General features: G+C 46.0%; 1 protein-coding gene across 1 annotated transcript; it reads left to right on the top strand.

Annotated features, from left to right (window-relative positions):
* Window positions 1-46,411: 46,411 nt before the first annotated feature.
* Window positions 46,412-51,900, top strand: LOC136500947 (ultraviolet-B receptor UVR8-like). Its single transcript, XM_066496424.1, has 11 exons — window positions 46,412-46,595; window positions 46,731-46,875; window positions 47,003-47,113; window positions 47,210-47,270; window positions 47,350-47,468; window positions 47,796-47,881; window positions 47,970-48,171; window positions 48,567-48,620; window positions 50,495-50,605; window positions 50,746-50,802; window positions 51,431-51,900. Exons 1-11 carry the CDS (start codon window positions 46,558-46,560, stop codon window positions 51,620-51,622), a joined length of 1,176 nt encoding a protein of 391 aa, XP_066352521.1. The 5' UTR covers window positions 46,412-46,557; the 3' UTR covers window positions 51,623-51,900.
* The last annotated feature ends 20,189 nt before the right edge of the window (window positions 51,901-72,089 follow it).

Raw genomic sequence — 72,089 nt, 5'->3', positions numbered from 1 at the left:
CTATGACCCGACTACCATCCACAGCAACGAACAATCCTTAATCAACACGAACAGGGAAAATAGTGTAACCAAGCTAAGCCCTGTTGGTCGCGGGACATAACCTGTTACACCCACCAATAACCATACCATATCCCTACTCTGTCTCCATTTTTCCTTTCATCATTTTATTATGAGAGTAATAATAATGCCCTATTGTGAGCAAGGGTAGGTTACTCACGCTACCGATGACCCAAGCATAGCATCTACTCGAACATGCACTAGTAAGACTCTTCGGACAGGTATATCTATGCATGTGGTTTCCATAAAATTCCTGTAACATAAATGCACATAACATATATAAACAGTGATTATAAAAAATACGGGGTTATGCACCGGGGCTTGCCTTGGGTAGGCGCGGTGTCAGCTGAGTCAATCGTCGGTGGCTCCAGGACTTCCTCCCTCATGAGGATCTCCTCCTTGTACTCCTCAACGATCTCCTTGAACTCACGATTGTCGGTGGTCACTATCTCCACCAACTCGTTCTCTACATGCATGCAATGATGATGCAATACTTAGCATTTAGGCAACAACAACTCTTAAAATAAGAATATGCATACTAAGCTACTAAGTTAGCTGTAATGACTAAGATACTAAGCTAGCCATCATCTTCATCAAGCAGGGTGTTGGATTCCACTAACAAACACCTAGCTTTACAAATGAAGGATATATCTTTATTTCTACTAATGATTTAATGTATATTAAAACAAAGAGCATTTAACTACCCTAATGCTTAGTTTATTCTAAGGCTACAAAAATTACAGTGAGCACATAATAATACAATGAAGCTACCATAAAAATTTTAGGACTAAAGCTATCACCAAATTACCACAAAAAATCCTACAATATTTAACCTAATAATATTAAGCACTCTCAAATGATTTAATAGCTCCTAGTATCAACATGTATATATATGAACTAAACACACTAATAGATAGAGCACAATTTTAGAAACCTAACAAAATTTGTTTCACAATTTTTGGACACCTACATGATTTTATATTAATTGCCAAAGATCAGCTCAGAAATTAAATTAGAAAACTATTTCTATTCCTTATGAAAAAGAAAAATGAATTCTCCTGCATGGCCCACTTGACACAGCGCACGCATGGGCGCGCGGCAGCTAGCAGTGTGGCCCATGTGAAGTTGGCCCACGCAGATACGGCCCATGCCGAGGAAAGCCCATGTGCGCTGGCGATTTTGCAAAAGACACCTCGAACTTCTCCTGAATTACAACTAAGTACTAACACTATTTTCCCCTCTCTCAAACCTTTTCACTTAACCCCCTGGCTTTCCTAGAATTCCCCCATGCACACCCCCGGCAACCCAGCGCATGGTGGCACAACAACCGGAGACAGTGCGGCTATGTCGGCCACCTAGGACCTACGACAGACCACCTAACGGGCCAGTCACCATCTCTGACCCGAGCGGCTATGCTAAGCGATGGTGTAGGGTGACACGACTTGCTAGGGAAGGCTACAGCGGCACGTGGCCATCTACGATGGTGGTGCCACTGTTTTAGTGAGCTGGGGTAGCTACATGCCTAATTGGTTAGCGCGTGAGCATCAGGAGGCTACTATGGATCAGGCTGAGGTGATGGTTGGGGCAGAGGATGACAGAGGAGGGCTGGCCACATGCGGGTGAGCCGTATGGTGGCGCACCGTGGTGACATGGTCATGTCAGTGACGACAGGGAGGTGGTAGCGGTTCCACTAGCGTGCGCAAGGTGGAGAGGGAGACAAGGCGAAGCTAGTGGTGTAGGCGAATTGGCTCAGGAGAGATGGTAGGAGGGCTGCCCTCGACAATGGCCGAGTGTGGCCTTAATGGCATGATGGTGGGGAAAACTCCAAATTAAAGCTTGGCCATGCTCGCTTCAAGGCTGGGTGGGGGTTAGGTGGCCTAATGGAGAATCCATGGACGTGATGAATCCAGCGATGGTGACTCCACCGTGCCAAATTAAGAGAGCAGGGTCAGTCGGTCGTGGTGGCAGAGAGGGAGGGGCAAGTCTAGCTAGGCTCGTCCTCGCCTTGGCGGGAAGCAGCCGGCCAGACCTGAGGTAGTGTCTACGCACCCACTACGTGACAACGTGACCATACCATGTGTGTGCGCGCGCGGAGGCAAGTGGGGGCGTGGTATGCGCGGCCACAGTGCCATTAAGGCCAGGCGATGGCACGAGGCAGTGTAGCACAGCATCGTAGTGGCATTGGTAGTGGCAACACGAGGTAGGGCAGCAGTGCGGACACGATGGCAAGGTGAAGGAATCGGCAGCGGCTCCATCATGGCACGGGGCAGGGCAGGCGGCAGCAGCAATGGCTCTGCGTGGTTGGGCCAACGGTGGTCGGGCCGTAGCTAGGCCAGAGGCAGCCACAGCTGGCCACATGTGGCAGCGCACACATGCGTGACCAGCGTGGTGACACCGAGCGCCCAAGCCTGGTGACCGCGTCCACGCAGCAAGCCTGACCAAGAACGTGCAGTGCACGAATTTTAAAGCGTCGATAGCAACTAGACGGGTGAGGTTCACACTAAACTGCCTTCACTATGCTAAAGAGGGTCTATTAGGCTACCAATCTGAGCTAAAACATGACACTACCTCTTAACTCAATTTCTCAAAATAATTTGCTAAACATAGCGATGTCTAGCTGTTGACAAACTTGGAATTTTTTCTAAGTTTTTGAATTGAACTTGATTTCAATTTGCAATTTCTAGGCTAGGAGAAATATTAGCAAGTAATATCATTTTTCAACAGCAAGTATTTCACTGTCATCTACAAAGTTCATATTTCAAACTTTATTTAAGTGTCGCATGTGTGTTCTATAGCATTTTTGCTCAATAAAAATTAGTTTCAAACCCTACTTGATATACATGAGCTATTGAATCAACTTTCATTTAACATTTTTATTAGTCATTTTAGGTTACAAGAAATTGATCTACGCACTTTATCACATGCACTAACATATAAACATGATGCTCATGACATATTTTAGTAAATGATTTAGGGTGTTACAACTCTCCCCCTTAAACAAAATCTCATCCCAAGATTTCATGTGAGTGCCTAGTGTAGGAAGTAGGGTAAGAGTGAGCTTTTAACATAAACTATTACCTCAGCACACTAGGGAGAAGATGAGGATATTGCTCTAGAATATAACTCTCCTGCTCCCAAGTTGCTTCATCCTTCGAATGGCTTTGCCACTGGACTTTACAAAATTTCATCACTTTGTTTCTAGTAACTCTCTCTTTTTCATTTAAGATTTTGACAGGATGCTCAATATAAGAAAGATTAGGTTGGAGAGGGAGTCCTTCAATTTCCACCACTTCCTCAGGAACTCATAAAGACTTCATTAATTGGGAAACATGAAAGCCATTATGTACCACTAACAAAATATCTAGAAGTTGGAGACAATAAGCAACCAAACCACATTGCTCCAAAATCTTATAAGGTCCAACAGAACGAGGAGCTAATTTTCCCTGGACTCCGAACCAATGCACTCCTCTCATCGGTGATACCTACACATGGTCACCAACTTCAAACTACAAAGGTCTTCTCCTCTTATCTGCATAAGCTTTCTATTGATTCTGAGCTACTTTCAAGTGACTCTGAATAACACTGACTTGTTCTCCTGCTTCTTTTATAAAATCAGGTCCAAAATAACCACGATCATCCACTTTAACCCAGTTAAGAGGTGTTCTACATTTCTTGCCATACAGGGCCTCAAACGGGGCCATTCGAATGCTCTCTTGATAGCTATTGTTATAAGAAAACTTAGCTAGAGTCAAGCATTCGCCCCACTTTTCTAGAGAAGAAATGGCACAAGCTCTCAATATATCTTCAAGTACTTAGTTGACCCTTTCTGTCTGACCATCAGTTTGTGGGTGATAAGGTGAACTTCTGAGGAGACAAGTACCAAGACATTTCTGGAGTTGCTCCCATAAATAAGAGACAAAGACTGACCCTCTATCGAAAACAATGGTAAGAGGAACTCCATGTAGGGTCACAAACCAATCAAAATACAACTTGGCATACTTTTTGGCTGAATACCTTGTATCCACTGAGAGGAAATGAGCAAACTTGGTAAGGCAATCCACAATGACCCAAATAGAGTCATACCCCTTTGCCGTGCGGGGCAAACCCACAACAAAGCCCATGAAAATATCCTCCTATTTCCAAACAGGGATAGGCAAGGGCTGTAGAAATCTAGGCGTACGCATATGGTCCGCCTTAACCCTTCCGCAAATGTCACAATCTAAGATGTATTTGGTAATATCCAGTTTCATATTTGGCCACCAATACAAGTGATGCAAACCATGATATATCTTGTACTTCCTGAATGAATGGATAATTTGGAGTTGTGAGCTTCATCCAAAATTTTCCTCCTAAGTTCATTGCTTGAGGGAACCACCAATCGGTTCTTGAACTTTACTACACTTTGATCATCAACACTGAAATGAGGACCATGCCCTACGGCAATTAACTTCTTGATATGCAGAATTTCTGAAACATCTTGCCTTTGCTCTATAATAATTTGCTCAAGTAGATCCAAGGCTAGAGCAATATGGGTTAACACCTCAGAATGGTTGAGAGACAAGGATTCTCCTTCCACTTGATGCGACTTTCGACTTAAGGCATCTGCCACCACATTAGCTTTTCTAGGGTGATAATGAACTTCTAAATTGTAATCCTTGATTAACTTGAGCCACCTCCGTTGCCTCATATTCAACTCAGATTGAGTGAAAATATATTTGAGGCTCTTGTGATATGTAAAAATATGTACTTTATTTCCCAACAGGTAATGTCTCCAAATTTTTAGAGCATTCACAACTGCAGCCAGCTCTAAATCATGAGTGGGATAATTCAACTTGTGCTTTTTCAGCTGACGTGAAGCATAAGCGATCACACATCCGCCTTGCATAAGCACACATCCTAGTCTAGTCATCGAGTCAGGACTATACGAAGATGTTGTGCATGCTCTTCATTATTCTTAGAATATATCGATATGCCATCAATGAACACCACCACAAACTTGTCTAACTCTGGCATGAAGACCGAATTTATGAGATACATGAAGAATGCAGGAGCATTAGTGAGACCAAAAGACATGACTAGGTACTCATAGAGCTCATACCTAGTAGAGAAAGTTGTCTTTGGTATATCCTGTGGACAAATCTTAATTTGGTGATACCCAGAACAAAGATCAATCTTTGAAAACACCTTGGCACCAGCCAACTGATCAAAAAAGTATCAATACAAGGTAAAGGATACTTGTTCTTAATGGTTACTGCATTGAGAGGGCAATAATCCACACACATTCAAAGAGTGCCGTCCTTCATAAAAATAGCTGGACAACCCCATAGTGAAGAACTAGGATGGATGAATCCCTTCTCCAATAATTCCTCTAGCTACTTCTTCATTTCTACTAGTTCCTTTGGAGCCATGCGGTAGGGATGCCATGAAATAGGAGCAGTACCAGGTTCTAACTCAATGGCAAACTCCACCTCTTGATCTGGTGGTAACCTAGGTAGATCCTCGGGGAAGACATCCGAAAACTCACAAACCACAGGAATACAAGCAAGATGAGGAGAAGCTTCAGTATGAACAATAACTGGTGAAATGACCTAATTTCCGTGAAGGGAAATCCACAGAGTCAAAGTGTAATATGACTGTTGTAGATCGTATTACCCAAATTCCAGTCGAATACCACATCTATACAACAATAATATCATAGTACATAAAGTGTGGAATTACATAAATTATTACATCACTGCATTGGCGGAATCAAAAGTAGCATTCATTCAGAATAGCTTGAAGATAAGATCGCCAAAAACTTGAGCGTAGGAATGAACCCCTCAACCATCAAACTCCTCAGAGCTATACTCCTCAGCAGAACCTGTGTGCCAAAATTTATCAGTTTGATTTGTACTGGCCACTCCCACCCTATGAGCATTGCTTTGTGGAAATTGGATGCAAGTTGGATATAATCAAAAGGAACCTATAAGGCTGGGGTTTCCTATGTATTAGCATATCAAGTAAATAATAATAGTTGGTCAAGTTTTAACACCATTCCCACACACATTCCACCCCATTCCCGTCCAGAGCTAGGTTTTGATCCTGGGATTGATACACCACCATCTCCACACTATCACCACATCACAACCATACCATTGCTCAGTTGACAGGCCAACTCCCTCTCGGCACTATCTCATGGCCTGTAGCCCCTGGCTACGACCGGCACTCTCTCATGGGGGAAGAAGAGAAGGACTCATCTTGCTATCTAGTTTAAGCGAAACCTAGGAAAGGTCCATAGCCGACAAGTCGGCATATGTATCGATCGATCAACCATACACTCTATAGAGGTTTTACATAACCACAAGATCTGCCTTCTTCGCTGACCGTCATCAACTGGGCTAATTCCGGCCGCTTGCTAGCCTAGAATAATGCCACTCTACCATTCAGCCCTGGTACACCCCAAGTCTAGTCTAGGGTGCCTGAAACTGTGAGTCATGAGCCGGGTCCACAAGGTCTCCATGAAGTCTCGAAAGGGTGTGGGGGGAAAATCCTCCGCGCCCCGTACCTCCTTACACTGTCCGCTATCAACCTAGCAGTAGTGGCAATATCCTACCAAGTAGTCTAGCTGTCTCGCACCATATAGGACGAGTGGTACGTAAGGCATCCTAGTGAATCTGAGCACTAGTAAGTCATTAGGGATGACCAAGCCAGAATGTCTTCATCAGGGTTTCCATTTACCGTGCCACCACAGCACCTCCACCTTGGGCTCCTCCCATCACAGGTTCACACCTAGGGCCACCTCATATACCTTTTACCCACCACAGGTATTCATTCCAGGGGTGCCCAGGTAGCACCTCATGGCAAGACTTGCCCCAGGCTCATCGTATACTCTAACTTGGTCGACACAACCCTCACCCTCCACACACCCAAGTCACACATGCAGCACTCTCCCCATAGTCCAGATAACACCAGTTTCCACCACGCATCAATGTAGTACAAGCGTAGAAGAAGTAATAAGCAATGAAATATAGCAGCGAGCGTGTGACTAGCCTATCAGTAGGGTGAGCAGGGGTAAGGTTGCGTCAAGGTAAAGGCCATCAAGAAAGCATACTACCATGCAAGTCCTATCTTAGTGCAAGTATAATAATAAAGTAAAGCAATAGCAGTTCTATATTAGCCATGCGTAATAGGTGCTACGAGGTTGGGTGGGATGTGGCACCTTTAGTGTAGTCATCTCCATACTCCTCACGGTACTCTCGGTCCTTGTCCATCTGGTTCTCCTCCGAGTCTGCAAATGATCACATTATAGTCGTGTTAGCGACGTCTATAGAATAGCACAAAAAGCAATGAAAATTCAAAAGAGCCAAATGCACTCAAACATGGGTTCATTGCGTAGAGCTCGATTTTAGATAAATTTTGGTCCTGGTCTTGTATCTTTCTAAGTTCGTATGAATTAGTTATGAATTTCTGAAGTTTCAATCATTTCTGAAAATGAGAAAAGGCTGAATTAATATCGTGCTGACACGTGTCATGCTCCTGTTGGTTCACATGGCATGCTGACTTTAGTATGATGTCAGCATGACGTCATCTACGCCATCAGCTACTGACAGGTGGGACCAAGGGCTCTTAGGTCACTGACATGTGGGTCCGATCTAAGTCAACGTCAAGTTAACAGGCGAGTCAATGGTCAACGGATCACAGTCACTGATAGGTGGCCCCAGTCAATGGTCAACGTTGACCAGTCAATGGTCAATACAGGCCGGGCCTCGACTGGGCCGGTTGGGCCTAGATTTGGGCTGGGATTTGGCCCGCCACATGGCATGCTGTAGCGTAGCCACGTCGCCTTACTGGGCCACTAACGGGCCGTGGTCCACGGGCGCAGGTGAGGCACGGTTCATGGTGAACCCGCCTACGTTGGTCCATAGACTGTAGAGCCGGTCTATGAAGGACTTGGTCCACTTACTCCTTTCCAGGGTTTGGTTCACGTGCACGATGTCGTCGTGGTCGGAGCTCGGTGGAGCTGCTCGGGATGTGGTCGATGGGGTCGTGGTTGGTGCTCGGCGGAGCTGCTCAGGATGTGGTCGACGTGGTCATGGTCTGTGCTCGGCGGAGGTGCTCGGGACGTGGTCGATGGGGTCATGGTCGGTGCTCGGCGGGGCTGCTCAGGATGTGGTCGACGTGGTCATGGTCGATGCTCGACGGAGCTGCTCGGGACGTGGTTGACGCGAGAAAAATCCCCTGCTATTCCCCGATAGGGCTCCCACTGATGGTGAGGTCACCGGTGAGTCCCCACGGTGGCGCTAGCATTCGATTAGGGTAGGCAATAGCTTCCCCATGCCATGGCAACTATGATAGTGGGGTCGAGGCGACGACTAGGGCTGCCTAGGGCTTTGGCCACGGTGAACGGTGGCGTGGGTTCGTCAGCGTGCATGGGCAGGGCTGCAGTGGTAGCAAGAGCCCAGTTGGAGGAGCGTGTGAGCTCCACGGTGCTTCTACGGCCATGGTGGGCATGTTGAAGGAGCTCCTAGTGCTCCCAGTGGCTTTGGCCATGGTGGTGGGGGTAAAATAGAGGCGGTGGCGCTCCGACGAGGTGTGGTGCGGCAACGTAGGGCTCCGGTGGGCTTCTTCCTCGGCTAAGGTGAGCGCGGTGTGTCTCTCATCATGGTAGAGCCAGTCGGGGTGTCAACATCGCCTTTACCACAACATAGAAGACGCAGTGGTCTCGCCATGGTTGTGCTCTCGGCCATGGTGAGCGTGCCCGTGCATGTGCGGTGGCGAGGCGAGGCCATGATGAGGCAATGCAGTGCTATGCTGAGCAGCTACGTCGCTATAGCTAATCAGGGCGGTGCTCCTGGCTCTGGCGAGCTCCTCCCCACAGCGGCTTCCTTCTCCTCCTTATTTCTCCCTCCTCCCTCTCTCTTAGCTTGACGCTGTGTGGTGTTGTGCCACCAGCGGCGGTGGCAAATGGGCTAAGGGTTAGGGATCATGGACGTTGGATTTTATAGCCGAGCTCCAAGGGCTCCAATGGTGGACAGCGATCGGGCGGAGGTGATGCGTGCGGCGCATCTGACGGCTCACATGCGGTAGCGTAAGCGCGGCGCAAGGGGGAAACAGGGTCATGCGATTTGCGTGACCCTGGGCCCACTCCTGCTCCGCGGTTGGCTCCCAGTCACGTGGTGGAGGGAGCATGGGGAAGACGACGACGCTGTAGCTGGGTGGCTGATAGAGGGGGCCCATTTGTCAGCTTGTCCTGATGCGGCGGCGTGCGGTGCGTGACGGCTGATGGGCAGGTCCGGCTCGTCAGTGGCTTGTGTGCGCGCGAGCGATAGGGCATTGCTGGGCTAGCTTCGTGGGCCGCGTGCATGTGTGGGAGGGCAGGCGGGCTGGTTCACAAGGCCAAGCAGGCTTGGGCTGCTACTACTCCCTCTTCTTTCCTTTCTCTTTTTCTTATTCTTTTCCTATTTTGTTACACTTCTTTCATGCATATAAATCAAAGTGGCATATTTCTCCTTTGGTATAATGTCCCATGGTGATAATCATTGGTCATAGTATATGTTGGGATATTAATCCCATGTTAGTACATTTATTTACAAACAAATATTTGTTAGCTTTTATTAATCAACACATAAATCCAAATAAAATCCAGATCACCATGTTGAATATAATGCTACTTGATGTATGCTATGTGGTAAAACAAATTCAAGGTGATGAGGTGAGATACTTGTGCAAGTCATGTAGGTTTAGTTAGATTACGACTAATGCAACACATAGGGTTAGCTCCTACAAATGTCACTCATCATCACATGGGGTTTTGAAGAAAAATTTTGTAGTTGGGATTTTTGGTGTGTAGATTTTTGGGTTGTTACAGTCCTACCCCTTAATAGAATCTCGTCCCCGAGATTAAAGCGTAACGTACTCTTTGAAGAGGTAAGGATATTGTAGCCAGAGGTCAGACTCTCTCTCCCATGTTGCTTCTCTCTCAGTGTGATTGCTCCATTAGATCTTGCACATAGGAATAGTTTTGCTTCGGGTCTCTTTGGTATCTCTACCCAGAATTCTGATAGGATGCTCTTTATACTCAAGAGTGTTCTGAATGTCAAGTGTATCAGTTAGGATCACTTCATCGGGCACTCTCAAACACTTGCGCAGCTGGGATACATGAAACATGGGATGTACACCCACCAATTCCTCAGGTAGCTCAAGTTTGTAGGCGAGCTTTCCAATCCTCTTGCAAATCTTGTATGGGCCAACAAATCTAGGGGCAAGCTTTCCTTTCACATGGAATCTGATAGTTCCACATAGCGGGGATACCTTGAGATAGACAAAATCTCCCACATTGAACTCAAGTTCTCTTCTTTTTTTATCAGCATAGCTCTTGTAGCGACTTTGAGCAATTCTCAAATTCTCCTTCACTTGAGCAACTCCTTCTTCAGCATCTTGAATCTTAGTAGAGTTAAAGAACGATCTTTCTCCCAGTTGAGACCACATCAAAGGTGTCTTACAAGGTCTGCCATACAGAGCTTCAAACGACGACATCTTGATACTGGCTTGGTAGCTATTGTTGTAAGAGAACTCTGCATAGGGTAGGCATTTCTCCCAATCAGTGCCATAATTCAGTACACTAGCGCAAAGCATGTCTTCTAAGATCTGATTCACTTATTCAGTCTATCCATCTGTCTGTGGGTGATAAGCGGTACTGAAATCAAGTTTAGTTCCCATGGACTTGTGCAAAGCTTCCTAGAATCAGGACATAAACTGAGGACCACGATCAGATACAATACTAGAGGGAGCTCCATGCAGTCTGAGGATATGCTCAACATATAGATCTGCTAATTTTTTGGCATCGATCTTGGTCTTAATGGGTACGAAGTGAGCAACCTTGGTCAAACGATCTACAATCACCCAAATGGAATCATTGCCTTTCTATGAATGGGTCAATCCAACTATGAAATCCATGGATATGCTCTCCCATTTCCACTCGGGAATGTCAAGAGGCTTTAACGATCCTATAGGCCTTTGATGTTTAGCCTTGACTCTATTACAGGTGTCACATTGTGCTACATGTCCCGCAATGTCTGTCTTCATGCCTTTCCACCAAAAGTGTTTCGTCAAGTCTTGATACATCTTTGAACCTCCAGGGTGAATACAGTACTTAGAATCATGAGCTTCTAACAGAATTTCCTCTCGTAGTGCTGGATCAGAAGGTACACAGATTCTGCCCTTGAACTAGATGGTTCCTTATTCATCTTCAAGGTGGTTGGTCTTGTAGCCTAGTTTCATCAGACCACGGAGATACCCAATTTCTTCATAATTTTTCTGAGCTTGACGGATGCAATCTGTGAGATCATACTATATGCAGAGCTCATTCAACAAGCCATGCAGTAGTATCTCAAGTTAGAAATCTTCAATCTCTTTGTTGAGTTCAGGTGGTACATATTCCGTGATCAAGGTGTGACAGTAACTCTTGCGACTGAGAGCATCTGCGACTACATTAGCTTTTCTCGGATGATAGTGAATTTCTAGGTCATAGTCTTTAATCAACTCTAGCCAACAGCGTTGCCTCATATTCAAATCTTTTTGAGTGAAAAGTACTTCAAGCTCTTGTGATTGGTGTAGATATCACACTTGTTGCCTATCAAGTAGTGCCTCTAGATCTTCAAAGCATGCACAACTGCTGCTAACTCAAGATCATGAGTAGGGTAACGGTTCTCGTGTTCCTTCAACTATCAAGAAGCATAAGCTATCACTCTTCCACCTTGCATCAATACACAGCCAAGTCCTTAATGGGATGCATCACAATAGACCACGAAATCTTTACTGATATCAGGCAATACTAGCACATGAGTTGTGGTAAGCTTCTGTTTCAATTCCTAGAAGCTTCGCTCGTACTCGGGCATCCATTCAAACTCCTTGGTTTTCTTCAGAAGGTTGGTCATCAGACGGGCTATCTTGGAGAAGTTTTCAATGAATCGGTGATAATATCCAGCCAATCCCAAGAAACTTCTGACTTCCATCACATTACGGGGTTGATCCCACTCTTTCACAGCTTCAATCTTGGCTGGGTCAACTATGACACCTTTAGCTGATAGTACATGGCCTAGAAAGGCAACTTTTTGTAGCCAAAATTTGCATTTGCTGAACTTTGCGTAGAGCTAATGTTGGGCTAGTTTCTCAGGCACAGTTCTCAGATGATGTTCATGTTCTTCAGCGGTGGGTGAATAGACAAGGATGTCATCAATGAATACTACCATGAACTTATCCAGTTCATCCATGAAAACCTTATTCATCATGTTTATGAAGTTTGCGGGAGCATTTGTGAGTCCAAAGGACACCACAGTGAACTCAAACTGCCCATACCTAGTCACGAAAGCTGTCTTCAGGATGTCACTCTCTCGAATCTTCATCTGATGATAGCCAGATCTAAGATCAATCTTGGAGAAATACTTAGCACCTCAAAGCTAATCAAGCAAATCATCAATCCTTGGCAGGAGGTACTTGTTCTTGATGGTGACTGCGTTCAAGTTCCGGTAATCAATACACATTCTCATTGAGCCATCCTTCTTCTTAACAAACAGAATAGGGGATCCCCAGGGTGAAGCACTGGGTCTAATATATCCCTTCGAGATGAGCTCATCAAGCCATTTCTTGAGCTCGGCCAGTTCATCAACTGACATGTGATAGGGTCTCTTAGCAATGGGTCCTGTTCTCAGCAAAAGATCAATGATGAACTCTACACCACGGTCTGGTGGCATACCCGGTAATTCTTTAGGGAATACATCGGGATAGTCTCTGACCATAGGCACATCATGAACTATCTTCTTCTCTTTTTGTGATTCTGAACTGGCTTTAAGGGCACATAGGATAGAAGTGGACTTTCCGGACTAAGGTTCACACCTAATAACTTGGCCTGATGGGTGGGTCACTTAGACATATCTAGGTGAACATGATATGATACCTCGGTGAATGGTTAGCCAATCCATACCTAAGATAACATCTAGGCTCCTGAAAGGTAACAGGGTTAGGTCGGCTTTAAAGATAAGACCCTCAATGGTAAGACTCACCCCCTTATAGATGTGGGTGCACTTTTGGTCTCCTAAAGGTGAGCTGGTGATGATAGGCTTTCCATGTGGGGTTACAAGCAGGTCATGCTCTCGTGCGAACTTGGATGATATGTAAGAATAAGTTGCTCCAGAGTCAAATAGAACTGATATAGTATTGCCATTAACTAAAAACATACCATACATAACGTCAGGGGTAGACTATGCTTCCTTGATGTCTAGATGGTTGAGATGTCCATGAGTAGCAGATCCCTTGAACTGAGACTTCTGAGTGGCTGAGTTCTGAGGGCACTCAGTGGCTTTGTGACCCGGTTGGCCACAAGCAAAGCAGGTGAAAGGCGCACCGCCTGTAGGGGTTGGTGCGGGTGCCTTCTAGTTTCTAGTGCTTGGTGCAGAGCGATTCTGTGCTGGGCATTCATTCGCTAAGCAGGGACGGTTGGAATGGTCCTGAGTGTTACGGTCCTAAGCATAATGGTCCCGGGTGTAATGATCCTGAGCAAGGCGGGAGTATTTGGTGGTGTAGCCTCTACCACCCCTACTCGATCTAGAGTTGTCATCCCTGTTGTGGCGAGAGCGTTCCCTGGATGGTGCATCTCTGTGGAACCTCTTGCGATCACGGCCACGGAAGGACTCCTTAGGCTTATGCTTCCTCTCCCTATACTCCTCTCCAGCTTTAGCACGGTCTTTTCTCGATCTGGATGCAACGATCCACTAGAGCACATAGCGTGCTACTCTCAATACAGCCAAACTTCAGTTTGATGTGCGGGTTAAGTCCCTTGCAGTAATAGTATAGCTTCTCCTTCTCAGAGTTCACCACATAGGAAGGTGCATAGCGCAGAAGGTTGGTGAAACGAGTAGTGTACTCAGTCACCCTGTCCTTTCCTATCTTGATGTTGTGGAACTCGGCTTTGGCCTCCATGATACCCTTAGGAATGTGATACTCAGTGAATGCTTCGGCGAACTCATCCCACATGATGTTGGTAGGGTCCTCATGAGAATCACTAAAACTGTCCCACCAGGCGCGTGCTGCACCTATGAGCTAGTGTGTGGCAGCTCCAACACACTCATCGTCGGTGAAGGTGGTGAGGTCGAGCTTCTTCTCCATCTCCTTGAGCCAGTCATTGGCTACAAGCGGGTCAGGGTCGGTGCCATCATAGGTAGGTGGCCTTAGCTTCAGAAATCCCTCTAGCTTCCTTTGGAAGTCATTCTGCTATCCTCCCAGGTGATGGTTTGCTCCATCTACAAGAGCTGCAAGAAGCTAGGTCTGTTGCGCCATCACCTCTGTCAGGGTCGGTGGTGGTGGCAGAATGTTCTCCTCATCAAGCGGTGAGGTATTCTCCAGGTTGAAGGGTATCCCTCCACATCCATGGCCACGACCATGGCCACGATTGTTGCCACCACGCCCCCCATTTGGTTTGACTGGTTCGGGGGTGGGTGTACGTCCATAGTTCATTAGGCGAGCAGATCGGCGGTTCAGCATCTGTAACACGGATCATAGGAATTTTAGTGTTTATGCCATAAGTGCTTATAATTTAGTATAATTACATGATTTTGATGATTTAAAAAGAAACATTTATACTATCCAACACTCATTACAAAGAAGCAATAAGATCCATAAGATCCAAAACATTTATTACATGGGTTTTATTACATAGCTTCATCTCTAGTAGCTACACTTGGAGACTAGCGAGAATCGTACTACGCATAGTGTCTCATATTACATCTCATAAGGGGTACATTATGGGGTACAACTTATGGAAGCCACTGACATGACTCATGACCACGTAGGGTCATATACTCTAACTCATACACCGCAGCTGGGATACGACTGTTCTCGATCTCGATCTCCTTGTCAGACTTGTGAAGTCGGGACATGTACTTTAAGGCCTCGGTGAGCTCCTCAGTAGGCTTGGCTCTAGGTAGGGTAGGGCAGGCGTCTAGGTTGAGGCGAGTCAGGGCTAACTCAAACTCCTCTATCCTAGGCTTTGTCTTGCTACGAATCCCTTTGGGTAGCTGATCCCACATACCCTTCATATCCCTAAGGCACTTCTTGTCAGACTTCTGCCAAGCCTGCCAAGTTCTCTCACACTTGTCCTATAGGTACTCATCCTGCCTGAGTGCCTCAATCAGGTGACCCTGGTTGCGAACGGCCTTCTTCCTGAACTCCTCTAGCTCCTGAGTCATGGTCTTGTTCTAAGATTGGATTTTCAGCATATCAATCCCCTTGGACCTCTCTCTATCTCCTCAGCGGTTGAACTCGGCCTTCTCATCGTCCAACTCTCTCTGTAGCTCTAAGACCTTGCTGTCGAGGTAGCAATTCCTGTTGCCTAGGTCGGTGGCTTTGTCCTGTAAGTCAGCGACCTCGGCTCAGTGGACTTCTTCACAACGGTTGAGCTCGACCTATAGCTTGGCAACTGTCTCAAGTAGACTAGCTCACTCCTGTGCTCCCTGTGAGTCTCGCTCCTAGTACTCCCACAGAAGGGCCTAGTCCTAACGTCTCCTCTACTCAAGCTGGGTCACATACCTATCCTGCTCTAGTAGGTGGATAGCCAAGATGTGAAGGCATCTGTCCTCCTTGGCAAGGATAACTCTACCGGCTGCGAAACTCTGCTCACTAGGGGTAAGGCTGAGGTCAAGGGCCTAGGGAAGTAGACAGAACTCTGTCATCTTTAGGTGCTCGTAGTGGTCCCTCATCACTCTACGAAGTGCCTTGTGTGAGATAGCTCGTAGTCCCTCCTCAACTATGTCCTCTATAGTCAACTCGGTGAAAGCTAGGACAGAAGGTAAGGTAGTGCTAGCTAAGAACTCGACTGAGGTGACAACTGGTCCTTCGATTCCTCCTTCCTGAGCTAACTTCCCGATGTAGGTGACCTTGACAAGCTTGTCAAGGACTCCTAATGTGACGAGAACTCGGCAGAGGGTCTGTGCAAAACCCCCAAGCTCATGTAGGTCGAAGGTAAGCTTGGCGTGGTCCAGAGGTAGCGGTCCTAGGGGTGGCCATTCAACGTTCGTTGCCATCTACATGTTTTAAGGAAACATGTGTTAGTAGGTCAATGAATAGATAAGCCTTGCATAAAAGTAAATGCAGGGTTGGTATATAACCGAAAGAAGGGCTGTCCACGTCCTATTCTATCATCCATTTCTGAGGGTTTCGTCCTAGGATCAAGTATGTCTCCGATACCAACTGAAATGACCTAATTTCTGCGAAGGGAAATCCATAGAGTCGAAGTGTAATATGACCATTATAGATCATATAACCCAAATTCTAGTCGAATACCACATCCATACAATGGTAATATTAGAGTACATAAAGTGTGGAATTACATAAATTATTACATCGCCGCATTGGCAGAATCAAAAGTAGCATTCATTTAGAACAGCTTGAAGATAAGATTGCCAAAAACTCAAGCGTAGGAATGAACCCCTCAACCATCAAACTCCTCAGAGCTATACTCCTCAGCAAAACCTGTGTGCCAAAATTTATCAGTATGATTTATACTGGCCACTCCCACCCTATGAGCATTGCTTTGTGGAAATTGGATGCAAGTTGGATATAATCAAAAGGAACCTATAAGGCTGGGGTTTCCTATGTATTAGCATATCAAGTAAATAATAACAGTTGGTCAAGTTTTAACACCATTCCCACACACATTCCACCCCATTCCCGTCCAGAGCCAGGTTTTGATCCTGGGATCGATACACCACCATCTCCACACCATCACCACATCACCACCATACCATAGCTCAGTTGATAGGCCAACTCCCTCTTGGCACTATCTCATGGCTTGTAGCCCCTGGCTACGACTAACACTCTCTCACAGGGGAAGAAGAGAAGGACTCATCTCGCTATCTAGTTTAAGCGAAACCCAGGAAAGGTCCATAGCCAACAAGTTGGCATATGTATCTATCAATCAACCATACACTCTGCAGAGGTTTTACATAACCACAAGATCTGCCTTCTTCGCTGACCGTCGTCAACTGGGCTGATTCCGGCCGCTTGCTAGCCTAGGATAATGCCACTCTATCATTCAGCCCTAGTACACCCCAAGTCTAGTCCGGGGTTGCTGAAACTGTGAGTCATGAGCCGGGTCCACAAGGTCTCCATGAAGTCTCGGAAGGGTATGGGGGGAAATCCTCTATGCCCCATACCTCCTTACACTATCCGCTATCAACCTAGCAGTAGTGGCAATATCCTACCAAGTAGTCTGGCCGTCCCGCACCATATAGGGCGAGTGGTATGTAAGGCTTCCTAGTGAATCTGAGTACTAGTAAGTCCTTAGGGATGACCAAGCCATAATGTCTTCATCAGGGTTTCCATTTATCGTGCCACCATAGCACCTCCACCCCGGGCTCCTCCCATCACAGGTTCACACCTAGGGCCACCTCATATACCTTTTACCCACCACAGGTATTCATTCCAGGGGTGCCCAGGTAGCACCTCATGGCAAGACTTGCCCTAGGCTCATCGTATACTCTAACTTGGTCGACACAACCCTCACCCTCCACGCACCCAAGTCACACATGCAGCACTCTCCCCATAGTCCAGATAACGCTAGTTTCCACCACGCATCAATGTAGTACAAGCGTAGTAGAAGTAATAAGCAATGAAATATAGCAGCGAGCATGTGACTAGCCTATCAGTAGGATGAGTAGGGGTAAGGTTGCGTCAAGGTAAAGGCCATCAAGAAAGCATACTGCCATGCAAGTCCTATCTTAGTGTGAGTATAACAATAAAGTAAAGCAATAGCAGTTCTATATTAGCCATGCGTAATAGGTGCTACGAGGTTGGGTGGGATATGGCACCTTCAGTGTAGTCGTCTCCATACTCCTCACGGTACTCTCGGTCCTTGTCCATCTGGTTCTCCTCCGAGTCTGCAAATGATCGCATTATAGTCGCATTAGCGATGTCTATAGAATAGCACAAAAAGCAATGAAAATTCAAAAGAGCCAAATGCACTCAAACATGGGTTCATTGCATAGAGCTTGATTTTAGATAAATTTTGGTCCTGGTCTTGTATCTTTCTGAGTTCGTATGAATTAGTTATGAATTTCCGAAGTTTCAATAATTTCTTAAAATGGGAAAAGGCTGAATTAATATCGTGCTGACATGTGTCATGCTCCTGTTGGTCCACGTGGCATGCTGACATCAGTATGATGTCAGCATGATGTCATCTATGTCATCAGCTACTGACAGGTGGGACCAGGGGCTCTTGGGTCACTGACATGTTGGTCCGGTCTAAGTCAACGTCAAGTTAACGGGCGAGTCAACGGTCAACGGATCACAGTCACTGATAGGTGGCCCTGGTCAACGGTCAACGTTGATCGGTCAATGGTCAATACAGGCTGGGCCTCGACTAGGCCGGTTGGGCCTAGATTTGGACTGGGCTTTGGCCCACCACGTGGCATGCTATAGCGCAGCCACGTTGCCTTACTGGGCCACTAACGGGCCATGGTCCATAGGCACAAGTGAGGCACGGTTCATGGTGAACCCGCCAGCGTTGGTCCATAGACCGCAGAGCCAGTCTATGAAGGACTTGGTCCACTTACTCCTTCCCAGTGTTTGGTTCATGTGCATGATGTGGTCATGGTCGGAGCTCGGTGGAGCTACTCGGGACGTGGTCGACGAGGTCGTGGTCGGTGCTCGGCAGAGCTGCTCGGGACGTGGTCGATGTGGTCGTGGTTGGTGCTCGGTGGAGCTGCTCGGGATGTGGTCAATAGGGTCATGGTCGGTGCTCAGCGGGGCTGCTCGAGACATGGTCGACGTGGTCATGGTTGGTGCTCGGCGGAGCTGCTTGGGACATGGTCGATGTGGTCGTGGTCGGTGCTCGGCGGAGCTGCTCGGGACGTGGTCGACATGGGAAAAATCCCCTGCTGTTCCCCGACAGGGCTCCTACCGGCGGTGAGGTCACTGGTGAGCCCCCGCCATGGCGCTAGCGTCCAATTGGCTTAGGCAATAGCTTCCCCATGCCATGGCGACTACGACGGTGGGGGTCAGGGCAATTTCTAGGGCTGCCTAGGGCTCTAGCCACAGTGAACGGTGGCGTGGGTTCATCAACGTGCATGGGTAGAGCTGCAGTGGTAGCGAGAGCCAAGTTGGAGGAGCGTGTGAGCTCCACGGTGCTTCTATGGCCACGGTGGGCATGTTGAAGGAGCTCCTGGTGCTCCCAGTGGCTCTAGCCACGGTGGTGGTGGTAAAACAGAGGCGGTGGCGCTCTGACGAGGTGCGGTGCGGCAACTTAGGGCTCCGGTGGGCTTCTTCCTCGGCTAAGGTGAGCGCGGTGTGTCTCTCGTCATGGCAGAGCCAGTCAGGGTGTCAACATCGCCTTTACCGCAACATAGAAGACGCGGTGGTCTCACCATGGTTGTGCTCTCGGCCATGGTGAGCGTGCCCGTGTATGTGCGCTCCTGCTCTGATGTACAACATCATGACTGGGGTCCTCCTTTTGGCTGATGGAAGCGCGCATGGCGCGTCCTAGGTCTCGACAAGCGTGGCTATGGTGGTCTCCCTAGCTAACCAGTTGGGCTAGGCCGGAGCTCGAAGCTTCAGCAAGGTTTCGATCATGGCGGTGCACGTTCCATTTGGTATAATGTCCCATGGTGATAATCATTGGTCATAGTATATGTTGGGATATTAATCCCATGTTAGTACATTTATTTATAAACAAATATTTGTTAACTTTTATTAATCAACACATAAACCCAAATAAAATCCAGATCACCATGTTGAATATAATGCTACTTGATGTATGCTATGTGGTCAAACAAATTCAAGGTGATGAGGTGAGATACTTTTGCAAGTCATGTAGGTTTAGTTAGATTATGACTAATGCAACACTTAGGGTTAGCTCCTACAAATGTCACTCATCATCACATGGGGTTTTGAAGAAAAATTTTGTAGTTGGGATTTTTGGTGTGTGGATTTTTAGGTTGTTACAACTGGTAGGCTAGAAACTAAAGACATAAGGAGAGATTTTCTATCCTCAGAAGAAGGAAGCTTCAACTCAACAACTCTCTGCCTAAGGTTTAGGACTACCCCATAATTTCTCAACTAATTCATTCCCAAAATTGCATCTATGCCTGGCCCAAGCAACAACATGAACTAGAGACGATAAGAGTGAGTTGCTAGCACTAGTCTCACTGTGTCTGTCCAAGTGTTAACACACAACTGCGCACTTGGGGTTCTAATTCTATAGGCAATACAAATAGACATAGTAGATATATTGTGCCTTTGTGCAAATCCCATACTCTTGAATGAATGTGATGCACCAAAATCAAATAATACATATGCTGGGTGGGAATCAATGGTGAACATACCAGCCCTCATAGGCTCTCCCTATGGAATCTCCTCAGCCTCGGTGAAGTTAACCTGTCCTAAGTGGCTCATGGGCACCTTCTTCCTGATGATAGTCCTTTTAACCAAACGAGAGTTGGCTAAAGGCTATGAAGACTGAGCAGGCTGGTTCTAGGGGCACTCACGAGCATAGTGGCCTTCCTTGCCACACTTGAAACAAGCACCCGGCTTGTTCCCCTGTCCTTGATGGGGCAAAACCTGCTGTCCTTGAGGCTACAACACCTGCTGAGTAGGTGCACGGTACTAAGTGGGAGGTGCCTGCTGAGTCTGATGAGTCTGGCGAGACGACTATCCACCTAGAGAGTGATAGGACACCCTCCTCACAACCTATACCTTCTAAGATTGTGGGTGACTAGAAGACCCAGTGATCACCCTCTTGCGCTTCCACTCAGCCTGAGAGTCACATTGAAGTCCCTCCATAGCAATGGCAGCATTCATCAAAGCACCAAAGGTCTGATAGCCCCCTATATATAGCTTCTCTTACAAGATGCAAGAGAGACCATGATTGAAATAGTGTATCTTCTTCTCATCAGTATTCACATGAGTCCTAGCATACTATGCAAGATGGTTGAACTTGTTCACATACTCCACCATAGTCATATTTGCTTGCTTCAGCTCCAGAAACTCAGATAGCTTCCTGTTCAGTAATCCAACAGGAATATAGTACTGACGGAAAGCAGTGGTAAACTCCCACCAAGTCACATGGTGGTCCATAGGCTACATGGGGTTGAAAGTGTCCCACCAAGCACTAGTAGATCCCAGAAGCTGCTGTGCGTCAAAATGCACCTTCTGCTCATCAGTCACATTGAGCTACTGAAACTTCTGCTCCAGAATACAAAGCCAATGATCTGCATCTAGAGGCTCAGCAGTCGGTGTGAATGTGGGCGGGTGTGTCCCCAAGATGTCCTAATAGGAACAAACCTCTCTAGACCACGGGCACCACCCCTATTCCCGCCATTGCCAGTGGGGCCTCCACGAGTGAAGCCACCAATAGCCTGTGCCAGCATCTCCAAGGCATGGGCCGACTCATGATGAGCAACCAACATCTCAGCCATCATCTCGGCATGGGTCATCGGAGGTGGTGGTGGCGGCGGAGGAGGAGGACCAAGGAATAGGGCCTCGTGGCTCTCCCTGTTGGCATTGCCATGATCATCGCCACAACCATTTTTGCCCTGGTCTTCACCAATACCACGGCCCATCCCAGCACTGGTGCTCCTATGACTAGACCTCAGGTTCATCTCTAAATAGAAGGAACCCACCATTAGGGACAAGGCCTCCATACTTAGAAACAAACAGCTAGAGAGATGACAAGGCCCAACAAATGGTTACTAGCGAGACTTTTCCTTAAGAGTTAAAGCATTTCTCTTTATTTATTATCCTATCAATTTACTATCCAAAAATTATACATGTGGGGGAGTTTAGTTTAAGCAAGATTCTCTTTTCATGATGCATGGATCGACCTTTTGTTCGCTCAGGCTAGAATATAGCGGCATTCATATATAATTTTTGGCATAGCGCACACTCACTTCTTATACGCTAATTGATTCTTACACAGCGTAAGTTAGTGTACCTAGAAAAGATTGATTAGATAAAACCAGTGCCACTATCCTAGATAGACCATATTACTAGGTCTTATACTTATTTACAAAATTTATCGCATCCTACTTTTGTTAAATCTTTTATTGGTCAAATTTTAGGTTTTGAAAAGAGTTTTTAAACTCATAGACTCATTATTGGCTCTAATACTACTTGTGGTAGAACCGCCCAAAATAACATGCTTTCGGAGGCGCTCGTCTTCCACTAGACACTAAGCACCTTGAAAGTGTGCTACATTGGTCAGTTCCGTCGAGCGCACCCCAACGGAGAACTCGAAACAATCCACATTTTACATTCAGAATCAAATAATGAGTACGAGCTTATAATACTTAGTCCATTTCATACAACAAGAGTTCTTGGAAATTTTTTATTACAATACCGGAGTTCAGAGTGCGATAATTAAACAATGGAATGGAAATAAACATCTAGCGGAAATGATACAAGGATCTGTCTGTGCCCACCAGAAGAATCCTCCACACAAGAGCTACTCCTCAAGCTACACCTACAATAGGGGTAAAATAAACCCTGAGTACACAATGTACTCGCAAGACTTACCCAACTAGTGGGAATAGTTTCTCAACTCCAAGAAGTATGCTAGGCAATATGGGTTTGTTGTTTTTTTGTTTGCGGAAAGCATTACTAATAGTTCATCCTTACAGTCAAGTTTTATTAGCAGTCATAATTACTTCATTAGCTAACCATTCTAGGTAAGCACCTATTCTACTTTCAAGCAAGGGTTAAGCAATCAGAACCATTTCATCATCTTTCATCTTCCAGTTCTTACTACGGTGCTAGGCCATAGCTAAGTCGTACCGTCTCACAGAAATAATGATTCATGAACCAATGTATCTTAGCTGGGTACCCCAAAACACACGCCCCACTTGTGCCCCAGGCACAAACAAGACCAACCCATTCCACTCCTATCATGGGGTCTAGGTCCCCATCCAATCTTGGACTCCAAGCCCCCACACTTGAGACCCGGTCTCAATATGGTGCTTAGACCTCCTCCTTTCCCCGCCTCCAATAAGTCGGTCTAGAAAGAGCCAGAACCCATGAGAAGAGCATAACGAGCCTTCCTGCTCCCATCAGCAAGCATGTACTCAGGACAATAAGTCTATGACCTGACTACCATCCACAGCAACGGATGGTCCTTAATCGACACGAACAGGGAAAATAGTGTAACCAAGCTAAGCCCTATTGGCCATGGGACATAACTTATTACATCCACCAATAACCATACCATATCCCTGCCCTATCTCCATTTTTCCTTTCATCATTTTATTATGAGAGTAATAATAATCCCCTATTGTGAGCAAGGGCAGGTTACTCACGCTACAGATGACCTAAGCATAGCATCTACTCAAACCTGCACTAGTAAGACTCTTAGGATAGGTATATCTATGCATGTAGTTTCCATAAAATTCCTATAATATAAATGCACATAACATGTATAAACAGAGATTATAAAAAATATAGGGTTATGCATCGGGGTTTGCCTTGGGCAGGCGCGGTGTCTGCTGAGTCAGTCGTCGGTGGCTCTAGGACTTCCTCTGTCATGAGGATATCCTCCTCATACTCCTCGACGATCTCCTCGAACTCATGATTGTCAATGGTCACTATCTCCACCAACTCGTTCTCTATATGCATGCGACGATGATGCAACACTTAGCATTTAGGCAACAACAACTTTTAAAATAAGAATTAGCATACTAAGCTACTAAGTTAGCTCTAATGACTAAGATACTAAGCTAACTATCATCTTCATCAAACAGGGTGTTGGATTCCACTAAGAAACACCTAGCTTTACAAATGAAGGATATATCTTTATTTCTACTAATAATTTAATGTATATTGAAAAAAGAGCATTTAACTACCCTAAGGCTTAGTCTATTCTAAGGCTAAATGTATATTGAAAAAAGAGCATTTAACTACCCTAATGCTTAGTCTATTCTAAGGCTATAAAAATTACAGTGAGCACATAATAATATAATGAAGCTACCATAAAAATTTCAGAACTAAAGCTATCACCAATTTACCACAAAAATTCCTATAATATTTAACCTAATAATATTGAGCACTCTCAAATGATTTAATAGCTCCTGGTATCAATATGTATATATATGAACTAAATACACTAACAGATAGAGCACAATTTTAGAAACCTAACAAAATTTGTTTCACAATTTTTGGACACCTACACAATTTTATATTAATTGCCAAAGATCAACTCAGAAATTAAATTAGAAAACTATTTCTATTCCTTATGAAAAAAGAAAAATGAATTCTCCCGTGCGGCCCACACACGCGGCCCACATGACATAGCGCGCGTGAAGTCAGCCCACGCGGAGATGGCCCGCACCAGGGAAAGCCCGCGCACGCTGGCGATTTTACAAAAGAGATCTTGAACTTCTCCCGAATTACAACTAAGTACTAACACTATTTCCCCCTCTCTCAAACCTTTTCACTTAACCCCTTGGCTTTCATGGAATTCACCCGTGCACACCCCCAGCGACCCAGCGCATGGCGGCGCAGCGACCAGTGACACAGCGCGGCTGCGTTGGCCACCTGGGACCTGCAAGAGACCACCTAACAGGCCGGTCGCCATCTCTGACCCAAGAGGCTACGCTAAGTGGTGGTGTAGGGTGACATGACTTGCTAGGAAAGGTTGTAGTGGTGCGCAGCCATCCATGATGGCGGTGCCACTATTCTGATGAGCTGGGATAGCTATAGGCCTAATTGGTTAGCGCGTGAGCATCAGGAGGCTACCATGGATCAGGCCGAGTTGATGGTTGGGGCAGAGGATAATGGAGGAGGGCTGGCCATGTGCGGTCGAGCCATGCAGTGGCACACCGTGGCAGCATGGTCGTGTCAGCGATGATGGGGAGGTAGTAGCGGTTCCACTAGCGTGTATAAGGTGGAGAGGGAGACAAGGCAAAGCTAGTGGTGTAAGCGAATTGGCTCGGGAGGGATGGTAGGAGGGTTGCCCTCGATAATGGATGAGCGCAGCCTTAATGGCACGGTAGTGGGGAAAAACTCCAAATTGGAGCTTGGCCGTGCTCGCTTCAAGGCTGGGTGGGGGTCGAGGGTCAGGTGGCTTAATGGAGAATCTAGGGACATGATGAATCGAGCGATGATGACTCAACTATGCCAAATTAAGCGAGCAGCGTCGGCCGGTCACGGTGGTAGAGAGGGAGGGGTAGGTCTAGCTCGGCTCATCCTCGCCTTGGCAGCAAGCGACCGGCCGAACCTGAGGCAACGTCTGCGCACCCACTATGTGACAATGCGGCCATACCACGTGTGCGCGCGAAGGCAAGTGGGGGCGTGGCATGCACGACCACAACGCCATTAAGGCGAGGTGATGGCGCGAGGCAGCATAGCACAGTGTCGCATTAGTGTTGGTAGCGGCAATGCGAGGTAGGGCGACAGTGCGGACACGGCGATGAGGTGATGGTGCCGGCAGCGGCTCCATCACGGCACGGGGTGGGGCAGGCGGCAACAGCAGTGGCTCCGCGCGGTGGGGCCAGTGGTGGCCGAGCCACAGCCAGGCCAGAGGCAGCCACGACCGACCACGTGCAGCAGCGCGAACACGCGTGACCAGCACGATGATGCCCGGCGCACGATCGTCATCAAGGACATCGCACCTGAGAGCCTCAGGCTCTGCTTGCTTCCCTTCTCTCTCTTGGGGAAGGCGAAGCAGTGGATTTACAAGGAAAAGGAAGCTATCAAGACATGGGACAAATGTTTCATGGTGTTTCTCGCCAAGTTCTTCCCCATAGGTAAAACCAATGCCCTGAGGGGATGCATTTCAAACTTCCAGCAAAGCTCCATGGAGACCATTCCCGAGGCGTAGGAGAGGCTATAGGACTACATCCAAGCATGCCCGCACCATAGGATTAAAAACTAGTTAGTGCTCCAAAATTTTTATGATGGATTAATACCTATGTCTAGGGGCCACCTCGACGCTGCTGCTGGAGGTGCCTTCCTTTTTCTCATCAATAAAATGGTGTCAAATCAAAGCTAGGGGGAGGAAAGGAAAACACAAAAAGGAATGCATACCGTGAAGGAGATGGATATGCTTTCCGCAAAAATAGATCTTTTGATGAAAAGACTGGAGGAATGGGCCCAAGAGAAAGATGCCATGATGGGCACCGTCCAGGCCATGGACTCACACATGACGTGTGAAGTTTGTGGGAACAATGTTCATTCAGGGAATGATTGCCCCGAAACCCATGAAGAAGCTGCCTTCATCAATAATGGGTTTCGCCAACCAGGTAATAACGGGTGGAATAACTGTTGTTATAAATTAACGTACACAGATAAATCCGCAAGTGTACGGATACAACTATAGCTTTGATCCAGAAGTATTCTAAGTATCGTATACATAGGGAAACATGTGAGACTAACTATAATCTAACTTAACTAGGGGTAGCAACAAGGTTAATATAAATAGGAGTGTAGAGAGGAAAACTAAGGTTCTCTAGTTCTGACTTGGGTAAGCTATGTCTTTACTATTCAACTGGGGACATTACTTAAGGAAAGACACCAGCAGAGGATGCTTCCCATAGTAACCACATCCTACTTGCCTTACAAATGGGAGGTGGACTACAGAGGATTCAACGAGGCTATAAGAGTCACCCTCGCGAGATACCACCGATCCGGAATATAGGATGCATCCACAAGTAACCAGAGTCTAAGCACCATGCTTACACTACAATTACTACTTTACTCTTCCCGGATAAAGAATAAAGCACTCAAACAAGTTGTGAACTTGATGAATAATATAAACAAGAAGCTTTCTTGAATTAGAAGTTGAGTACCAGAGAAATCTTAGAGGCAAGCTCAGATAGAACTTGGATCCACCAAGGTACAAGCCATAGAGAGAGCACCGATAGGCCGACATCTTCTCCAAGCTCTTCTCTCACTCTCTATCTCACTATTATTTACAAGACTAGATCCTATGGAGGACTAATCTTCTCATGATAGCTGGCTCTGATCCTGAAGATATGAATTAAGGTTTAAGGGATCTCCTGAGGGAGGGGGTAGGAGCTAATATATATAGTCTAGAGCGTCAATCTTGAGCCCTCGAATCAAACTGACTTGAATAAACGGCGAAGATTGGATCTCAATGGCAGTGGGAAATCGACTTTTGAAGTGGAGGCTGACTGATGGGACCCATAGGCCGGTCGGCCTATAGGTGGGGCTGGCCGGTCTGCTTCGGTGGAGAGCCTCCTAGAGTCTAAATCTTCCCACACTGTTTACACAGCAGAATTTCGTAATTTCCTTTGATGAATAGGTCCCCCTTGACGGTTTTCTTGATAAACCCTGCTGAAAACACAGATTTACCAAAACTCGTGGATTTTATTAGTTTAAACTCCTATACCTATGTTTGGTGATGAAATTAAGTATAAATGCAGGTTATATTGATGGTTTATAATTGGTGTTAGTGACCGTCAACAATAACCAATCCCGCCCACAATGTAATTCGAACTACAACTCATATTACAATTCGAATCAACCTTCCTTCAAAGACTTAGTTTTAGGCCAAGTTAAAATTAACAAAAATATTACAAAGAAATTAATGTCAAATAATAAAATCCTTGAAAATATAAATTCTCAAATAGAAAGTTTATCCTCCATAGTAAAGAATCAATTAAGTTTTAAAAAAATGATAGAAACACAAATTTCTCAAATAGCTGTCGCTATTCCTAGAAATCAATCGGGAAAAATCCCAGGGTAACCCGAGAATTCCCTCAAAAATGTTAATGCAGCTATAGATCAATGAAGGATGAGAGGTCTTGTCCGACGGATAAAAAACGTCGAACCCTTGCCGAAGGTAAATCAGTAGTTATCTTTAAAATTAAAAATACTCAAAATAAATATTTGTAAGATCTAAAAATTTGAATTTTTATGTCAAAATAAAAATATTTGAAAAATCCTCCAAAACTCATTTTCTGAATAAGAATAATTTATTATTACTAGTTATCATTTTTGCAATAATTATAGAAATTAAATTTTTAATAAAATAATGTTGGAAAATCAAAATCATGCAAGCCGTTGGAGATCTAGACGAAACACCAATAGTCATAGGTTTCAAATTACCCTTGGCCACTATCTACCAAAGGAGAGGCCAAGAGGGCCCACTAGGGGGGCGGGTGACCCCATAGGTTGGCCAACCCATGGAGGTGGTCGTTGGCGCTGTCCTTTGGGCAGCAGCCCATGACCGTTGCCCTCTGTCTGCTGCTGGGGTGCCTCGCGCCTATTAATATACAGGGTGACCGGGAGAGCTCCTCACCCCTCTCACACTCTCATTTTCACTCTCCCACTCACTCGCTTCCAAATTTCTTTCCAGCATTTTCCAACAAGTTCTAGTGTAAGAAAACTCTGCAAAAATTCCAAGCTCAAGCTAATCTTCGGGTTCTCATTTTATATTTTGTGCTAACCATAACCCGTGGTCAAGTTCTCGCTTGTTGTTTTGTTGTTTTTCGCCATGGGTAGGTTCGGAAAAGGCCATCGCAGGAGTCGTCAAGAAGATCATAGGATCAAGCTCGAAGTGCTCCCATGGAAGATCAAGCTCGCGCTACACTGAGCATGAAGAAAGCCCCATGCATGAAGATGAAGAAACCGTACCAACGGAAGAGCAAGAGGACAAGCAAGGATGATCGATAGAGGAGGATGATGAGCCCTACCTCGACTTGGAGAGAGGCCGGGAGATGGAGGCCTACCACCTCATCAAGGATTGCGTGTTCGAAGATATGCCATTGTACGATCCCGCGCTTCTCCAAGCCATATGTATGGACGTCAAATTCACCTCTATTTGGAAAGCCATTGGTTGGGAGGAAGTTGATCCTGTTTGGGAACAAGGTTCTCGTCTCCTAACCATTCAATTTTTATGCTCACTAAAAGAAGTTGACAATGGAATTACTTTTTGCTTGTTTGAAGAAGAACATTTTTGCACTTGAAAAGATCTTGCTGAACACATAGATTTCCAACAAAGATGCTTAATTGACATAGATCATGCTGTTAGAGGTTTTAATCGCCATAAATTTTGGAATAAAATTTTAGGTCAAGTTGTAGTTGGAAAATTTCAACCCCGCAACATGGACATCCAACATCCCACTCTTAGGCTCATGCATCTTTGGATAGCCATGACCTTGTTTTCTAGGCAAGATATTTGAGTTGTTCATAATGACAAACTAAAAATACTCTATGCCATGATCAAGAAGATTAAAATTGCTCCTGTCAAAGAAATATTCAAACACTGGCTAGAATTGTTAAAGACATTTTCCACTTCCATATCATGTACATCTCTTATCACTCGTATTGCCACTGGTGTTGGTGTGATGGAAAATCATGAAGTAGAATATATTTTAACTCCACGCCTTGTTATCAATGAGCATTATTTGTTACAAGGGCATCACTTGAAACACAATGCAGCTGGATAACTTGTATTTTTCTTCTAGGGATGTACAAATGAAATCCTATTACCTAATTTGGATCTTCGTTTGTATAATTCCCCTGCGCTAACCTTCCCTCTTGTTCCACACGAGGAAGCTCGCAGAAGTTCTGTGTGAAAGCTCTAGTTTGGTTTTGGTGAATTGATAAAACCCTAAGTGCTAACCTAGTTTATCAAAGTGGTGAAGCAATGGTGATCATGATATGATGATGGTGATGGCATGGTGATGATCAAATGCTTGAACTTGGAAAAATGAGAAAGAAAAACAAAAAGCTCAAGGCAAAGGTGAAACTTGATAGGAGCTTTTCATTCTAGTGATCAAGACACTTAGTGAGTGTGATCACATTTAGGATCGATAGCCATACTATTAAGAGGGGTGAAACTCATATCAAAATGCGGTTATCAAAGTGCCACTAGATGCTCTAACTCATTGCATATGCATTTAGGATCTAGTGGAGTGCTAACACCCTCTAAAATGTTTGTGAAAATATGCTAACACACATGTACAAAGGTGATACACATTGTGTTTAGCACTTGGGAGCAAGGCTAAGAAACTTCACCGGTGGAGTGTCCGCCCATAGAGTGCGGACAGTCCGACAGTGCCACCAGCGCCCTGTACAGAAAAGATACGGTTTCATAGAGTGCACCGGACGCTGGCCTCAACTGGACCGGAGCATATAGTCAGTGGAAGCAGTGAAGACGCTGGCGTCGGTCTTTGACCGGACGCTGGGTCACTTCATGACCAGATGCTGACGGGGTGCGTTCGGTCCCGCTGACGTGGTAGCGCACAGAGAAGACTGTGAGTGACCGGACATTGGGCGAGTCCGGTCAGGCGTGACCAAACACGTTCGATCATGAATTTCCACCTCTTGAAGCTTATTGGAAGTGACCGGATGCTGGGGTCCTGCGTCTGATCATTATCAACCAGACGCGTCTGGCCGCTAGTGGAACCTTACTGGAAACAACTGGAATCTAGTGTTGGTGCGTCCGGTCACTTCGAAGCAGCACGTCCGGTCACAACTTAAATGTACTGATGACTGCTGAGATCGGGCGATCAGCGTTTGAAGTAGGGGCCACATGGTGTGCATCATGCGACCGGACGCTGAGGTCTAGCGTCCGGTCAATTTGACCAGCGCGTCCAATCACCCTATTTTTTTAGTGGACTGAGGAGCCAATGGCTCTATTTCGTGGGGGTTTCTATTTAAGCCCCATGGCCGGCTCAAACTCACTCTCTTGGCTATTTGCATTGACATAGCAACCTTATGAGCTTAGCCAAAGCCCTCCCACTCATCTCCATCATTGATTCATCATCTTTATGAGATTGGGAGAGAATCTAAGTGCATTGCTTGAGTGATTGCATCTAGAGGCACTTGGTGTTCGTGTTTCGCTGTGGGATTCGCTTGTTGCTCTTGGTTGTTGCCACCACCTAGATGGCTTGGTGCAGCGGAGGAGGATTGGCATGAGTTGGTGAATGTTCATGGCCATCTCTCGGTGATTGTGAGGGGATTTATGCCTTCCTCAGTGGAGTGCCAAAAGATAACCCTAGTGGATTGCTTGTGTTATTGAGTTACCTCACTTGTGGGTAGGTTCTTGTGGTGTCCAATTGTGTGGATGAGGTTCGTGCAACACCTCTTAGCCGCTGAACCACCAAATGTTGATCAACACAACGGGGACATAGTGTGTTGGCAAGCACGTGAACCTTAGGAGAAAATTGATTGTCTATTGCCCTTTGGTATTCTCCTAGAGATTGAATAAGTATCCATCTTGTGATTGGTTCACTCCTCTACGTGGCGGTATAATCACCATACTTACTTATTTACATTCCCGCAAACTAGTTGTAGCAAGCTCTTTAGTGTAGCTAGAATTGAGAGCTTGCTTTATAGCTTAAGTCCATCTAGTGGAGCTCTTTAGTGTAACAATTGTGAGAGCTCTTAGTGAGTAGTAACTTAGTAAATTGTGTGTCTAGTGATCATAGTAACTAGAATTGTTGGATACGTGGCTTACAACTCTTGTAGAGCTAGAGCAAGTTTGTATTTCACTATTTGTTATACTAATCAAATTGCTCTAGTTGGTTTGTAGATTTTTAATAGGCTATTCACCCCCTCTAGCCATATTAGGACCTTTCACTGTGTCTGGTAGGATGATAAGGAGCAGAGCTAGAAATGAAGCAAGCAGCTCACAACAGGCATAGCCACAGCGTTTTCTAGCGATGCCCCTGGCGTCTCACCCAGAGTCGTTCCTGACTGGGCAAGTACCGGGGTTCACACCCATGTGCCACTCTGGTTGGGAGCATACTCCACAGGCACACGAGGCTGGAGGATCCGGATGGGCAGAGGTTGACGCCGCAGCATGGGCGATGCACTCATCTAACTCCGAGGGGTACCTCCACAGGCAACCACGATAGTCCGTCTCAGGAGGGGAGGACATCAACAACCATCTCGGAGGATTGGAAATCCACACTGGTAAGATTCAAAGCACACTTAACACTCACATGCAGGATTCGACCTAGTGGCATCAACAGCAGCAACAACAACTGGCGCAAATGAATGCGATGCTGCAGCAACAGCGAGAACAGCAGACGGCCTACTGGTGATACATGGGGTTCGACCTCGGGCCGTAGGCAACGAGCAAGCTTGGAGGAGGACCCTCATGGAGGTAAGTACTATCTTTTATTTTCCATATTTTAATTTTAGTATTATTTATTTATTAGCATTTTGAAAAAATTAAAAAATCTAAAAGAATGAAATATGATAAAAATAACAAAAAATATTCATTCCACTCTCATATGTAATTTAGGAATGTTTAGTTTCTCCTTTGTTGAAATGATGAATAGTTGCTCTGTCTACAATTCATCTGTGCCTAGGCTGTATTCCCCAAGATTTAAGTTTGTTGGCTAAAATATCTCATCCTAAAACTTAAAACTTGTGGGTTGCAAAAGAATGATCCTTTTCTAAGTTGTTGCAAGTTAAGTTATGGTAAATAGAATATGCTATGACTTTATTCTAAGAGAAACTTGACATCTGGAGTTTTTCATTTTAAAAATGCTAAAATCAAAAGTTACTCAATGGTTATGAACTCCTACCACGGCCATATGACATGATTCAAACGCAAACCTTAGTCATATGCTACTTATATTCACATTTAGTTTTGTCAAATTGTTGTGACCCTTGTAGAGACTCTCGTCATGCACCCATGATCAAGATTCACGAACACCCACATATAAAAATGTTAACTCTTACACTAAGAGTTATGCAAAAACATGTTTTCTGTCCACCTAAAATAAAAACTCCATTCATTTGTCATGAGTCTTTCTCTCTAAAGTTTTCATATGCCAAAAAGAAGTATAGGGCTATGATAAAAAAGAGAGAGGCGTGTGAAGCTCTCAAAATAGCAAAAGAAAAGAAAAAATGGAACACATGAAGGTTCCAAAGTATTGAAAAAAGAAGAGAGAAATATAGCCCGTACTTCCAAGGCAATTAATCAAAAGAGAGAAAATCATGATCAAAGGAGTACCAAAAATATTAGGAATAGGAAAATATTCCACACACTTGCACATCTTGATCAAAGTGTATGACTTGCGTCTTCTTGGATCCAGTTTTTGACTTAGCAATATATGTGATGTAAGTATGCCTCTCATTCGTACCTACCTACAACTCCACTCAAAGCCTTTTAGGGATAGGATGAAAAAAAGGAAAAATAATCAAATGCCTTGGTGAGGACCATACACATTGAGCGATTAAGTGAATTATTTGAGGAACTTACATTTTATTTTATAAAACTCATAAAACCTCTAGATAGAAGGTTGATCAAAGAATGAATGATTGGTAATTCTATTAAAACCATTCTATCTTGTAACCACCTAAGACTTGGAAAAGCAATAAGCCCCACAGGGATTAAGTTAAAGGGGTGGATAGAATGCCAACTTATTTAAATTGAGAAAGAATACTTTGTTATAGGCATGTCACTTGTGAATTATATTCGGCATTGTAGCAACTCCTGATCAACAACCAATAACTTAGCTAGTTGCTTGGGATGAGCAAAGGTTAAGCTTGGGGGATCTTGTTGGTGGTCATTACCAATCAAATCCAACCGCCAATTAAGACACAAAAAGAGAAGAAATAAGCAATCTTGATCACATATGCATTTACTACTAACCAAGTTCCACATGTATTTGGATAACGTTATTTTGCAGGTCACAAACACAAATACATCGAATAATTCACCGAAAGGCGCTTTTCGACGCTGATTTGGGCAAAGGAACAAGGGAGACACCCATCAACTTAGTGCAAACCGGGCAAAACACCATAGAGTAGGGATCCATGTCCAGTCCATGGCCTGCCAGGTGAAGGCGGTGGCGAATAGCCATGGTCAAGGGGCGAGCGACCCCCTGCCGGTGCTGCTCAGCCATGCCTCGCTCTGGCGGTGGCATGCCCCCATGCTGAGGCGGTGCATCCCATGCTTTCATGCCAAAGATAGATAGAAGCACCGCCTTGCTCTTGTATAAATAGAGGGGTACCCCCCTCTAAAGACACACTTCACTTAAGCATCACCTCACACACCTCACTCTCTAGTAGTAGTAGCTTTACTTTGTAGTAGCTTTAGAGCAAGGCAAAGCTACCTTGGAGGGTTTGGCTCCTTGGAAGAAGAGACCTTTGGGTATGAATAGAGATATGAGTTCTTCCAAAGTTATGCTCTCATAAGATATTTATAGTCAAATTATGAACTAGAGTATAGTTATTGTGTTATAATCTTGATATATGAACTAGTATATAGTTTATGTGTCATGAAAGTAGCCCACTTAAATTTATGCTTAAACACTCATATAACTTATATAATCGGAATTAGAGAAAAGTTAAGGTGGCGGTTCATCGTGCCATTAGGTGTGCCTAAGTTCTTTACCTATCGATCCGTAGGGTTGGGGACCCGGGGGATTTGGGTAGTTTCCGTATACACAAGCGTGGTGCTTGGGTATGGAGAGATAGGTGAATGCATTGTCTCTTTCCACAGTTGAGGGGTAGGCGATAGGTGGTGATAGCCCTGTCTGTCCCTTGTAATCCCCCATGTTTGACTGGGGTGTAGGAGTCTAAATTGTCACATGAGGTTGTTGGCAGACTAGTACTCGATGGCCTCCCGACCTGCTTTACACTTAGCCCTAAGACTAATTATATAACTTGTATGATTATTAACTAATCTTTGTATGACTATACTAGACCAATGCATGCTCGACTAGGATTATTCTTTTATTATTTCTTCTCTATTTTATCCTTTGAGGAATGCCAAGTGTGTGTCCACTATCTTGAAATCACCGTTCTTACCCCTGTTATAAACATTGGTGTACTTGTAAGCATTATTATTCAAGTTCATATCCATACTAGACTCTTAATCAAATGTCTTCCTTTGAGAAAAATATAAATAACGGTACCCTGAATACTTCCGGGTGAAATTCTACAATGATAGCTCCGTGCGCTTGCGGAAAAATATCTAAAATTGTTAAGGAACTATCAAGGCTATTACTTAGTGGCATTGCTAATCATTAGTGATGACACTAAGAAATACCAACAAACATTTTTGGTGCCCATGCCGGGGATGGATTCTATCTCATACTTGGTGATTGCGTTTAGAAATGCCAACACTTACCAACACTAGGAAAGTAAATACATAAGAGAGGCAGTGAGTTATACCGCCGTGTCAAGAGAAGGTCAATCAATCACAATAGATACCAAATGAATTCCTCAGAGATAAGATGATACAATGATTTTTCACCAAGGTTCACTTGCTTGCCGACAAGCTAGTCCCCATTGTAGTGATTCACCCACTTGGAGGTTCATGCGCTAATAGGCATCACACGCCTAACCTATAATCGGGTGCTGCACAACCAACACAAGATAGGGATCCACAAGCTATGAGCAATCTACTAGAGTACCTTTTGGCTCTTCGTCGAGGAAAAGTCAATAACCCCTCACAATCACCACGATCGAAGCCGGAGACTATCACCTTCCTCCGCTCGATGATCCTCCCTACACCAAACTGTCTAGGTGGTGGCAATCACCAAGAGTAACAAGTGAAATCCGCAGCAAAACAAAATCACCAAGTGCCTCTAGATGCAATCACTCAAAGAAATGCACTTGGATGCTCTCCATTCTGACCAAATGATGAATCAATCAAGTAGGAGTGTATGGAGAGGAGTACCTCAGCACTAAGGGATGAAAAGTATGTCAAAGTGCCAAGAGAGGGCGCCCAAGGCCGGCCCTTTTGCTTAAATAGACACCCCCAAGAGCTAGTGACCGTTAGGCCACTTAAGTGACCGTCGAACCCATAGACACGGGGTGTCGGACCGTCCGATGCTAGGGTTCGATGCTAGTCATAGCCAACCACACATTGCCATGTAACCACATTCAAACGAGCTGACCATTATCGCCAACGGTCACGCTGTCGTGAGCTGAATGCCACCATCAGACCCAACGTCGGACCGTACAATGCCCAAAGTCCAATGCTCATGAAATCTACACTGAGAGGTCTAGAAACACTGAAAACCTTCGGACCTAGGTCCGAAGCCCTCCGTTGGACCTAGACCTCGGTCCGATGATGCCACGTGTTGCACTCCCGCGCGCTGCACCAATTCCCGCGCAGAGGAATAGTGTGCACATTCGGTCCTATGCCCTCATGAGCCTTGGTCTGATGCCCCTGCGTGCACGCCACACAGCTAGGGTTAGCCATCGGACTCTCCCTAGTTAGGGTCCAATGCCCCTCGAGCCAGGGTCTAATGCCCCTTATTCACTTCTTTCCAAGCGTGATCACTTCACCCTTATGCATGTCAACTCCAAGCATTCCAACACTTGTGTACTTGAGTTAGAAACATTCTAAGCCAATTCCCAAGGGTGTTAGCACTCACTAGAATTTAAATGCATATGCAAAGAATTAGAACATCTAGTGGCACTTTGATAACCGCATTTTGATACAAGTTTCACTCCTATTAATAGTGTGGCTATCTATCCTAAATATGATCACACTAACTAAGTGTCTTGATCACCAAAACAAAGAGCTCCTATCAAATATACCTTTGCCTTGAGCCTTTGTTTTTCTCTTTCTTCTTTTCCAAGCCCGAGCACTTGATCATCACCATGGCCATCACCACCATCTTCATGATCTTCACCCATTTGCTCCACCACTTGGAATGTATACTAACCTATCTCATGATCACTTAGAGCAAAGGTTAGCACATAGGGTTTCATCAATTTACCAAAGCCAAACTAGAGCTTTCAACAAACCCCCCATTGTAAGCCTTTGGAGCACTTGAATCTAGGATTTTGGACAAGTTTCATGAACCCGAATTGGTAGCATTAGCTCCCCCTACATAAGTGCTAAGAGTTTGTATAGAAGCTTGCACATATGCATAGATAGGAGTTGTGGGAGAGTAATGTCTACCAAATGATGCTAAGGTATAAGAGATGGACCTTTGAAGCGTGATACCAATCGGAGTGCACCAAATATACCATCGTTAGCACAATTATTAGTTAGATACCACTTGCAAAGACAAGAAACTAGATACCTCATGAGATCAACATTATATGCAAGGCTTCTAGTACCACTTGAAAACAAATGCAAGTCATATCTAACTATCCTCCTATGCATGCTAGTTTTTTCATTTCATCAATCAAACCTACAACTAGCATATACCACACAAGCATGGATATTGAATTTAAAAACTTGTGCCATACAAGCAAACATATGAAGTGCACATTCAAATGCATCAATCAAGTTTATGAGCTTGCTTCCCCTACTTATGTGCTTAAATTTTAATTGATCTCCTTACTTTCATATTTCTCCCCCTATGTCAAGGTTCTCCCCCTTTGTCAACAATGACCATAAAGGTTCAATTTTAGATAGGTTAATATTATCAATGTCAATCAATGGGATGATGATCATTTTCCCAAATTAGGTCCAACCTATAACACTTGTCAAAGATATTTAACTCGGTTTGATCCAAGGACAAGCTTCTTCACATCTTGTTTCAAGGGTTATCTTGACCATGTTGAGTTAAACACTTATAGCTCATTTTCTAGATCAAACACTAGGTTCACAAGCCCACAAACATGTTATATGCTACCACTAGATCAATCAAGCATAGAAGCAATAGTGGTACCATACAATCATTAAATTTATTTGATTTTCATGAATGAGCCTATAAAACATGAGGAATGACTAGATGCACTAAACAAGTCCTTAGCAAAGAATATATGCATGCCAATCAACTTTTACCTTAGATTGCTCAAAGGAGAGGCATGTCATATAAGTGGGGGTGCATCAACACATATTTGAGAAATCTAATATGTTCAACTCATTCTTTAGCTTGCAAAACCGTTTCTCATCTAATGGCTTGGTGAATATGTCAGCAAGTTGATCTTCGGTGCCCACAATCTCAACTAAAATGTCCGTCTTTTGTTGATGATCTCTTATGAAATGGTGACGGACATCAATGTGCTTTGTTCTTGCATGTTGAACCGGATTGTTAGTTAGCTTGATTGCACTCTCATTGTCACATAGCAATGGCACTTTCCTGAACTTGATTCCAAAGTCATTCAAGGTGGCCTTCATCTAAAGAATTTATGCACAACAACTACTGACGGATATGTATTCGGCTTTGGTGGTTGATAATACAACACTATTTTGCTTCTTTGATGACCATGAAATAAGTGATCTTCCCAACAATTGACATGTGCCTGAGGTGCTCTTCCTTTCAACCTTGTATCCTACATAATCATGGTCTGAATATCCAACTAATTCAAACTTTAATCCTTTGGGATACCATAAACCAATATTTTGTTTATGCTTCAAGTACCTCAATATTCTCTTTGTAGCCTTCAAATGACTTTCTCTTGGTAAGGCTTGGAATCTTGCACACATGCACACACTAAACATGACATCCGGCCTTGATGCGGTCACATAGAGTAGACTTCCAATCATAGACCGATACAACTTTGATCCACCATGTTGCCACTTGCATCACTATCTAAATTGCCATTTGTTCCTATTGGTGTACTAATGGCCTTGCTCTCATCCATGCCAAACTTCTTGAGCATGTCTTTGATGTACTTGCCTTGACTCATAAATGTACCATTCTTCATTTGCTTGATTTGAAGACCAAGAAAGTAACTCAACTCTCCAATCATGGACATATCAAACTCATTTGCCATCATCTTCCCAAACTCTTCACAAAAGTCTTGATTGGTTGATCCAAAAATGATGTCATTGATGTAGATTTGCAACACAAACAAGTCATTTCCAATCTTCTTGGTAAAAAGTGTGGTGTCAACCTTTTCCATCTTGAATTCCTTTGAGAGGAGAAAATCTCTCAATTTCTCATACCATGCTCTAGGTGCTTGCTTCAATCCATACAATGTCTTTCTTAGCTTGTACACATGGTTGGGCTTCTTGTCATCTTCAAAACTGGGAGGTTGCTTAACATAAACCAACTCATTGATGTAGCCATTGAGAAATACACTCTTCACATCCATTTGATAGGGCTTGATGTTGTAGGCACAAGCATAGGCTAGTAAGATTTTAATTGCTTCCAATCTAGCAACCGGGGCAAATGTTTCTCTAAAGTCAAGACCCTTTATTTGTGTATAGCCGTGTGCTATTAATCTTGCTTTGTTCCTCACTACTACCCCATCTTGATCTTGCTTGTTTCTAAAGACCCATTTGGTTCTAATCACATTGTGGTTCTTTGGTCTCTCAACTAACTCCCATACTTGATTTCTTGTGAAGTTATTCAATTCTTCGTACATAGCATTCACTCAATCAACATCCTTCAATGTTTTTTCTATCTTCTTCGGTTCAATGGATGACACAAATGAGAAATGCTCATAAAATGATGCTAATCTTGATCTTTTTTGTACACCTCTTGAGATATCACCAATGACAGTGTCCAATGGATGATCTCTTGCAATGTTGGTTGGTTAGAGTATTGGAACTTGATTGCTTGCACTTGCTTGATCATTAGGTTGAGATGATGAGCTTGCCACTTGATCTTGCACATTGTCATGAGAGCCACTTGTACTTGCATGATTTGTATCATCTTACACATTTAAGTTAGAGAGCACTTGTACTTGATCATATTCATTATCATTCACTTGCCTAGGCCTCAATTCACTAACATCCATGTTCTTCATGGTATTTGAAAGTTGGATGCCTCTAACATCATCAAGATCCTCATTTTCATCTTGGGAACCCTTGGTTTCATCAAATTCAATATCATGAACTTCCTCAAGAGTACCACTTGCCAAATTCCAAACTCTATATGCTTTGCTTGTAGTGGAGTAACCAAGCAAGAATCATTCATCACATTTCTTGTCAAACTTGCTCAATCTAGTGCCTTTCTTCAATATGTAGCATTTGCAACCAAAAACACAAAAATATATAATATTGGGCTTTCTACCATTCAAGAGCTCATATGGTGTCTTCTCTTTCAATGGGTGATAATAGTTGGTTGCTACAATAGCAAGCCGTATTGATTGCTTCAGCCTAAAAGGATTGACTCACATTATACTCACTAAGCATAGACCTTGCCATATCAATAAGTGTTCTATTCCTCCTCTCAACAAGGCCATTTGATTGTGGAGTGTACTTGGCCAAGAATTGATGTCTAATTCTAAACTCATCACATAGCTCATCAATTCTAGTGTTCTTGAACTCACTATCATTGTCACTTCTAACTCTCTTGATGGTTGTTTCAAACTCATTGTGTATGCTTGACAAATGATTTGAAAGTTGCAAACACATCACTCTTATCCACTAGAAAGAATGCCCAAGTGTATCTAGTATAGTCATCCACTATCACAAAGCCATATTTGTTTCCACCGATGCTAGTATATTGTGTTGGCCTAAACAAGTCTATGTGCAACAACTCAAATGTCTTGCTAGTACTCATTATGATCTTCTTAGGATGGGTGTTTCCAACTTGTTTGCCAGCTTGATAAGAGCTACAAAGTTTGTCATTCTCAAATTCCACATCTTTCAAGCCTCTAACAAGATCATGCTTAATCAATCTATTCAATTGTTTCATTTTAACATGACCAAGCCTTCTATGCCATAACCAACCCATGCTAGACTTAGTGAATAAGCATGTTGATAATTGAGTTCCACTAGCATTGAAATCAACCAAGTATAGATTCTCATATCTAAATCCTTTGAAGATCAAATTGGAGCCATCTACACTTATGATCTCTACATCATCTACTCTAAATATGCAATTGAATCTAAGATCACATAATTAAGCCATGGATAGCAAATTGAAGTTCAAGCTCTCAACTAGCAACACATTGGATATGCTCAAGTCATTGGATATTGCAATTTTACCAAGCCCTTTAACCTTGCCTTTGCCATTGTCACCAAAAGTGATACTATCATAACTATCATTGCCATTGGTGTTGATTGAGTTGAACATTCTTGCATCACCGGTCATGTATTGAGTGCACATACTATCAAGAACCCAATGCCTTCCTTCAGCTTTGTAATTGACCTATAAAAGAGGATCAATTCTTTTTAGGTACCCAAACTTGTTTGGGTCCTTGAAGGTTAGTGGCCAAGCTTTTTGGCACCCAAATGGCTTTCTTCTTTGAGCCCACAATTGGTGTACCAACAAACTTAGCCTTCACTCCATTCACACCCTTGGTAAGCAAATAACAAGAATCAAACTTAATTGAGGATACATTAGTGTTCTTGTTCTTACAATATTGCTCTACATGCCCAACATGCTTGCATCTATTGCAAAACTGACCATTGCGCTTCACAAAACTAGTCTTATGAGTAGCAAAGGCTGCCTTACCTTTCTTGGAGGTATAGCCTAATCCCTCTTTGTTGAGAGAAAATCTTTGTCTACCCAAGCACTTTAGCAAGTGGGCCTCACCACCATAGGCATTGTCTAAGGCACGAGTGAACTCATTTACCTCCTTGATGGTTTCATTCTCAACCATTAGTGAGGCGTCACAAGTGAAACCATTACTACTAGATGAGGTGGAAGTAGAAGTGCTACAAGAAGGGTTAGTGGGAATACAACAATAGGCTTATAGAAAGATTCATCAATTATATCACAGGTTAAGCCTATGTCACATTTTTCAATTACTTTTTTATTTTGCTCAACAAGAATGGAATGAGCCTTTTTAAGCTTAGTGTGAGCCTTGCCAAACTTCTCATGGGCATCCTCTAGCCTCTCATGAGATGCATTGAGCTCATCAAAGGCTTGCTTAAGGGCTTTTAGTTCCTTACGCAAGTCTTTGCATTCCCTTCTCTTGATGTTAAAGTGAGTTTTAGCATCTTCAAGCATTTTAAATAGTTCATCTTTAGTTGGTTCATCATCATCACTATTACTATCACTTTCACTTTCACTTTCATGTCCATCATCATCAGATTGTACCTTAGTGGCCTTAGCCATGAAGCAAGTCGATGGAGTGTCTAAGGGAGAAGGCTTCTCATTTATGACAATGCTTGAAAGAGCCGTCTTCTTGGTGGTCTTGTCATCATCACTATCATCATCATCATCACTTGAGAAAGCATGACTATCCTAAGTGACGACATATGAACCACCCTTCTTCTTCTTCTTGAAGGCCATCTTGTCCTTCTTGTCCTTTTTCTTACGCTTCTTGTCATCATCTTTGTTCTCACTATTGTATGGACATTGAGCAACAAGATGATCCTTGCTACCACACTTAAAAGCACCTTCTTGATTCATCCTTGTTCCTTGATGATGACTTCTTCCTTCTAGCCCGATAGCCCTTGTTCATCATGAATTTGCTAAATCTCTTCACAAAGAGAGCCATCTTCTCATCATCAATCTCATCAAAGCTTGAGTCTTCATCTTCACCTGATGTTTCTTGCTTTGTCTTGCCCTTGGATGATATGGCTTTGAATGCCACACTCTTCTTCTTCTCATCCTTCTTCTCATATTCTTTGTTATTCTTTTTCTCTTTCTTCTTATCATCATCTCTATATGTGACATCGGTCATCACATCTCCCAACACTTAGTTTGGTATCATGGTGTCCAAACCACTCCTCACTAGAATAGTGACCAATGTGTCAAATCTTGAAGGTAAGCATCTTAAGAACTTATGGAAGTCCTTGTCCTTCATATCTTCATCAAGTGCTTTGAAATCATTTACAAGCACTTGTAGCCTATAGAACATCTCTGGCACACTCTCATCTTCCTTCATATTGAAGCTTGCAAACTTCTCCTTGAGAATATATACCTTTGCACCCTTCACCGCTTGAGTGCCCTCAAAGGATTCCTCCAACTTCTTCTATGCCTCATGTGCCATCTCAATGTTCTTGATTTGCTCAAATGTCCTCTCATCCACGGCATCATGAATAGCACTAAGAGCAATATTACTGTTTTGTAGCAACACCTCTTCGGCCGTGGAGGGATCTTTTGGATTTGCTACCTCAATATTGGTCTCCACCACCTTCCACACCTTTCTATTGATTGACTTGATGTAGGTGGTCATCTTAGCCTTTCAATAAGGATAGTTTGAGCCATCAAATTGGGGTGGCTTCTTGGTGTTGTTGATTTAAGCCATTTTGACACCGAAGGATGTTAAGCCTCAAATCATGGTGACCACAGCTCCGATACCACTTGAAAGGTCCTAATGGCTAGAGAGGGGTGAATAGCCTATAAAAATTTCTACAAACAACACTTAAAGCCAAGTGGTTAGATAAATATGAGGTGAAGCAAGTTTTACGCTAGCCTACTAAAAATGCAAGCCACCTATCCATAATTCTAGTTTCTATAGTCTCTATATCACACATAAGGCTAGGTCACTACAACTAAGTTAGTGAGCTCTCAAAGACTAACTAAAGAGCCTCACTAAACAAACTAGACAAGACACAAGCTAGCTCTCAAAACTAGTTACACTAAAGAGCTTAGCTACACTAGGAAAGTAAATACACAAGAGAGGTAGTGAGTTATACCACCATGGCAAGTGAAGATCAATCAATCACAATGAATACCAAATGAATTCCTCAGGGATAAGATGACACAATGATTTTTCATCGAGGTTCACTTGCTTACCGGCAAGCTAGTCTCTGTTGTAGTGATTCACCCACTTGGAGGTTCACGCGCTAATAAGAATCACACGCCTAACCTGCAATTGGGTGCCGCACAACCAACACAAGATGGGGATCCATAAGCTATGAGCAATCTACTAGAGTACCTTTTGGCTCTTTGTCAGGAAAGGTCAACAACCCCTCACAATCACCACGATCGAAGACGGAGACTATCACCTTCCTCCGCTTGATGATCCTCGCCGCACCAAGCTGTCTAGGTGGTGGCAACCACCAAGAGTAACAAGCGAAATCTGTAGTGAAACACAATCACCAAGTGCCTCTAGATGCAATCACTCAAAGGAATGCACTTAGATGCTCTCCAATCTCACCAAATGATGAATCAATCAAGTAGGAGTGGATGGAGAGGAGTTGCTCAGCTCTAAGGGATGAAAAGTATGTCAAAGTGCCAAGAGAGGGCGCCCAAGGCTGGCCCTTTTGGTTAAATAGACACCCTAAGAGCTAGTGACCGTTAGGCTACTTAAGTGACCATCGGACTCTGAAACACGGGGCGTTGGACCGTCCGACTCTAGGGTCCGACGCCGGTCACAACCAACCATGTGTTGCCACATAACCACGTTCAAATGAGCCGACTGTTGCCGCCAAAGGTCGCGCTATCGCACGCTGAATGTCACCGTCGGATCTAGCGTTGGACCGTCCAACGCCCAGAGTCTGACGCTCGTGAAATCTATATCGAGAGGTCCAAAAACACTAAAAACAGTCAGACCCAGACCTTGGTCCGACGACGCCATGTGTTGCGCTCCCACGCACTGCACCAATTCCTAGGCAGAGGAACAGTGCGCACGTTCGGTCTGACGCCCCCGTGAGCCTCGGTCTGACGCCCCTGCGCGTACGCCACTCAGCTAGGGTTAGCCGACGCCCCTACGCGTACGCCACTCAGCTAGGGTTAGTCATCAGACTCTCCCTGCTCAGGGTCCAACGCCCCTCGAGCCAGGGTCTGACGCACCTGATTCACTTCTTTTCAAGCACGATCACTTCACCCTTGTGCATGTGTGCCAACTCCAAGTATTCCAACACTTGTGTACGTTAGTTAGCAACATTCTAAGCCAATTCCCAAGGGTGTTAGCACTCACTAGAATCTAAATGCATATGCAAAGAATTTGAACATCTAGTGGCACTTTGATAACCGCATTTCGATACAAGTTTCACTCCTCTTAATAGTACGCCTATCTATCCTAAATGTGATCACACTCACTAAGTGTCTTGATCACCAAAACAAAGAGCTCCTATCAAATATACCTTTGCCTTGAGCTTTTTGTTTTTCTCTTTCTTCTTTTCTAAGTCCGAGCACTTGATCATCACCATGCCCATCACCACCATCTTCATGATCTTCATCCATTTGCTCCTCCGCTTAGAATGTATACTAACCTATCTCATGATCACTTAGAGCAAAGGTTAGCACATAGGGTTTCATCAATTTATCAAAACCAAACTAGAGCTTTCAATGAGCCCCCATTGTAAGCCTTTGGAGCACTTGAACCGAGGAACACGAACTCGCATATCTCCGCACTAGACGTAGCACTTCGTCCCGAACCAGTATAATTCCTTGTGTCTCAGGTGCCACCGTCGACTCCCTTGAGTAGCACGGCTCTAAATTTACTGTTCGGTCCATAGAACACCGACAGGTTTGGGATTTGGATGGATAAGAATGTTTCTTAGTTTTTTTTGCCATGTGAGGTGATGAGGAGGCGGAGGTGGGGGTGGAACAGGGGATAGAGGTGGAGGAGGAGGCAGAGGGGAGGAGGTTTTGAGGGAGGGTTTACGGAGTTTACGTTATCATCGTTTTGCTCGGTAATGCATTGTAAGATTATCGAGAGGGGAGGAGGATGAGGTGGGCAGGGAGGAGTGGAGGTGGAAGAGGCGGAAGGAGGGCGTGGGGAAGCAGAGTTGGGGCGGTGGCGACGACCCCGCTCCTGTATCAGAGAAGGAGGGAGGAGGGTCACACTGAAGTGGGAGGAAAGGCTCATACCGCAGCCAGCCACTGCACTTCTCCCGTCCATCGTCGTTCCGCAACTCATACTGTGGCGGTGCCGCATCCTCTCCCCTATTAGTGGCTGCCATTGTTGACTCATTGCAGGCTTCTCTCCCCTCTCATCCTTGTTTTCTCAAGGATCCGTGTTCGTGTATGCGATCGATTCGATCGTCTAGATCTTGAGCTGCCAGCCACCCAAGCTGGCCATGACCGCACCTCCATGGCCGCTACCGCCTCTTTGTCAAATTGCATTTTTTTTTGTACTCCCTCAATTTTAAATTATAAGATGTTTTGATTTTTTAAGACTTATAATTATAATTTTTGTTATATACTTAGATATACATTATGTCTAAATATATATAATAAAAATAATGTATTTGAAAAAGACACGTCTTATAATTTGAACCGAGGCAGCAGGACTGACGGAGTGTCTTACAAACAACAGTCAGCACTAAAACAGTTCATGCGCTGTCACGGAAAACAAAAATAAAATCGTGCTAGATTTGATCCCATTGTAATGGCGGTGTCATCCCCTTGCAGTTCGCCAGTTCCATCACCGGCAGCCGTAGCAGCACTACTCACAAGAATCTTTGCAGTCACTAGTGCCGAGCTGGTCACTTGCGCGTGACTCATCGAGACGTGGATGGAACGGTGGACTCCACCTCAGGATGCCAAAAAAAAAAAACCTAGTGCGCCGAGCACAAAACCCCACGACCACAGGTCACGCCGTACCGGACCGGACCGGACCGGACACCTGCCCAGAAAGATAGGCCACTGCCGCCACAGCCATCCTTTTCCTGCACAAATCACGCACGCGGCACGAGAGCCCAAATCACGGCCACAAAAGCCACGCACGCGGGGCGGGGGCGCTTGTCCTGCGCGGCGCACGGAAACCCACCTCCACCGCGTGCGTCGGCTGCTTGCTGCCTGCCCCCGCGCTCCCTTCGCTCCCGCCGCCGACACTCCCACCGCCGCCATGGCGGTCCCGCCCCGCGCCACCGCGGTCCTCGCGTGGTGCGCTCATCACTGTCCCGCGTTTTCTTCTCTCTCCCGCGCGCGCGCGGGCCGCGGCGAGGGGAACTCCTTTTCTCGCGACGCCGGCCGACGCGGTGGCCGCTGATTGCTCTTTCTCGTTCTCATTTTGTGCAGGGGTTCCGGGGAGGATGGGCAGCTGGGCATGGGCGGGAACGAGGAGAAGGACTGGGCCCACTGCGTTGAGGCGCTGGGGCCCTACGCCGTCACCGCCGTCGTCGCCGGCAGCCGCAACTCCCTCGCCATCTGCGACGACGGCCGCGTGCGTCCCCTCCCTTCCCCGACCCGCTGCTGCCTGTTGTTCGTGCTTGTTGTTCATTTCCTGGCGAGCTTCTGTTTCTGACCCGGTTGCTTTGCTTGGGTTGGTTGGGGTTCCTTGCCTCGCGCAGCTCTTCACTTGGGGGTGGAACCAGCGCGGCACGCTTGGGCACCCGCCGGAGACCAAGACGGAGAGCTCCCCGGGCCCCGTCGACGCCCTCGCGGGTGTCAAGATCGTCCAGGTGCGCCTCAGTTCCGCTTTACCTGCGAGGCTCGTGCCTGTGTGCTGCTGTGCTGACGAAACAAGCTCTGCCTATGGTTTCTTTGGTTCACTTCAGGCGGCGATTGGCGGGTGGCATTGCCTCGCAGTTGACGACAAGGGCCGCGCCTACGCCTGGGGTAGGGGCACCCGCTTCACCGCGATTTCCCGTGACTGATTTCTGGTTGCTTTGATGCAATGTGCGTGGATTGTGTGCAGGGGGGAACGAGTACGGGCAGTGCGGTGAGGAGCCCCAGAGGACGGAGGACGGGACGAGGGCGCTCTGGAGGGACATCCCGACCCCGCAGCGCTGCGCGCCCAAGCTCAAAGTCCGGCAAGTAAGTGGAATTGGATTCCTGCGCTATGCAAGTAGCATCAGTGGGAATGTTCTTGGAACTTTAGCAATTTTGGTTCGGTGCGTCGGTTGCAGGGAATCCAATAATTTTTGGATAGTGTTGTCACTTTGGCATATGCTTTGTTGCCAAAGAAGTAGTCTGATCACAAACCACATATAGGATAATTTATATGATGGAACTGGAGCAGTTATAGTGTCTATCGCTCAAATGAATTGTTCCTGTCGTGAAAAGATGCTGCAACTTTTGTGTGCTGCACTCATGATTTCGGTTTGTTAGCTTTTGGCTTCCTTATTTGTTTGCTAATTCTAGGTAGCTGCTGGAGGGACACATTCAGTGGTTTTGACTCAAGAAGGTCACGTCTGGTCATGGGGACAGCCATGGCCTCCTGGCGATATGTATGGTGCCTTATGATGAAATATTTTTTTTTTGTTTGCTCTTCTATTATCTCCTTGATTCTAATGTTTAGCATGGGTCTTCTTTCAGCAAGCAAATATCTAAACCAGTACGTGTGCAAGGCCTTGAGAAAGTGAGGGTCGTTGCTGTAGGTGCATTCCATAATTTGGCACTAACAGAGGATGGAATTTTGTGGGCATGGGGTAGTAATGAGTATGGTCAGCTGGGGACTGGAGATACCCAACCAAGATCGCATCCGATACGTGTCGAAGGACTATCTGATCTCTCACTGGTGAGTCAGATTGATTTATTTTCTTCGATTTTCTGATACATTTTCAAATTAGTCTGTCATCAGTGATTTTCTCAAGTCATTGCCAAATGAGCTTATATAAGGATGACAAACCAAAATAAAAAAGATCCAAACTTAGTTGTTTTTCCCCAAGCTCGATCTCTCATTGGTTCAGCTTTCATTCATCTAACAAGCTTCATCCTTTTCAGGACTTCCAGTTATAATCATTGCACACTAGGAATACTATGTTTGAATGTTTGATGTTGCTTATGCAAAGAATGGCATCCTGATTCTTTATTTGAGGACACCACTGCATGGGCAGAAATCGATAATTTTTCTGCACATTGCTTTCCTTATTTCTCACTTGTTGCATATGCTCCAATATCTTACATTTGCAGGTTGACATTGCTGCTGGAGGCTGGCATTCAACTGCACTAACTATAGAGGGAGAGGTATTTCCATTATCTTGATTCTTGAATTCAGGGTTACCATCTTATTATTATATGCTGTTTTATCCTGCCAAGCCACCAGATGACACGGATATATTGAGGGACAGGCTATTCTTTCATGCTTAGGAAATTAACTTCATGAAAACTGTTGTCATATTATGTCGGCTGCAGAGCTATTTATTCAGGGCATGCTTTACAGATGTCCAGATTAGAGAGCACCGAAAATATACATATTATACGATCAGTGGCGAATCTAGGATTTCATCTTAGGGTATGCCATCCAAAAATTTTCATATACAGTTCAGTAAATCCATTTTAGCAATTCGGTAATAATTATAAAATTGACAACATGATTCGGTATATGTGCACTAAGGAACACGATAAGGCTTAAATTCATGGATTAAGTCCAAACCATCCACTAAATACAAAGCCATACCGATAATACAAACATAGGCATAAAAGAGTACCAGACACTTACAATGCTAAACAACTAAACAATTTGTTATTTATGGTGTTAGCAAATTGCTACGAAAGTAGACAATAATTTCTATAAAAAATACGAAGAGCAAAAGGTTAAATTTTACCTAAGAGAGATAGCGAATCGGCGAGCCTCTGTGACCGTGCAGTCGTGCAAACTATAGACGAAGACGAGTAATCGGAGGAGGACAGCAGGGCAGAGGGCACTAGCCACCAGGGCCAGCCGGCCAGGGCCTCACCATGACAGGGTCATGCCTCACCGGCACCGCGTCGGCGTCAGCGTCGGTGTCAGTGTCAGCTATCAGGGCGTCAGGGCGGTGGCGTGGCGGCTTGTTCCGTGAGACCGTGACTTCTTCCATCCCCCAATCTCCGATGGGTGATTAGAATACGAAAAGCCAAATAGTGAATGCGGGAACGTAATGGACGCTTACCACGTGGGCCGCATCATGGGCCTTCCTACTTCTGTAGTTGCGTGATGGCGTGATCCTGATCCAGGTGAATTTTTTTCTTTTTTTTGTATAAATAAGGATGTATAATACGTATATTATACTACTAGCTTGCCGGTCAGACAGGGTATGCCAGGGCATACGACCCGGCATACCCTGTGGCTCCGCCACTGTATACGATGAAGTAACCTAGAGGAGTGTGTTGACCATGTTGAGCTCATCTGAACCGAATACAGAGTCAGCAGTTGTTCCAAAAAAAATAGGCTACAGACTAAGTTTGGCTTGAGTTCCATTGATTCAGATCCCTCTGTACCTTATTCTGCATTTTCCAAAAACGAGTATTAATGCCATGGAAACATGTATTTTAACATAGTAAGACTGGCACTGATCACAATAAATGACAAGAAGAGAAACGTAAGGCACTGCAGGCTAGATATTGTATTGCATAGGGGTAGACAGTGATGGGGAGTGTAGTGAGGGTGTATGTTAAGATCTGAAATTAACTAGGATTGTTTCCAGGGTTTTCCTTACATAGACGATACTGAGGGCTTGTGGTTGTTTATTTAGAAAGATGGATCATGTGACAAACATATAGACTGTACGGGGCAAAGCAGATATGCACTTAGGTGCCTCTGCTATGTATATGTCAGACTGATCGGAACTGCTTGCTGCAGCAAGCGTTGCGGCTGCTGCTGCAGCAAACTTGCCTACATCTACTATTCTTTGTAGTAGAAAATAAGCAGCAGCAACTGCTGTAGCTGCTTCAAAAGCACAGCTGAGCAGGTCCCATGAGTTGCACAAATCAACCTGATCCAATCTCGATGCATTGTAAAATCTTCTTTTTTGGTACTCATCATTTTCTACTTGAACACAAATATTTTGTTTTTTTTTCCTCTTAACTTGCACCAACTTTCTTAGGACTAAAAGGCTGTTGTTGCTGTTTGGTATCTTTAGGTGTATGCTTGGGGGAGAGGAGAGCACGGGAGGCTTGGATTTGGAGATGATAAGAGTAGTCGCATGGTGCCCCTAAAGGTTGAGCTTCTAGCTGGAGAAAATATTGTTCAGGTAATAGACCTTGGTATTAGTATTACTGGGATGTTGTTGGCTTCGGTTGCATTAGCCTTTCCTATGGACTGTGGTCCTGAAGTGGTTGAACAATTTTCCTCCCCAAGCTGAGCAGCAGAGCTCATTTTGCATGTTTGCAGGTATCATGTGGAGGAACACATTCAGTTGCGCTAACTCGAGATGGCCGGATGTTTTCTGTAAGTAGAAGCTGTCTTCTACTTCTTACAATCCTACCATGTGCCTTGCCATTATCTTTTCTAGCTCAGGGCTCTGACATATAAAATGAAGATCCCGGCCACTTGACCATTTTTACGGCCTTTGCAGTAGAATACTACCGATAGAAAAATTTAAAAGTTATGCAAAAACCTAAAATGCATTAAAGCAGTTTTAACTGGAGCGAACCCAAGGATGTCTGAAGCCATATAAGCATGATAAAATATATTGTTGATTTTGTGGTCAGTAGCCAAGCTGTACAACATTCTTTCTGAGGGAGAAAACATGCCCATAGTTGAGACAAGGATGAACAGACCGGGTTTTCTATTTTCTTATCTTACATATGAAATACTTGAAGATTTTGACATTTGCAAAGTTGTGGACTGTGGTTGTGGATATGCTTTTTAAACAACATGATGCATGTGCAGACTCGAGAAATGTCGATTTATGTTCTAAGAATGACTAATATCAACTATGTATTTTAACCCAAGTTTCACTAACGCCAGTTCAGGCATTATTGATGTGTACTACCAAGTTTTCTGCATTACGCATAGTTTTATCGAGTTTTGCCGTGCATATTAATGGCTGAGTCTCATTTGTGTTGGCATGCAGTTTGGGAGGGGCGACCATGGCCGTCTGGGCTACGGCAGGAAGGTGACGACGGGCCACCCAATGGAAGTGCCCATCGACCTGCCGCCGCCCAAGACCAGCAGCAGCCCCGACGGGCAGTGGCAGGCGAAGTACGTGGCTTGTGGCGGGCGGCACACCCTGGCTATTGCGGAGTGGACAGAGGCCACCGACTGATCACGGCACGGAGTGCTTGACTTCCTGAATCCTCATATGCGTGCAAATCTGAGGTTGAGAAGCCTACTATACTATACAATTATAGTGTTCGTGGAATAAGCATATGTTATGCAACATTAGGCGTCATAAAATTAATTTTCTGTATGAGCTTAATTTGGCAAGGAACAAAATAGTCGGAAGAGGATTTCTTTTTTGAACGTAAGTCGGAAGAGGACTTTGTTCACAGATAGATGGCAATATTTTTCGATGGACAAATTTGTGTTGTATATTGTGCTTTCTATTTTGGCTCCCCTGTTGCTTCCTTCACTCGCTGCACGGCTACACAAGAAACTGTCAAGGGTGATAAATGGATCAAGCACTAGCGAAAATCGAAAATTGGAGACATAACATCAACTGGCGACGGTTCTAAGTCGATTTAGCATGGGTGTTAGTATTTTTCTAGATTTATTTTAGGATTTAACGGTACTATGCTTTTAGTGGTAGGACGACGTCCCTGTCAACAGCGAAGCAGCCGACTTCGTGGATTTCAAGATCTGCCGGCTCAGTTCTTCGGAGGTATTCATAGGGGTAGAGTTTATGTATGTGTGTTCATAGAGATGAGTATGTATGCGTATTGTGAGCATCTATGTTGTACTCTGTAATTTTAAAAAAAACTAGGAGAGGAGACGCCTCAAAGTGTGCAGTGTCGGCTCAGCAACCATCTAAGAATCAGGCAGCACTTTCGTCTCACGCACATCCGTTGTGGGAATGCGAACACCAAATTCTTCAAACTACACCACTGGTTTCACCCATGAGGATAAAGGAAACGGCAGTGCTAGCCGCCCGGACGTCTAGATGTCCGCGCTGCACTCTGTTTCTCACGCTTGGGCCAGCATACCCCCGCCCTGAGCTTGCATTTCGCGTGCTCACACAGGGCCCGCGCCACCAGGACCGCGTGCAGGGACCACTCGCGCCCTCTCCTCTTCTCACACGTATTGCAATATGTGCAACACCCGATCTACTTTTGCAATATCTAGATGAAACACTTGCAACATACGTCCGAAACAATTCAAACTATCAAGATAAAACACTTGCAACATACGTATAAAAACACCTGAAACACTTACAACGTACGTATAAAAACACCTGAAACACTTGCATACATATGCAACATCTCGATCTAGTTTTGCAATATTCAAATGAAACACTTGCAACATACGTCTGAAACAGATAAAACATTTAGAACATACACTTGAAACATATGTGTATTGTGGCAGAACCGCCTAATCTAATACCTTCTATGAGTGATTGTCTTCCATTAGACACTAAGCACTCAAAGGAGAACACTAAATTACGCAGTTTCAGTCGGGACACACCTCAAGGGAGAACCCAAAAATCCACATTTTTCCATCAAGATCACAAATGAGAGAATAAAGCTTACAATATTTTTAACCATTTCTTACATCACTTAACATGTAGCATCAGAGTATAATATTTATTGTTATAACAGCGGGATATGATCCTGTTATCAGAGTTATGAACAATTTAACTTAACAACGGAAATATAAACATGTGATCAGAATTACAGCAGAAATAAATAACTATTCATGACATGATGAAGCATTGATATATAAACTATGACATCAGATTATAAAACTTCTATTTATAAAAACATTTAGTGGGAGTTATAAATAAAACTATGATCGTAGCGTAAAGAAATCCTCTCTGAGCCCACCAAGAGGAATCCACACACAAGGGTCAGCTCTAGTATCCACCTGTCACCTGCAATAGGGGGAAATAAAACCCTGAGTACTTCAATTGTACTCAGCAAGACTTACCCGACAGGAGGAAAAAAAGACTCCAAAGATATGCAAGGCTATCTGGCTTGTGGGTTTAATGCATCTGCAGGAAGCATTACTAAGCGTGCGTCCTTATATTCGATTTTATTAGCAGTCGCATTAGTTCATTAACTAACCATTCTATGTAAGTACCTGTGCTACTTTCAAGCAGGTGATAAACAATCAGATTTCCTTTTTCCATCTTTCATCTTTAATTTCTTACTACGGTGCTAGACCGTAGACAAGCCGTACCGGATCGCCCGGCGATTCGTGAATTAATGCCCCCAGCTGGGTACCCCGAAAACACACGCCCGCTTGTACCCCAGGCACAAGCAGGACCAACCCACTACCCTCCTATCACGGGGTCTAGGTCCCCGTCCAAACTGGGACTCCAAGCCCCCGCTCCTGAGTCCCGGACTCAGTGCGGTGCAAGGACTTTCACCCAAAAACCACCCTGACAGTCGGTCCAGAAAGAGCCGGAACCCATGATAAGAGAGTAACAAGTCTTTCCTACGCCCATACCCAAGTATGTGCTCAGGATAATAAGTCTGTGACTTGCCTAGAGCCCAATGCAATGGCCGGTCCTTAACCGACACAGACAGGAAAAACAGTGTAACCAAGCTATGCCCTGTTGGCCGTAGGACACAACCTCTTACACCCACCAATACCCAAACCATATCCCTGCCCGGTCACCATTGTTCTTTCCACCATTTATATTTTCCAAGTGATAATAATACATTAATATATTTCCTATCTCTCGCGAGTGACAGACAATCACTTGACTTCTATCGGAGTCCTATAGTATAGCAATCTACACGATCCTGTCATTCTAGTAAGACTCATAGGATAAAGATATACATGCAAGTGGGTTTCATTCAACTCCTTAAAACTTGATGCACAAATATAATTTAAAGTGCAGAATAGTAGGGGTTATGCAACGGGGCTTGCCTGGGTAAGATTTAATCAGAAGTTAGCTTTCTATCATGGCGACACGATCTCCAAAAGCACCATTTCTCTAGCAACTCCCGATGACTTCGCGATCCATAGGCATCCCTATTATGATATGCAACGCGATGCAATACAAAGACATAATTAATCGACTACCATCGTGACTCAAAAAATACGATTTACGCCACTCAAGCTAACGAGCTAGTTCTAACGATGACCGTACTTAGGCTACGTATCCACGTTGTCGAATAAGGCGTTATCAACAAACATTTTAGTTCTACAAACCCAAGTTATTTCTTTATTTCATTTATTTGATTTACTATATATTCAAACTAGGCCTCATTAACTACTTTAGTAAACTAATTATTCTGAAGCTACCAAAATTACAGTGAGTAGCTAATAATATTAGTAATTTACTATAAAATTTTTAGAGCTAACACTATCACCGATTTATCACGAAAATCCTACCAATTCACATTTTAATAATAATAAACATTTTAAAATAATTAGAGCAACACTGGGAACATTTTGAAACTAGATAAACCAAATACACTAATAGATAGATCATGATTTTAGGAGCCTAACAAAATTGGTTTTATAATTTGTGGACAACTACACAAATTTATATTGATTTTACAAGTTTATTTCTGAAAATAAATTAACAATTGCTTAGAAAACTAAAAGGGCCAACGGCCACCAAACCGACCCACAGCGGGCGTGGCCTTAGCGTGACCCGCTACTGGCGAGCGCGGCTCGGCCCGCAGACGCACAGCACGCGGCCCAGGCGTGGCGGCACAAGGCCAACCCAGCGCGGGCGAGCCCACAGGCACGCTCGACTGATGGCCCAAGCGACAAGCAGCAACGGCGTGGACGACCCAAGCGACAGGTAGGCCGCAGCCCAGCAAGCCAGCCCACGCATTCCGGCGATGACACATTTGCGAAGAGGCCCTTGAGCTTCTCACAATTCACCCCGAAGTACATCAGCACTATTCACTTGTGTCACATATTTTACACCTAGAACCCTGTATTAGTTTCTAATCACCTTTCTCACCTTTTCTCCCTCCTCAATACAGAGCACGAACAGGGGAAGCAGAGCGTCGACCGATGCGGTGGCTCACCGGAGGTGGTGCTATCGTGGGGGCCACGGCAGCCTCGCACGCGCTCTAGGTAGGGCGCGACTTGGCTGGAGGTGCCCCGCGGTGGCAGTTTGGCCGGGCGTAGGGAGGTGCGCGGCCACGACCGGGGCAGAGCACGGCAGGGGAACCAGCCGATGGCCAAACTCAGCACAAAGGGTGGCACAGCGGTGGCGGAGAACCGGTCGTGGTTAGTGGCGGACCAGGACGCGTACGGGTGTGGCCAAGGCAATCCCTACCGTGGCCTGCAGAGGCACGGCCACGCGCAGCGACGACCGGCGGCTGGCGGCAACAGTGGTGCTACTGCTGCGGTTGCGGCGCTGAGGGGACGCAATGGGGCTGGGGAAGGAGCACGGAAGGGACGGCACTCCAGGGCGACCGTGGGGCCTGCGCGCTCGCGCGCACACATGAAGGGGAAACGATGGGCGGGCGACTGAGTAGCGACGGAGGGTAGAGAGAGGTGGAATCGCGCGCGGGGAGGCAGCGTAGGGGAGCTGTGGACCAGTGCGAGGCAAGGCTAGGATGGTGCCGTGGAGGCTCGCATGTGGAGGTGGAGCACACGACGGCAATGACCGAGCTCAGGCAGAGCATGGAGGTGGAGCGGCGTGGGTCCACGCGGCGACCGCATGACCCGTAGCCGTGGACCGGCTGGCAGCCAGGCAGGGCACGACAGCCAGCAGCGTGGGAGCACACGACGCGGGGGGGGGGGGGAGGAGGAGCATTGCCATGGAGCAGCAGGCCCAGTGCGGCAATGGGGCTTGCGACGGATGGGCAGGAGGCATAGTAGGCGAGCAGCGAGAGTGAGAAGCTATCGGCGGTCGCATTTATACGCGAGCAGCAAGAAAGTTGCCCTGCCCAATAGTCTAGAGAGAGCGCGTATACTAGCAGCACAGCACCAGCACCGAAGCGCACATGGCTGGGCGTAGGACAGCAGTGACATGGACGAGACGACTCAACTTGGCAGGACACGAAGGCAGACAACAACGCTACGACAAGGATGAGCTGCGTTGCTTGCGTGCGTACCTTGCTCTGGTGGTAATGGCTCTGAGCTGCTTGTCTAGTAGAGTGAAAAAGGGGAGCTGAGACAAGCAGAGCAGGCAGAGGCGAGGAGAGGACTTGATCATGCTGTAGAGTGAAGCGATGGAACTAGCAGTGGACTGGTGGCGCTTAGCGGGGGCGTGGGCACGACAGAGCCATGTGCTCCCATTAAAATTCAGACAAGATGCTAGCGAGGGAGAGGAAAAGTGAAGGATAGTGGCACAGGGAAACAGCCGCAGCACGACGAGATAGCAAAGGCAGCCAGCTCCTCCATGGTTAGGTGGGTCGCGCAGAACGCTGGTTCACGGACAGAGCACCAACGACATGCCCTCAACGCGTTCTAGCGAAGTTCAGTCAATATTCATGTGGGCATCGTAACTCTAACGTAACCACGACCTGCACCACGTCCTAGTATACACCTAACTGCAACCGATCGTGCAAAAACATAGATGTAGTGCTTAACTATTTTTGTTGGAACTCGAATGCCAAAATGGCATTGTCTACTATCGTTTCTGACTTAAAAGAATAATAACTTAGCTAAAACTGCTAACCTTTAGCGTCTTTGCTATAATTTTTAATATGCCTAAACCTAATTAATTCCAACTGCTATGCATTTCATACGCTCGTCCATACGTTATACTGACTCATAGAAACAAAACATCTAGGAACTAATCAACCCGTTGTTTAATATAATTCGCCAAAATTGACACTTTTAAACCTAACTTAAATTTTAAAATCTAAGAAAATCAGTTTTGGTAAATCCTCTTGGGTCTAAATCTTGGTGCTAAGCCTAGCTCATAACACCATAGGTGTTACAACCAACCCCCCCCCTAAAAAGAATCTTGTCCTGAGATTCGAAGCAAGAATTAGAAGAGGGGAAACACGATTACATTTCATAGGTCGGAAAATACACGAAAGATTACACGACTTTGAGTACTAAACCACACAGGGGTTTAGGGATACATGGCTAAGAGCAACCTAGTACAACCCAGGACTAATCCAGAAGTTGAGATAGACGAGGACAATGGAGAAACAGCAAGAAAATGATTATCCAAAACATGGCATAGGTCCAACAGATCTAGAAATAGGAGACTGAGAACTCAAACATCATGAACCCTAGGACCGGACTAACCACGGTAGACTTGAACTGCTTCAAAACCAGATCCTTCTTCTTCCCAAATCACACAATCACCATGGACTGACGAACCTATTTCCTCAGATACCGACTATATCTCGTAGCTCTACTCCGAATGTGAGGGGAATGGGGATGGAGAAGAAGAGCAATGACCAAGGGTATCTTATAGTGGTGAACGGAGGTGGGGCGCAACACACCGGAAGTGGAGGCGACGTGAATGGGATACACAGATGGTTCATGCAGTGGGGATAAAGCCGGCCATGGTGCGCTCCCTGTGCGAGCGGGCAGAGGATAAGGGAGAGGAGAGGAGAGGGTTCGCTCGATGAGGGAAGGCATACAAGCGACCGTGTCCCCAAAAGAAGAAAGATGGGAGGGGGAAGGGGGGTTTGGTACAGGGGATGAGGCGTGGGAGTCGAGAGCCAATCGGATGCCGGGAAAAAGAGAAACGCACAGTGCATGAAGACGTCGAGTGCGGCACAATGCCACGACTACGCGAGAACGGGGTGCTAAAGGGCCCGACACAGATGGCGTCCGCAGGGCACACCGCGAAATAACCCGACATGCATAGCGTGGTCAAACTAAACACAGAGCTTGGGACATGACGTCTACTCAGGCTTTTCTAAGCACTACCGACTACCCATGGCTAACTTTCCTTGCTAGCTCTTCTTTTTCTTTTCCCTTCCTTGACCACATCCGTCTTCATGTAAACTAAGACCATATCATAGGTTCTTCCTCCAAAACCATGTTCTCTTGTGTACTTGAGGGAACACTGTTTCATCAACCCATTGTGGATTTCCCGTTTGAACAACCGAATATTTCCAAGGACAATATTTGTAGCAAAGGCAGTACGGTGGTGTAACTTGGTAAAGGTACTTGGTCAACAACCTCGATACCAGTGCATGCCGAGTAGCAGTCACCATGTGGCAGCTATTCCATAGGGGCCCTTGGTTTCATCAGTGGCACCATAAGCTATTAACTAGGCAACTATTACTAACTTACATGCCATGAAGGCGGTGGGGTCATAGACCATAGAATAAGAGGAGTATTGCAAGGGAAGATTCAAACAACAAGGGTTCCTTTCGCAACAAGGAACAAGGAATTCAAATCCAACAACAGATTGGATTTAAAGACACTCAAGTGTTATGCTTGGACTATCCACAATTAGTCGATACAGTGTCCTATGTTATCCAATCACAGGCTGGTCTGCTGGCATCTGAATGGTAACTTCTCTTGTAACCCACTTAACATCGCCATTGAAAACCGTAAGCATGCCTAACGAGGACTTAAGATAGATGGACGCAATAAACACACATAAATAACAAAATACACATTCCAATGGGCTTATGTGGGTACAACATACGGACACTCCGTCTCCCATTCACGATACATCATTCACCTTCCCTACGGTCGGACTACCTTACAGCTACGGATGAAAAACAACGGCAATAGTACAATACTGGGGAACAAGCGATGAAAAGCGCTACTACTATGGGTACAACATCCCTAAGGCAACTAATTTACTCTGGACCATGCATCTTCATTCCCGGGCTCGACGGATTCTTCTACCACCCTAGCTATGGACCCACCTCCTCTCTTGGCAATGGCTGAGTGAGAGGAATCAATGGTTCTACTTCTGACACTTCTGAGGGTGGGGGTGCTGGCGGTACTGCAACACCAGGTTCTCCTCCTTTCTGGTGGGTGGACAGGAATCCCCTCCAAGATCGAGGAATCCTACCTATCAGCAACCAGCAGTCCTCCGCTTGGCCCTAGTGACAAGATAGGCCTCACCCAGCTGATGGACATGCCGATCTTCATCCTCCTTTAAGGCTTCCAATATGGCAGTCTCCCGACTCTCAAGCGGCTGCCACACTAGCATGCGCTTCAGCGAGCTACACCTGGAGCATCCTAGAGAAGATCTCGGCTTCCTCAGCTCGATAGAGGCACTTCCTTAGCTCTGAGGCTTGCCGGTCATACTACTCATCCAAAGCAAGCAGGTACGTGGTCAAGTGCACCACGGTTGGACTGTCTTCTTGTGCATCCCGCCCTTGCAAGGCCTCCATGTGAGCCCTCCATGCCCGTCGATTCTTGTCCAAGGGTGGAAAGAACCTCATGGGGGTACGGGCAATGGGCTCTTCATAGATCTGGCAAAGGTACCGCAAGGCTTTGTGGGCCACAACCTGGTTGGTGTTGATGAAGCGAAACCCGGTTGCGATCATATTTTAGGCCTCAGTGATGTCGGGAAACTATTCACTCTTCCCTATGTAGATAGTAACCTCACACCGCTCAGTGCCATGCTTCTCATACTCATGGCCCTCATACTTGGGATGATCCTTGACTCCGAGCTTTTGTAGGGTGGCATGTAGGATTCTAGGAAAACCCTCAACGTTCAAGCAGTAACTACTAACCCAGGCTCCTCCCGTTCCTAGCAATGGTTGCAAAGAAGGGCTGAGCGAAAAGCTTGCTCAAAAGAAAAGCTAAATGAGCTAAAGTGCACCGAGTGGTGGTACCAATGGCTAAGCTAGGCCCTGCTTATAAAGGCAGAGCGGTCAGTGGTCCTGGCGCAGTCCACTAGGGTTCCTACGCGGGATTACTACAAATGAATCGACCAAAATTTTTCACGCGTTCGAGGCGAGCGATGTCCGAGGCCATTAATAACTAGTACGACCACATGACAAGGGTCCGACAAGAGCGCACAAAAGGGTATGGGGAGACGTGGGTCACAACCGACATGAACTACGGGTGAACGCGGAACATGAAGCCACAATGCAGAAATAACTCCAGAACAGGAACGAGTCAGTCGTGCACAATACGACACGCGTGACACCTATGGACGGCGTATCTGCAAGCAACACGGGCACTACAATCCACAAACATGATATGCATGAATACACGTCCTATACGTCCTTCCACTATTGCCAACATATAGGGCAACCGTTCTCAGATTTTTGGCATATCGTTCTCTCCCTATAACTAGTCGATACTATCGAACTATGCTCGAGTCAGTGTACTTACAGAAAAATTGATTAAGCCTACCTAAGTTAGTAGAGTGCCATCTATCCTGGATATATAACCATAGTAATAGGGCTACTTATATAACTTCACATACAAACGTCCTATTCTTTTGAAAAGAATTTATTGTCAAATTTTATTTTACGAGAGGTTTTCGAAGCTTTATTTCCTCATTTATGCTCTGATACCACTTGTGGCAGAACCGTCTAATCTAATGCCTCCCAGGAGTGCTTGTCTTCCATTAGACACTAAGCACTCAAGGAAGAACACTAAATTACACAGTTTTATCGGGCACACCGCAAGGGAGAACCAAAAAATCCACATTTTTCCATCAGGATCACAAATGAGAGAATAAAGCTTACACCATTTTTAATCATTTCTTACATCACTTAACATGTAGCATCAGAGTATAATATTTATTGTTATAATAGCGGGATATGATCCTGTTCTCAGAGTTATGAATAATTTAACTTAACAACAGAAATTTAAACATATGATCAGAATTACAGCGGAAATAAATAACTATTCATGACATGATGAAGCATTGATATATAAACTATGACATCAGATTATAAAACTTCCATTTATAAAAATATATAGTGAGAGTTATAAATAAAACTATGATCGTAGCGTAAAGAAATTCTCTCTGAGTCCACCAGGAGGAATCCACACACAAGGGTCAGCTATAGTATCCACCTGTCACCTGCAATAGCGGGAAATAAAACCCTGAGTACTCAATTGTACTCAGCAAGACTTACCCGATAGGAGGAAAGAATAGACTCCAAGAATATGCAAGGCTATCTGACTTGTGGGTTTAGTGCATCTACAGGAAGCATTACTAAGCGTGCGTCCTTATATTCGATTTTATTAGCAGTCGCATTAGTTCATTAACTAACCATTCTATGTAAACACCTATGCTAATTCAAGTAGGTGATAAGCAATCAAATTTCATTTTTCCATCTTTCATCTTTCAGTTTTTACTACGATGCTAGACCGTAGACAAACCGTACTGGATTGCTCGACGATTCATGAATCAATGCCCCCAGCTGGGTACCCCGAAAACACACGCCCCGCTTGTACCCCAAGCACAAGTAGGACCAACCCACTACCCTCCTGTCATGGGGTCCAGGTCATCGTCTAAACTGGGACTCCAAGCCCTCACCCCTGAGTCCCAGACTTAGTGCGGTTCAAGGACCTCCACCCAAAAACCACCCTAACAGTCGGTCCGGAAAGAGCCGGAACCCATGACAAGAGAGTAACTAGTCTTCCCTGCGCCCATACCCAAGTATGTGCTCGGGATAATAAGTCTATAACTTGCCTAGAGCCCAATGCAACGATCGATCCTTAACTGATACAGACAGGGAAAACAATGTAACCAAGCTATGCCCTGTTGGTCGCAGGACACAACCTCTTACATCCACCAATACCTAAACCATATCCCTGTCCAGTCACCATTTTTCCTTTCCACCATTTATATTTTCTAAGTGATAATAATACAGTAATATATTTCATATCTCTCACGAGTGACAGGCAATCACTCGACTTCTATCGGAGTCCTGTAGCATAGCAATCTACACGATCCTGTTATACTAGTAAGACTTATAGGATAAAGATATATATGCAAGTGGGTTTCATTCAACTCCTTAAAACTTAATGCACAAATATAATTTAAAGTGCAGAATAGTAGGGGTTATGCATCGGGGTTTGCCTGGGTAAGATTTAATCAGAAGTTAGCTTTTCATCATGGCGACATGATCTCCAAAAGCACCATTTTTCCAGTAACTCCCGATGACTTTGCGATCCATCGACGTCTCTATTATGATATGCAATGCGATGAATGCAAAGACATAATTAATCGACTGTAACCGTGACTCGTAAAATACGATTTACGCCACTCAAGCTAACGAGCTAGTTCTAACGATGACTGTACTTAGGCTACGTATCCACATTGTCGAATAAGGCGTTATCAACAAACATTTTAGTTCTACAAACCCAAGTTGTTTCTTTATTTCATTTATTTGATTTACTATATATTCAAACTAGGCCTCATTAACTACTCTAGTAAACTAATTATTCTAGAGCTACAAAAATTACAGTGAGTAGCTAATAATATTAGTAATTTACTGTAAAATTTTTAGAGCTAACACTATCACCGATTTATCACGGAAATTCCTACCAGTTCAAATTTTAACAATAATAAAATTTTTAAAATAATTAGAGCAACCCTGAAAACATTTTAAAACTAGATGAACCAAATACGCTAATAGATAGATCATGAGTTTAGGAGCCTAAAAGAATTGGTTTCATAATTTATAGAAAACTACACAAATTTATATTGATTTTACAAGTTTGTTTTCGAAACTAAATTAACAATTGCTTAGAAAACTAAAAGGGTCAGCGGCCACCAAACCGGCCCACAGCAGGCGTGACCTCAGCGTGGCCCGCTACCGGCGAGCGCGGCTCGGCCCGCAGACGCACAGCACGTGGCCCAGGCGCGGCGGCACAAGGCCGGCCCAGCGCGAGTGAGCCCACAAGCGTGCTTGACCGGTGACCCAGGCGGCAAGCAGCAACAGCGCGGACGGCCCAAGCGACAGGCAGGCCGTAGCCCAGCAAGCCGGCCCACGCGGTCCGACGACGACACATTTGCGAAGAGGCCCCTAAGCTTCTCACAATTCACCCTATAGTACATCAACACTATTCACTTGGGTCACATATTTTATACCTAGAACCCTGTATTAGTTTCTAATCACCTTTCTCACCTTTTCTCCCTCCTCAAAACAGAGCACGAACTGGGGAAGCAGAGTGTCGGCTGGAGGCGGCCCGCGGTGGCTATTTGGCCGAGCGCAGGGAGGTGCACGACCACGACCGGGGCGGAGCATTCTAGGGGAACCGGCCGACGACCGAACTCGGCACGGAGGGTGGCACAGTGGTGGCGGAGAACCGGTTGTGGGGCAGCGGCGGACTAGGACGCGTATGAGTGTGACCAAGGGGAAACGACGGGCGGGCGACTGAGCAGCGGTGGAGGAGAGAGAGGTGGAATCACACGCGGGGAGGCAGCACGGGGGAGCGGTGGACCAGCGTGAGGCAAAGCTAGGACGGTGTCGTGGAGGCCCGCGTGCGCAGCGCTAAGGAAACCGGGCGACGGCGGTGACCAAGCTCGGGCGGAGCACGGAGGTGGAGCGGCGCGGGTCCACGCAGCGGCCGCGTGACGCGCAGCCACGGACCGGTCGGTAGCCCAGGCAGGGCACGACAGCCAGCAGCGCGGGAGCACGTGACGCGGGGGGGGGGGGGGGAGAAGAGGAGCGGTGCCGTGGAGCAGCAGGCCCTGTGCGGCAATGGGGCTAGCGACGGATAGGCAGGAGGCGTAGTAGGCGAGCGACGAGAGTGAGAAGTTACCGGCGGCCGCGTTTATACGCAAGTAGCAAGAAAGGCGCCCTACCCAACAGTCCAGAGAGAGCGCGCATACTAGCAGCATAGCGCCAGCACCGGAGCACACATGGCCAGGTGCAGGACAGCAGTGGCATGGACGAGACGACTCAACTTGGCGGGACGCGAAGGCAGACAATGGCGCTGCGACAAGGATGAGCTGTGTTTCGTGCGTGCCTTGCTCTGGTGGTAATGGCTCTGAGCTGCTTGTCTGGTAGAGTGAAAAAGGGGAGCAGAGACAAGCAGAGCAGGCAGAGGTGAGCAGAGGACTTGATGGTGCTGTAGAGTGAAGCGACGGAACTGGCAGTGGACGGTGGCGCTTAGCGGGGGCGTGGGCACGACAGAGCCGTGTGCTCCCATTGAAATTCAGACAAGACGCTAGCGAGGGAGAGGAAAAGTGAAGGACAGTGGCGCAGGCAAATAGCCGCAGCGTGACGGGCAACGAAGGCAGCCAGCTCCTCCTGTGGTTAGGTGGGTCGCGCAGAACTCCGGTTCACGGACAGAGCACCAACGACATGCCATCAACGCGTTCTAGCGAAGTTCGATCAATATTCGCGTGGGCATCGTAACTCTAACGTAACCACGACCTGCACCACGTCCCAGTATACACCTAACTGCAACTGATCGTGCGAAAATATAGATGTAGTGCTTAACCATTTTTGTTGGAACTCGAATGCCAAAATGGCATTGTCTACTATCGTTTCCGACTTAAAAGAATAATAACTTAGCTAGAACCTGCTAACCTTTAGCGTCTTTGCCGTGATTTTTAATATGCCTAAACCTAATTAATTCCAACTGCTACCATTTCATACACTCGTCCATACGTCATACTGACTTATAGAAACAAAACATCTAGGAACTAACTAACCCGTTGTTCAATATAATTCGCCAAAATTGACACTTTTAAACCTAAGTTAAATTTTAAAATCCAAGAAAATCGTTTCGGTAAATCCTCTTAGGTCTAAATCCTGGTGCTAAGCCAGCTCGTAACACCAGAGATGTTACATGTATAGCCTACTACAATATGTGTAACATCCCGATCTACTTTTGCAACATCCTTGTAACATACCTCTAAAATATCTGAAACATTTGGAATGTATGCTTGCAACATGCATCGTATCTCGGTGTGGCCTCCTCCACCGTCTACATCGGGGCGCCAGCTAGGAGGCGAGGCCAGAGGGCTTCCGCGCCAGGGGCATGATGCTTCTCCTTGCGCGGCGGCCTCAGTGGCTAGCTGGCAGCCGAGGGAGCGATCGCCACGCATTGGTGCGGCGGTGCCCTTGCCGTTCGGCGAAGTGAGCCACATAGCAGAAGCATCGGCAGGAAGCAGCGGGGCAGCGCGATGGAGCAGGAGAAGGAGCAGCGTGGGGTTACCATCGACGACAGAGCGGGCTGTAGAGCAGGAGCAGCGGGGCGACCGACGAAGCAGGAGCAGGCTAGGTGACCATTGACGCGCGGAGCATGTCTATCGTCTCCTTCTCCTTTTCTTATCCAACAGGCACAACCGAAGAGACGGACACGGATATATACCGTAATAAAAAAACGAATAGACACAGAGCAGAGGTCTATTGGCTTAGTATGTAGGCCCACAAAGGGGCGCCCGGATGCCCTAGGCGTAGCATTTCTGTAAAAGAAAAGGAGTATTTGGGTCAACCACGTGTCCACAACAAGGCCATCCACTCTTGATTGGTCATCGGTTGGGTACCTGCCTGCGTACCTATCATCGCTGGAAAACCCTTTTTCTCCCAAGAAGAGATTAAATCTATCATCCGATCCGATCCGATCCATGCCTAGAGACAAAGCGCCAGGTCCGGACCAAGTGTTAGGAAATTGTAAAAAAAAAAGATCTCACTGTGGCAATCAGCCCTTTGAGCTCCTCTATTCATCTAACATCATGGTCCTTCCACAGATAGAAATTGGACGCCTTGCGTATGAATGACAACTAGTGATAGGTGCGCTTGCCCTTGCGCGCAGGTTGGTACCTGGAATACTGTTTATACGTAGCTATAAACTCTGTAACCGAGACGTAGCGAACATATATATATATCCGCGTAACAGAGTTAAAAGACATAAAATAGAAGCACACACACTGATAAGATAGGATACTTGTTACGAATACAGATGTTCAGATGGCACAACAGGCGTCCAAGTCTTACACATAGAAGTAGCTGGCACAAAGATAGTTAAGTGTCCAAGGCCTAAATAATCATGCACAAAAGAGCCAAGGGATATTGCACCCACAGGACATAAGTGGGGGTCTAACACAACAGGTTGCGAACGCCAAAAGGCAGAGCAACTGGGTGAAGTGGTGCTAGTCTTCAAGGCGCTGGGGATCTCCACAGCGCTAGTAGAGCTTCTTAGCTCCGATCCGATTCAAAGCTTCGAGCCGGGGAGCAAACTGTGAAGTGCATGTACAAACGTTAGTGTGTATCACGGTGTTGGAAACGTGGTGCTATAAGGCCTAGTTGTAGCTGCTGTTACACCCCTGAGCAGATAGAAAGGCTCTTCGGAAGAAACACCATAGGAGGAGGAGCTGGTACTGGAGCCATTTTCATGGCATGCTGTAAGTGCAAGCTCCTCTTCATATGCTGCATGTCAGGTTGGAACATTGTTAGCAAACCACCTAGGCAGAGTAGGCCTGATCTAACACGAATGTTACCTATATGCTTGCGTTCATAAGCCTCTTCAATCATCTCACTGTCGATGTCCACTGCTTTGTCTGAGAAAAGAAGTTAAGGTGCGATGGTCAGTATAACACCAGAATACAAATGAACTCATCACCAACACTAACTCGCCTCTTTCCATGAACCAACAGAATATATACAGCGCCCACCACCGGTGACAGGCATGAGCTAATGTCAAGACTTGGGTAGCAAACATCCACTCTGTTTATAAGCAAACATTCCACCCAAGACCATGACTCGCAGCAATATATTAATAAGTCAGAAGCGTGGTAAATGTTAATCACCTGGACAGCAGGAGGCGACAGAAGCAGTGGGTTGTAGCCAGCTGGATGGACAATGCAATCATCTCTCACAAATTCTGGTGCTTCGTGGTGTACGCCGTCAGCGTCACCGAAAACACGACGTTGCAAACTCCACGCGCAGTCGGATACTGCACACCGATCTCACCAACTTTTGGGATAGAGCATGGGCTGAGCGCGTAGGCATCGACACGGCATGCGCCTCTAGTTTCGCTGAAGGAATAGGCCTGGATGCTGCAGTGGCGCTCAAGCAATGGTGCTAATACACTTGGATCGAATGTATGCGGCGGAAAGCCTACAATGTCTATAGACACCTCAGTCTGCCACTCGACGATCTTGCCACCATATCGATTCGACCATGTGATAACCAGCACGTCGAAACCTCGACCTTCTAGCACTTCTGAGGACGCAACGAGGTCTCTTTCACGGGGAGTGGCAAACTGAATCACAAAATCACTGCGGAAGCGCATGATGGCCACAGGCAAGGCTTCCATTCGGTCCTGGATGGCAAGCCAGATGTCACTGACACTAGGGTTTGCAGTGTTTGGGTTGACATCAGTGGCAATCACTGCATTCCTAAGCCGCGCCTCTGCTGCCTCTGCCTTGCTGCTTGGCTGGATGACAGAAGCCCTGTTCGCTTGTGTCGGTGTTTCAAGTAAACACCGGTTAGTAAATTTGTATATTGCGCGTCTGACCTGGATGGTATGCTAAGAAGACACAAGGATTATACTAGTTCGGACCGAATGTCCCTACGTCCAGTTTCGAGCTGCTCGTGTTACTGGCACTGAGTTTGTAGTAGGGGGTTACAAACTGGCGAGAGAGGGAGATAGCTCCCAAGTCTTTGAGGTTCGGTGTGTTTGTTCGATGAATCGATGCAATGCGGTGTGCGATGAACCGATCTCCTTAGTAGGATGTCCTGCTTTCCCTTTTATAGGTGAAGGGAAAGCAGGGGTTACAACCGAAGGGACGAGGAAAAAAGAAAAAAGAAATAAGGCTCCTGAAAGGTGCGTCGTCCTTCTCTTCGCGTGGGTCCCGCTGACCCTGTAGATCGTGGTGGCAGTGGCGTCGTATCGGGGTCCTGTTGGCCGCTGCAGCCTACGTGCGGGCGTCGTGCGCCATTCTTGTCTTTCGTCCCATCCGAGCGGACGGAACGGTCAATAGAGTCCTCTGACAGAGGCCACACGGGGGACTGGTGGTACAGTGCCAGTCATCCGACACCGGGCGACAGACGTTGGACGGTGGTCAGGCAGAGAGTTGGCAGCATAGTGCCGGCTTGTTGACGCGATGGGCGTTGTGAATCTCCTAGCATGGCCTGAAGCGACCGCCAGTCGCATCAGGACACGTCCGAGACGTGCTCCAGGGCGTGCGTCTTCATGCCGTAACGGTTGAAGCGGTTCGGTCCCACCTTGGGGCAGCTACTTTCGTCCGGTAGCAAATCGGACCCCCCGAGATTGGGCGGGGCGGAAACCTCGTCCTGGGGGCTGGGCGAAACGGAATCTGACCCTCGGGGATCAGACAAGGCAGGGCTCTCCCCGTGGGACCGGACGAGGCGCGGCCCCGCCCCAGGGGGTCGGACGAGGCGGACACCTCGTCCTTGATGTCGGACGAGGCGTGGCCCAGCCCCTGGGGGTCGGACGAGGCGGAAACCTCGTTCTCGACGTCGGACGAGGTCGTAGTTGCGTCTTCGACCATCGGACGAGACGATGCCACGCTCCTTAATTGGTTCCGATACCTGGGTATAGATATCCGACAGCTTGTCTTATGAGCCGTACTATTTCAGTGAACGAACAATGTTTTTCTCTTACAACGAATCAGCGACCAGTACTTTCAGCCATGGCTTTTCAGCAAAGTCAGAAAGTCCAGAAAAAGCAAGACCGTCCTATATATTTTCACAGAGCAACAGAACCTTCATATAGGAACGTTGACGAACACCGAGATTTGCGGCAAAGCGACCTACCATTTCAGCGGTGCGCAGAGCGAACTCCTTGTCTGGCACCACAATCTAAAGTAGAGCCCTGAACCTGGAAGACATATGCACATGAAGAAGATTATCGCTAGCATTGACAGACGAAATGCTCTGTGTCACAGAAGTGAAGCGAACCTGCTTTGGGTGACAGCGAAGAGGATGTCCGGGAGGGAGATAGAATCCGATGCCGGTGAGGCCACGAGCCTACGCCTAGAACCTGTAGATGTATCAGCAGGATGAGCAATTGAACAACCACTTCAACCAACGCGGAACGAACAGGAATCGAAGCAGCAACACGCCGCTAGCACCGTAGACTCTAGAAACGACCAGTTTGCGCCCAGAAACTATCATGCACCTAGCATCTGCTCGAGCACTCGCCACTCCCGCGTTCTAACGCCCTCCTCCCTCTAGTCGCTAGAGCAGCACGATGAAATCTCGCTTCCCTTGCCACAGCCGCTCCACCTTTAGCGGCGTCGACAATGTCCCACACGGCCACGACGTGTATTCCACCAATGGCGGATGCGGGAGGCGTCGCATCTTACCATAGCCCCTTCGAAGAACGCCAATGCGTCTCACGCCGTAACGATCCTTGTTAAGTAATACGCTGCTCTCTGGTATTAACGCATGGCAAGGGAAGGCGGTGCTGAAAAGGCTCTCTGCTATGGTGTTGTAGCCACAATAGGGGTAGGCGCCGAACGGCTCTCTCGCCACATTATAGCCACAGCAGGAGCAGATGTCAAAGTCAGCCCTTCTGTTACATCTAGTCATTGTAGCAGTATGGCGGCCTGACATGTCTGTGTAGTAGGATTAGATTGATAGAGTTGTATATATAGTTTGCCACTGCAACTCAGTGAAGAGAGCGAGTTCAGTTTTGCCATCTCCTCTGCACAGCTCCGGTCAACGCTGGTGCTTGTGCTGTGTATGTGCGCTCTATTCTCCCTCCCTTCTTCTACCTCTATCTATAGTGTGTTCTTGGCAACGATATTGCGTGGTCGGCAATGGCGGTGAGTGGTCGGCTCACCCGTGCCGGTGATCCAGTGGGCCAACAAGTGGTATCGGAGCCGTACAAGCGTCGTCGCTGGACTAACCGCTGGCGATGACGGACGGTTTGGAGACAGGCGACACAGCGGCGCTGTTGTGCCTGCCCAGCCACGACAGGAGATCGTTGTGCATATGGTGCGGGAGGTCAGCGGCACTAGTTGGTCGACGCTGACTCGCACCAACTATGGCGAGTGGGCGGTGACCATGAAGGTCAAGCTCAGAGCTCGACGGCTATGAAATGATGTTGACAAGGGCACCGACAACAAAGAAAATGACATATCAGCGTTAGAGGCTATCCTTCCTGCTGTGCCAGCGGAGTACAGGGAGCCATTGGGGACGAAGAGCTCTGCTAAGGAGGCGTGAGAGGCCATTGAGGCGATGCGCGTCAGTTCCGACCGCGCAAAGAAGGCGACGGCCCAGCTCCTAAAGTAGGAGTACGCCAACCACAAGTTCAACGATGGTGAATCAGTGGAGGACTTCTCCCTCCACCTGCAAACGCTCATTAGCAAGCTAAGAAGCCATGGCATCACCATCCACGAAGAGGAGACGGTCTCCAAATACCTCCACTCCGTGCCGATGAAGTACATCTAGATCGCTCTCTCCATAGAGATGATGCTGGACCTGTCCACCCTCACTATTGTGGATGTGACAGGTCATCTGCGGGAGGTGAACGAGCACATGGAGCAGGCCACAGCAACGAAGGATAGCGGCAAGCTACTGCTGACAGAGGAGGAGTGGGCTATCAGGAGGAACTCCGGGGTAGCCTCCTCCTGCATTTGATTCCACGAAGTGAGAGCATAACCAGAGAATTCAACTGAAGCAAGATTGCCACGCCTTCGATTAGAAAGATTATGCACTCTAAAAATGTGATCACACTGCTCAGCCCACTCAAGATATGCATCTGCATCTTCTCTTCCAGTAAATTTTGGGATACTCAACTTGACACAAGCAATGCTATCCGGGTCACCCCTATTATGATGACCACGATGATGCTCCCTATCTTCATGACCAGCACGCCGACGATGATCTCAGCACTGCTCAATCAGGCCATTATTTGCAAAGGGATTTTTAGTATCATCAAATCCCTCTTCATGATCAAAGTCATCAAATCCTTCATCTTCAAAACGCACACGGTGGTCACGACCATGCCCATGAGCTCGTCCTCCATTCCGGCCTTGATGACCAGCCTGCCTTCCACCACCCTAACCATCTCTGAAACGGTCATGAAAGCCATGTCCTGCATCAGAAATTTCTCCACCAGATTCATCATATTGATGGCGAGGAGCCCTTCGTCCATCTGCAGGCATGTGTTCATTGAACATCCTCTCCATGGCCTCCAAGAGTGAGTTTGCCATTAGGCGCAACTTAGCCCTGCAACAGGGGGTTGTTCTTCTCCATGATGACCACCATGAATACTCGAATTGGATCCTGACATGTTAGCACTTATGCATGAAAAGTGGAATAGGTAAATTTGTGGAACCACACAACCTTACCTCATACTTACCAATGCTCTTGCTTGTTCTCAAGGACAGGGAGTGTGCTAGTGTAGTAGTTCAACGAAAGTGATTGAGAGGTCGCAAGGATTACGAGTCGAACGTCCCGATTTTAGATTTTGGTAGAGCTATAGGTGGCTAATCAAGGGAGGCTACGGTACTGCAAACCAAGTGGTTTGATGTGTTCAAAAGATATGAAGTTGTTGCTATGGAGATTATCACCAACTTGAATATGTAAACTAAAATTTGTAGTTATAAAACCCACAACGTAGCCCAACTTTCAATTCTTTTCACTTCTTCTTTTTTTGAATCCTTATTTCTTCTTTCTTCTCTTTTTTCATATTTTTTAATACTAACAGGGGGGCGGATAACAAACAAAACAGAACGCAATATATATGAAGATGGTGACTAGCAACTTGATGAACACAACAACACAAAGATAGCAGTACCGCCAAAAGGCTATATGATTTTTCGTGGC

This window comes from Miscanthus floridulus, chromosome 13, assembly GCF_019320115.1.
Source record: "Miscanthus floridulus cultivar M001 chromosome 13, ASM1932011v1, whole genome shotgun sequence".
Taxonomy (NCBI): domain Eukaryota; kingdom Viridiplantae; phylum Streptophyta; class Magnoliopsida; order Poales; family Poaceae; genus Miscanthus; species Miscanthus floridulus.
The sequence above is the reverse complement of the archived record's forward strand: the minus strand, read 5'-3'. Positions and strand labels throughout refer to the sequence as shown.

Bases quoted from the DNA above. Each gene is read 5' to 3' on its own strand.
- LOC136500947 (XM_066496424.1), top strand. From the start codon at position 46,558: ATGGCGGTCCCGCCCCGCGCCACCGCGGTCCTCGCGTG. The intron at 47,469-47,795 runs GTAAGTGGAATT...TGCTAATTCTAG, and splicing joins CCAAGCTCAAAGTCCGGCAA to GTAGCTGCTGGAGGGACACA. The intron at 50,803-51,430 runs GTAAGTAGAAGC...GTTGGCATGCAG, and splicing joins GAGATGGCCGGATGTTTTCT to TTTGGGAGGGGCGACCATGG.